The following is a 72,089-nucleotide window of genomic DNA, read 5'->3' on the forward strand; positions in this document are numbered from 1 at the left end:
TCACCCTGCTTATTTAACTTATATGCAGAGTACATCATGAGAAACGCTGGGCTGGATGAAGCACAAGCTGGAATCAGGATTGCCAGGAGAAATATCAATAACCTCAGATATGCGGATGACACCACCCTTATGGCAGAAAGTGAAGAAAAACTAAAGAGCCTCTTGATGAAAGTGCAAGAGGAGAGTGAAAAAGTTGGCTTAAAGCTCAACATTCAGAAAACTAAGATCATGGCATCCGGTCCCAACACTTCATGGCAGATAGATGGGGAAACAGTGGCTGACTTTATTTTTGGGGGCTCTAAAATCACTGCAGATGGTGATTGCAGCCATGAAATTAAAAGACGCTTACTCCTTGGAAGGAAAGTTATGACCAACCTAGATAGCATATTAAAAAGCAGAGACGTTACTTTGCCAACAAAGGTCCATCTAGTCAAGGCTATGGTTTTTCCAGTGGTCATGTATGGATGTGAAAGTTGGACTATAAAGAAAGCTGAGCGCTGAAGAATTGATGCTTTTGAACTGAGGTGTTGGAGAAGACTCTTGAGAGTCCCTTGGACTGCAAGGAGATCCAACCAGTCCATCCTAAAGGAGATCAGTCCTGGGTGTTCATTGGAAGGACTGATGGTGAAGCTGAAACTCCAATACTTTGGCCACCTGATGCAAAGAGCTGACTCTTTGGAAAAGACCCTGATGCTGGGAAAGATTGGGGGCAGGAGGAGAAGGGGACGACAGAGGATGAGATGGCTGGATGGCATCATTGACTCAATGGACATGGGTTTGGGTGGACTCAGGGAGTTGGTGTTGGATAGGGAGGCCTGGCGTGCTGCGGTTCATGGGGTTGCAAAGAGTCGGACACAACTGAGCGACTGAGCAGAAAAAGAAACTTGTGCACACTCTCGCTAAAAAAAATAAAATTGTGCATTCCTTTTAAAAAAAAGACTTAAAATAAAATATAGGAGATTGGTGAGATGCTAACATTTCAGCTGATGTCCAGTTGATGAGGAAAGAGCCCTGGGAAGAGCATAACTGGCAAAAGGTCTGGCCAGTGCATGGTCCTGAGGCAGAAGTGAGTCTGAGGAGCTACACCAGAGGTCTTCAAACTTCAGCATGCAACAGAATCCCTAGACTGGCTGGTTCAAACACAGATCACTGGGGCCCACCCCCGAACTTATGATTCAATAAAGTTTGGGTGTGGCCCAAGAATTTGCATTTCTAGCCACGACACAGAAGATGCTGATGCTGCTGGTTTAGGAACCACACTTTGAGATGCTGCTGGTTTAGGAACCACACTTTGAGTTAGAGCATCAGCAGAAAGACTACTGTTTCTGGAGTATGCTGATTGCAAGGAAGAGGACAGGAGGGAGAGAGAGAAGTTGCAGGCACTTTTACATGTCCTGGTGTTGCAGGTCGGGCAAAGTCCTGGGATTTTCTTTTTGGTGGGATGGATAAGTCCTGGACGATTTTAAGCAGGGGGCTGATATGATCGGATTTCCATTTTTAACAGCTCCCTCTCACGATAGTAGAGCAAAAATGGAAGCAGGAAGTCAAGTTTATATTGTTGTTCTTCAGTCGCTAAGTTGTGTCCCACTCTTTGCAACCCCATGAACCGCAGCATGCCAGACTTCCCTGGCCTTCACCATCTCCTGGAGTTTGCTCAGATTCATGTCCATTTTCCTCAAGTCTTTATTTCTTACAGTAACAACTGGAAGCCAGGACGGCAAGCCAGGAGAGAAGGGAAACTTAAGTCCTGTCTTCATGGTACAGAAACAAAGACAAGAGTCAAGCCAATAAGCTGAGTCGCTGGATACTTAGACTGCGATTGCTTATTAGGCAAGATAGTCTGTCTTAGTGTTTATCAAAACTGCACATTTAAATTTATAGTTTCCTCTACGATCTTAACTCTAGTGCTTGACATGGTCCAAGTCATATAAATCCATATTTAGCTGTGTTGTCCATGTGTATTTCACAACTTGAAACTGGCAGCTGTTTTCCGTGACAGGACATCCTCTCGTTGGTGAGTGTTTTGTGAGGAACAAATGGTGACAAAGAAGTTACCCTTACCTCAGTCTGGATGCCATTCTAGGGGCCTTGTGAAAGTTTTACTGACCCCTGGTGGAAGGCATGGAGAAGGCAATGGCACCTCACTCCAGTACTCTTGGCTGGAAAATCCCATGGATGGAGGAGCCTGGTGGGCTGCAGTCCATGGGGTTGCTAACAGTCGGACACGACTGAGCGCCTTCACTTTCACTTTTCACTTTCATGCATTGGAGAAGGAAATGGCAACCCACCCCAGTATTCTTGCCTGGAGAATCCCAGGGACTGGGGAGCCTGGTGGGCTGCCATCTATGGGGTCGCACAGAGTCGGACACGACTGAAGCGACTTAGCAGCAGCAGCAGCAGGTGGAGGGCATAAGCTCCACCCTGCTGGCTTGTCTTGGTCGCTTCTGTTTACTTCCCAAAGAACTGTTTCATTTCTTTAACAATTCATGCACCACACAGTCCAAATTCCAGGAGGAGAAACAGACATGGAAAGAAAGAATCACAATAGAACTGGCTCCATGGTATAATTTACCAGAGGAGGAAGTTGCTAAAGTTGTGTGGGTCCCTATTAACATTTGAACATCCATTTATAGATGAGTAACTGAGAGAAAATGAGAAATGGAAATGTCAACTATTGAAGGTGATAAAATCAGGAAGACACCCACAATTCAACCCAATTTTCCCCATTAGGTTGTACTATTCTTTGTTATGCAATAGTTCCCTTCACTTAAAAAGAAAATTCAACTTCTGATACCCAGTGGAGTCAAGTTTTTCTTCTATCTATCGACTGAAAAATGTGTATCCTCTGGCACTTCTATACTACCCTTGGTGCATAATTATTGATGAATACAATGATAACTGAGAGACCCCGTAGGATCTTAAAGGTACCTGCTAACTCACTCGAGGAAGGCTAGATTATGTCCAGTCCTATTTCAGTGATTCAAATGCATTTCATGACTGTCAAAATCATTTAAAGTTAGTGGTCCATGTATCGTGTATGGGTAACTAGTTATTAGCATGGTGATAATATGGACTGTAAAGCTAGTTATTTGTGTGATGCTTCAAGGTTGTTATTTGATCAAATTTGCTCTATTTCTATGAATTGTAATTCTTGAGGTCTGAGGAGGAAGCCTCCAAGCCAGTTTCAGGAAGCCTGTAGCCTTTCTAAATAGATTAAAATACACACATACATCTACCAAAGTCTGCATGGCTGGGGACTGACCTCTGGCCTGGATAAACTGTCACTCTGAAAGCTGTAATCTAAACAAACAAAATCATTCCTCAAATTGTAAACTGTCTAGTCAAAGCTATGGTTTTTCCAGCAGTCATGTATGGACGTGAGAGATGGACCATAAAGAAAGCAGACTGCCAAAGAATTGATGCTTTTGAACTAAAACTAAAGGAAATCAGTCCTGAACATTCATTGAAAGGACTGATGCCAAAGCTGAAACTCCAATATTTTGGCCACCCCATGCGAAGAACTGACTCATTGGAAAAGACCCTGATGCTGGGAAAGATTGAAGGTGGGAGGAGAAGTGAACGACAGAGGATGAGACGGTTGGATGGCATCATCGACTCAATGGACACGAATTAGAGTAAGCTCTGGGAGTTGGTGATGGACAGGGAGGCCCAGCGTGCTGCAGTCCATGGGGTCACAAAGAGTTGGACACGATGCTGGACACGACTGAGTGACTGAACTGATCTGATACATAATGTTAGGTCTACCCAAGTGCATCAACTTCCCAGCAAATCTCTACTTTTCTCTTTAGACACCTTTATTCTTCATTTCCCAGAGACTGATCTCCGTGTGGAAGTGCAGACAGCTTGGGAACGCTAAGAAAAAAGGTATGAAGAAGACTCGTATTTAAATATATTTCAATATATTTATATGTAAATTTCAGCATAGGCTTTGTCTCATTGAAAATCTGAATATTTAAATGTCACAAATGCAAAAGCAGACTAAAAATATACATTCTGGCTTTAATTAAGCCTTGAGAAGGGAATTGCCCACAGAAGCACATTCTCACTTTTCCTAACTGTGCTCTTCTACCCAGGAAAGAGCCTGCCCTCACTGAAGGCCCAATAATTCCTCATCACACAGGAAAAATGCAGACTTTAGTCTTGTTTAAGACTGGATAAGCCTGACTCCTTTCTTGTTCTTTGAGGCCTGTGGAGGCTTGTTGTTAATAGGAACCCCTGGTCAAAGATCGTTCCAGGTGCAATGCAGACAGGCTTGTAAAACTGCCCCCCATCTCAGCTATTGTCCCTTCCACCCTGACAACTTGTCCATCTAAGCTCAGATCTGACCTGTCACCTGCTCCTTGGCTTGTCTGATCTTAGAATCCCTTGCAACAGGAATTGCCAATGGCTGCAAATTACAAGCCATCCTGGGGAGGATGATGCTAATCCTTGAGGGGCTTAGGAAGAGACCACCAAACCGGTTTTGGAATGTGAGAACACTCACATCAGTTGGAGGGGGTGGGACACTCTGCGGCTGTCCTGACCACCTGACTTCTGAACAACACACCTCCAGGTGCAGGAGAAGGGCCCCCATGAATGATCTACCTCTCTCTATGACCAGCAGGGCTGTCATTTCATGGATATCAGAGATCTTTCTGATATTTCCCTTTCTGGTTATGGTATCATATAGCTGTTCAGCTGTGTACACTTCCATCTGTGCAGAATATTTACCTAATGAGCTGCATTCCACTGGGGGAGGGAGAGTTGAGTGGTTAAACCCAGGAGGTTCAGAGCCTGACCATCTGGGTTCCGTCATGATACTTCCACATCACACTGGCTGAGACTTGAGGCAAGTTAATTACGGGCTCTAAGCCTCAGTCTCCCCTTCCGCTCTCCCCAATGATAATAACTACTTCAGATGTATATGAAGTAATGCATATAAAACATTTAATAGAGCACCCAGCACCTAGGAGGAGGTGCTTAGTAAATGCTAAATAGTATAATGGCCTCCTACTCACCATCTCTTCCTGGCTCTCCAGCAACCCCTTAGAATTAAAGTGACTTGGTTTCACAATCGGTGTTTCAGCAGTTCTGTCTTCCAGAATTTGAATTAATGCCCTTTGAGATTAAGATTGGCATTGCAGCAAATCATGCTGAAGTGTTACAGTGGCTGCAAAGGGATGTGTCCATTCATTCATTTATCCATCAATAACGAATATTTATTGAAAGCCTACTATGTCCCAGGGAGGGCACTGGGCGTGGGCCATGTGAATACAACAGACCAAACGTTACCTGGGAGAGACTGTGAAGTCTACTCAGGGAGACTCACAAATAAATAAACCAATTAAGCAAGGGCCAGATTCTAGTGGTGCTCAGGGTATGAAAAGTGTATTGAAACGGAGGTGTTATTTAAATAGAGTGACCAGGCAGTGAGAGCAGAGACAGGGAGGCATGTGAGCAGAGACATGAGGGTAAGAAGGAGCCTGTGTTGCAAGGAGGTGGGGTAGGAAGCTTTCAGAGTGAAGGAAGAGCAGATGCTGACACCCGAAGGCCAGATGAACTGGGCTGCCTTATTAGGAGCAGAAAACAGGACGGAGTGGCTACAGCCTTGTGAATAAGACACCAGGCCCTGCATTCAAGCAGCTGCTATCTAAGGAGGCTGTTGGTGATGATAGGTTTGCCAGTTTTCCACATAAAAAGGAAGCTGGAGAGACTCAGAAAAACTGAGACAAGGCATCAGGGGCAATCAAGCCCATATCCCTCCAAATACCCCATTTATCAAGTTTCTCCTTAATGCCTCCATCCACTGATAGGCTCCAGAATCAAGCCAAACATTTTTAAAAATTTTTTGTTTATTTATTTTAAATTATTTTTGGCTGCACTGGGTCTTTGCTGTTGCTCACAGACTTAGTTGCTCCACGGCATGTAGGATTTTCCCAGACCAGGAATCAAACCTGTGTCCCATGCATTGCAAGGCAGATTCTTAACCTCTGGACCACGTGGGAAGCCCAAGCCCAGCATTTTAACTTTACATTGTGTTTATTTTTTTCTATGTCCATCTCCTGGGACAACAGTCCCAGGAAAAGTGAACCTATGTCTTATTCATGTTTGTAACTCCAGCATCTAGCACAATGCCTCACCCTTAGTTGGTTCCTTATAAATATTTGTTGAATGATGAGTCACCACTAAATGTATTGTACTTGATGTTGCCAGGCAATGTACTAAGTGCTCTAAATATATTAATTCAACTAATCCTCTTTATACCACCTAAAGGTATATACTATCGTTAGTAACAGTTTACAGAAGAAATGAAGACACAGAGAGGTTAAGTAAGCCACTCAAGCTCTTACAGCTAGGATGGAGTTGAGCAAGGATTTGAATCCAAGTAGTCTGGCTCCAAAGCCTCTACTCTTAGTCACATGCAGTGCTTCTCAAACTACCTTGTGTGAACATCACCTAGAAAATATGTTAAAATACTCATTCCAGGGCCCCACTTGCAGAGTTGTAAATTCAATAGTTCTATTAGTTATCTATTGCTGTGTAACAAATTACCCCAAGATTAGAGGCTTATAACAACAAACATTTATCATCTCTGTGAATCATTCTGTGAATCAGCAGTCTGGGCTCAGCTTAAGCAGGTTCTCTGGCTCAGAGACTTTCAAAGGCTCCTCTAGTCAGGGTGTCGGGGAGCTGATGCTATTTCAAGGCTTGACTAGGGCAGATCCGGTTCTCTGCTCACTCATGTGGCTGTTGGTGGACCTTCAGTCATTACTGGCTGTTAACCTGAGATATTAGTTTCTTGCCCCAGAGCCCTCCCCAAAGGGATGTTCAAAATATGATAGCTGGCTTCCCTCACAGTGAGTGAGTGAGTGACAGAGAATATCCAAGACCATCCCCATGTCTTTCTGTATCTTCATCTAGGAATTGACATCTTTCTGCCTAGTCTTAGAGACTACCTCCTATGGGAATATGGGGTGGGACCCAAGAATTTATATTTCTATCAAGTTCTCAAGTGATGATGACAATGATGCTGCCCGTAGAGGACCACACTCTGAGTAACAGCACTACACATAGTAGAAGGAAGGGAGGGATGGAAGAAGGAAAGAAGGGAAGGAGGGAGGGAAGAAAGAGAAGAGGAAGAAGGAAACCCAGGAAACAATCCTTGACTGGATCAAGTATTGTATTTACACAGGGCCTTTCCCCACCCTGGCCCATCCTAACCACCACCTGTACACCCGAGGCACCTGACAAAAACTGTCAAGAAGCTAACTATGAACCTAGAAAACCAGATGTCCACTCTGTCCCTCCTTGGAAAAGCATGACTTGACCCCAGGTTGATACATCCCGTCTTCCACGTCCCATAAGTCTACCCTCTGGGCAATACAAAAGAGTTCCCTGACGGCCCCTAACCCTGCCTAGTGACTTACAACCTCATGGAGCAAAGCGGGGGGTTAATTTCAAGGGATTCTCTTTCCTGCCCCCTGCTTTTGAGAAGGAGGATTGAACTTCAAGTGTTCTTCCTCTGCAGTGAGACAGGACTCTCTGGTTGGTCTTCGCTCTGAGCACCTTCCCCTTCCTGACCACGGTGGTGCTGGACCCCCTGCTGCCTGGTGGAGGGCAGAGGGAGGGGCGGCTCTGGAAGGCTGGCCCCAACTCTATCTCTTGCTGGCAACTCCAGAAGCTTCGTGCGGCAGGCTTCTCCTTCCCCGGCAGGAAGGAGGAGTGTTTGCTGGAGCTGAACAGCTGCTCAGGGTGCAGAGAGGCGAATGTTACTAAATATATGTTCTCGTGGTACACTGGTGTGTCAAGAAAAATTATATCTCCGTGTTCCCCACTTGGGTGTTCTTAAAAAAAACAACAACTCCTTACACGAGCAGAGTGCATCTAAACTCCTGTCCAACAACCTGACTGAAGAATTCAGTTGCTAATTTATTTTTTCCCCCACACCCTTCAAATGAAAGTCCCCTTGTCACATTCTGGGAGCTTCTGGTACATTCTACCAGTCCCACTACACACACCACTTGGCTCTTTGGATCTCTTCTCCTTCCAGGCTTGTTTCCAAGCCTTTCTCAGGGTGGAATTCAGAGTAACATGCTTGAGATTGCCAGGGAAGAAGGATCTTTAAAATGTGGGCAAGTTATCACGGTATTGGGCTTCCCTGGTGACTCAGATGGTAAAGAATCTGTTTGCAGAGTGGGAGACTGGGATTCATTCCCTCGGTGGGGAAGATGCCCTGGAGAAGGGAACGGCAACCCACTCCAGTATTCTTGCCTGGAGAACCCCATGGACAGAGGAGCCTGGTGGGCTACAGTCCTTGGGGTCACAAAGACTGCAACACAACTGAGTGACTAACACTTTCTCTTTCACACTTATCATGGTATCAGTGCTGTCTGTCCTTTTTGTCTAAATCATAAATCAATTTCTAGAAAGCTATAAATGTATCATATGTACTACATATATGTGTGTGTGTAGCATATGTGTGTGTGCAGAAGAAGGGCCTTAAGTCGTATCATTAATATTAAGCTGTGTGTGGGTGTGTTAGTCACTTAGTCATGTCCGACTCTTTGCGACTCCATGGACTATAGCCCACCAGGCTTCTCTGTCCATGGGATTCTCCAGGCAAGAATACTGGAGTGGGTTGCCATTTCCTCCTCCAGGGGATCTTCCCAACCCAGGGATCAAACCCAGGTCTCCTGCATTGCAGGCAGATTCTTAATCATCTGAACCACAAGGGAAGTAATATTATGTTGACTGAGCTGTTTTTATGAGGAAGTTCAGTTACTGATTTGAATGCAGCACTGAGAGCCTCCCTTTAATTGGAAAGAAAGTGATGTGCACCAGTTGGGAAATTGCTTTTTAAATGTATGAGGCCCAGGCTCCTAAATATTCTCTTAGTCACCAATATGGAATTGACCTAGACTCACAATTATTCCTGTTATTCCCTTTATTCCCTTCAAACCAATCTTTACCTCTTCTTTCCTTTACTCACACTGAAAGCCAGAATTCTCCAACCTACCCAGCATGTAATTGTGTGCAATAAACTTTTGCTGAATGGATGGCTAATAGATAAACCCATATTCTCAAGAAAAGCCAATTAAAATAAAATGGAGTAGATATATGGTTTAAGCCAAGTCTTGCTTTAAGACCAACTAATTTAGTGAAATCTGAAAATGGATCACTTCGGCTTGCTAAAGCTGTGGAAGAGAACTGCATGGAATGCACAGCTCCCTTTATTGAATCCCCTCTGTGTGAAGTTGATCATTTCATCTGGCGTCAAGCATTCCTGTCCATGTCTCTATAGTTATGCTGCTCTTATCTTATTTCATCTGTTGGTTGAGACACTAGAAGTCTCAGAAGGACTGTTAACTTCATAAGGACAAGGATGATCTATGTTTCACCTCTGTTACCTGCACACCTGGCACAGTACCTGCCACACTGTTAAGTGTGCATAAAATTCATGTGGAAGGAATGAGGGAAGGAGTGAATGAATCCCTAACTTAATGTAATTTTACCAGAGGGTTGGGAAGATAAAAATTTTAGGTCAAAGGTTTGGAAACAAGTACATCTTGAAAATCAATCAGCCTGGTAAATCATCTTTGAAATGATACAGGCCACTAGCAGGATGGGATTTTCTTTACGATAAGTTGATTTTCATTCACTTTTCAGTGCTGCTTATAATCAGTGAAAGGAGGCACACATCTAGAATTGCTGTCTTATTTCTCTAAGCCCATTGAGTCTTACTGTCAATAGATTTACTACTGTCTAGGTCTCGTTTTCAAGACTTCACCCAAGTATTCAATTCATTTGGCTCTAGGAAGTGGTCATTAACTGTCCCAAAACGAATGTCCCTACAGTAATGAAGTGGCCCCATGGCCAAGCAGCCAACATCAAGTTCTGCAACTCAGCCATCTTCTTGGCCCCTTCCCAAGTCTCCTGTGGGGGGAAGGGCTTGGTTGCAAGCTGCCAAGACCCAAGGCTGCAGGTACCTGTGTGCCTCTTCTGGCTTCATGGCCAGTGTCATCAATAAACTGTTTCCCACTTTAAACCTTTTAAAATAAAGGTTTTCCTTGCTGGAGACATGATGAGATGAAATTTACTATAAAACTGTGCTGCCAGAGAAAACCAGTTTTCCCCTTTACAAGCTGGAATGATTGCTTCCCCAAGGTACTCTGAAGTCTCAGAGTGGTTCAGTGGCATTGGTATCACTCGTGAAAAAAAAAAGGGAGCCTTTTCTTCACTTCCTCTTTCTCTTCCAGCTACAGATATGTGTCCGGCCCCTCACAATGTGAGCACGATGTCACTGGCAGAAGGGGTCTCGTTCTGTGTATTTGTCTTCCTGCAGGGGCTACTCCAGTGACCTACTGGCAAACAGTAAATGATTTATCTTTTAAAGTTTCTAACTTTGTGGCTGAAATGATTATAAAGAGCAAATTTTTACAAAGATTAACAAAATATGATAATAGTGGGGAAGGGGTTATACTTTTTCTTTCTTTGGCTAGTTTCTTTTTAAATTTATTTACTTTTAATTGGAGGATAATTGCTTTACAATATTGTATTGCTTTACAATACACATCAACAAGAATCAGCCATAGGTATACACGTCGCCTCCCTCTTGAACCTCCCTCCAACCTCCCACCCCGTCCCACCCCTCTAAGTGTCACAGAGCACCAGTTTGAGTTCCCTGCATTATACAACCAATTCCCATGGGCTATCTATTTTACATATGATAATGTACATGCTTCCACGCTACTCTCTCAATTTGTTGCTCTCCTTACGCCACTGTGTCCACAAGTTTGTTCCTTGGCTAGTTTCTGATATAAGAAACAGCACAGGCAAACTCAAAAGTGCTTTAAATAAAACGTCTTACCCTTTGCTTCTCACTTAACTGATGGTCTAGAAATTGTCTTTGGTTGGTGACGCAGGTTAACAGTATCGGTAAGAATCCAGGGGGCAGAAAGAGAAAAACAACCAATCACACGCAAAGGAAACCCCATAGGTGTTTCAGCTGATTTTTCAGCAGAAACTTTACAGGCCAGAGGGAGTGGAAGGATACATTTAAAGTATTAAAAGGAAAAAATTTTACAACCTAAAGTCCTCTATCAGTCAAGGTTACCATTCAGAACTGAAAGACAGATCAAGAGTTTCCCAGAAACAGAAAAACTAAAGGAGTTCATCACCACTAAACTGGCCTTACAAGAAATGCTAAAGAGTCTTCTTTTAGTAGAATAAAAAGGCCATAACTAAATAAGAGAATATATAAAAGGAAAAATATTGCTGGTAAAGGCAAATAGCAAAAGTAGTGGATCAGCTTCTTAAAAAACCTACAATGAAGGTTAAAAGACAAAAGTAGTATAGTCAACTATAACTACAGTGAGTAATTAAGGGGTACACAAAATATAAAATATGATATTAAAAATATGAAACAATGGGAGGAGTAAAAATATCGTGCTTTTAAAGTGTCTTCAAACTCAAGCAACTACTAGCTTAAAATTGAAGACTACACATACAGGTTGCCATAGAATAACCTCATGGTAACCATAAACCAAAAACTTACAATGGATACATAAAAAATAAAGGCCTTCCCCCATGGCTCAGTGGTAAAGAATCTGCCTGCCAATGCAGGAAATGCAGGTTTGATCCCTGGGTCAGGAAGATCTCCTGGAGGAGGAAATGGTGACCCAGTTTTCAATATTTTTACCTGGGAAATCCCATGGACAGAGGAGCCTGGAGGGCTACAGTCCATGGGGTCACAAAGAGTCGGACACAACTGAGCGCACACACACACACACACACACACACACAAAGAAAAAACAATCCCACCAGGCTCCTCAGTCCATAGGATTCTCTAGGCAAGAATACTAGAGTGCGTTGCCATTATCTTCTCCAGGGGATCTTGCCAACACAGGAATCGAACCCTCATCTCTTATGTCTCCTGTATTGGCAGGCAGGTTCTTTACCACTAGTGCTACCTGGGAAGCCCAGTAATACTAAAGGAATCCATCAAACCACAGGGAAAGAAACCAAGAGGAGAGAGGATGTGTGTGAGAGACTATATATACAGTCACACACACATATAGAATGGAATATTACTCAGTTCATAAAAAGAATGAAATCTTGCTGTTTGCAGCAACGTTAATGGAACTGAAGGGTATCATGCCAAGTGAAAAATGTCAGAGAAAAGTAAATACATATGATTTCACTTACATGTGGAATGTAAAAACCAAAACAAACAAAACATAACAAAAATAGACTCACAGATACAGAGAACAAACTGGTAGTTGCCACAAGGGAGGGAGGCTTGGTGGGCAGATGACAGAGGCGAAGGAGATTAAGAGGTATGGACCTACAGTTAATAAAAATAAATAAGTTGTGGGGATATAACATACACATGTGGAATACAGCCTGTATTGTGGTGATCATTTAAAATAAATGATATGAAAATCATATAAAAATATTGAATCACTATGCTGTGTACCTGAAAGTATTATAATACCGTATGTTAATTATAACTCAATTTTAAAAAAGAACTCAGGGTCCCCATTTTTCTATCTTTAATGTGTCAGTAAAGTTGGCAATAATGCTATAATATGGCTACACCTGGTGGCTCAGATGGTAAAGAATCTGCCTGCAATGCACGAGACCCAGGTTTGATCCCTGGGTCAGAAAGATCCCATGGAGAAGAGAATGACTACCCACTCCAGTATTCTTGCCTGGAGAATTCCATGGACAGAGGAGCCTGGCGGGCTACAGTCCACACGGTTGCAGAGAGTTAGACATGACTGAGTACCTAACTAACACATGGCTACACCAGCTGTAGGCATTTTGTCCTCACATAACCCAACCAAAAACAGGAAGAAAGAGGAGCCACAACAACTTTTGGCCATGCCACTCTCCTTCTAATTAAAGAGGAAAAGTACCACAGAACACCCTCTCCCCAGTATCTCTTTACATTTCATTGACCAGAAGTGAGTCAATGCGATAAATCACCAGCAAAAGAGAATGCAATGACCATGACTGACCACATTAGTCTGGGTTCTCCAGAGAAATGGAATCAACAGAGGAGAAAAAATATGTATATATGTATATGTCTGTGTGATATAATTATATGTATTCTTAAATTTTTTATATAAAGAGATTTCTTATAAGGTCTTGGCTCACGTGCTGATGGAAGCTGACAAATCCCAAGCTCCACAGTCGCAAGCTGGAGGCTCAGGTTCAGGAAAACTGATGGTATAAGGTCCAGTCTCAGTACAAGTGTGAGTTAGAAACAGAAGAATACCGATGTCCCAGCTCTAAAATAGTCAGGAAAGAGAGAAGATTTTCTTGATCTAGGCAGGCTACTGGTTTGGATGAAGCCCATCCACACTGAGGGGGGAAACCTGCTTCACTAAATCAACTGACTCAAGTGTTACATCTCATTCAGAAACACCCTCATAGACACATTCAGTTTAATCAAATATCTAGGCACCCCATGGCCGAGTAGACACAAAATTAACCATCACTGTGACTAATCTATCAGAGCTGAGCTTACTTTTCCTAGCAAGTCACTGCTCAATAGACAGATAATATTTGGAGTGTGTTAGCAAGACAAAAAGATGGGATACTGGCTAGGCCATAAGTTGTGTCTTTGCAGTTGTTTATGTGTTTATGAAAATTATGCTTTTAAAAGTAGTTAACAACAAACTCCAAAAAAAATGTGGACAATAGTCATATGACTGTCTCACTGGGGCATTACAAAACTATATATATATGTATATATATATATATGTATATATATTATTCTACACACATATTATTGTAGAAAATCCTGAAAGTGTAGATAAGTGAAGAGGTGATAAAAATGACCTGAAATCCCATTATCAAGTGACAACCAGTGTTAAAATTTCCATATACATATACTTCTAACATTTTCCTATTCATATTAACACATTTTTAGGGAAAAGTGAGATCATACTGAACAACACTATTTTGCAATTGAAATTCTCTCCTGCAATATACTTCACACATATTGACTTATTCCATATTGACTCACACAGTTCTACTGCATGATTTTTTTGGTTATACAGTTGTTCCACATTTTGCTTAAGCAATCCCCTATTGGACATTTAACTTATAAAGATATTTATACATAAAAAGGGATCCTGTGGTTCAGAATGTTGCAATACTCAGAGTTTTTCATCCTTCAGTGACGGCTTCCCATATATAGCAGCGCCCCTGGTGCCAGCAACCGGGGAATGCACAATCCTAAAGTGTACTTTTCATTTCTTTGAATCCCTTCTTCTTTAGTGTGATATTATTAGTTGTGTGTGAATTGCTCCTGCCGTCAGCTAGCATTTCCAGAGTATTAAGAGGATTGAAGACCCATTCCCCACACTGCTCCATACTAAATCTGGAAGCAATGGCAGGGGAACCAGGAAAATGTGACAGGGTTAGCAGGGTTCACAGAGAGTTTCCAGAACATGTACTTCCAGAAATCTGGATGGCACCCTCTAAGACCTGAAATACAAATGTCTATTCCAAAGCCAGAACACTACTTGCTACATTCAACAGCTCTTTGGACTTCTTTCTGGAACCACCCTAAATTCACCACTTCCTCTTCCGTCACAACCCCTGGAGCCAAATGTTATTAATCCTAGGAGCTTTTGGTGGGTAGCTTTACTTACATGTGTTTTCATTACCAAAACTATAGTTAATGTGTGGGTGATTTCATGTGACCACGTAGCAGTGAGTATGTGGCTTCTCTGATGGCTCAGTGGTAAAGAATCCAGCTGCCAACGCAGGAAACTTGGGTTTGATCCCTAGGTAGGGAAGATCCCCTGGAGGAGGAAATGGCAACTCAATCCAGTATGCTTGTCTGGACAATTCCATGGACAGAGGAGCCTGGCACCTTACAGTCTATGGGGTCACAAAGAGTCAGATGCAACTGAGCACGCCTGCGCAGTGGTCAGTATGCATTTATTATGTGTTTTAGGGTGAGATGGATTACATAATCATGAATAGTATTGTATATATCACATTAATTAATCAGAACTGTATAATTTTATCTGAATAATTTCCACATTGACAAAATTGGCATTTTCATCACCTATTTGTTACATTCTCTCATTTTTTAATGTTATTTTTCTTCCTAAGATTTCTTATGAATATTAAAATAGGGTCATAGAAGTCAAGACCTAGCTCAGCGCCCCATGTAGAAAGCACTTGATAAAGGATTTTTCCCTTTTCATTTTTGTACGATGTTCTAGTTTACAAAGCATTTTGATGTACATCATTCATTTGGTCTTCTTGACCCTGAGAGGGAGGTGACACACTCTAAATCCATTCTGCATATGAGAAAGCATTTAAATCTAGCTGTGTCAGTCCTACTTCCTTTTATAGATCACAAATTATTTCAAGACAAATACCTTCTCTGTGCTTCTTTCTGTCAAATAGCTCAACAAGTCAGGGTTCAATGAATGACACAAGGAAACAGTGAGAATGTTTTTTTCCCATCGAAATCCATCTTAAAATGGGATGGTCATTTTTTGCTTCCAGAAATTTTGCTGCTGATAGAGAAAGACAAAATACCTTTTCTAATGTGAATTTATGGAATAATTGTCTGCCCATAAAAAATTATTCTCCAGCTTGGAGCAATTAAAGTGGTCTCTCTCCTCTCCAAATTAATGTAATTAATACTACAGTCTTTGTTGTTTATCATGTCTTGATAATATCACAAGGGAATGAAAATATTGGCTCTTTTATCCCTTTAAATAGCTGAGATGAAACTGTTGGAGCTCTAATGTTACAACAGCTGTTTCTCATGTCCGGGAGTATAATTGGTTGGTACTGAGGCTATTTAAATTGTAAGAAATTGACTTTGGTTTTATGCTTGCCTACTTCTGGTGAAGGGAGAGATGGGAAATGTCAGCTTTCTCCTGTTAAGAAAAGACAAAACCTTCCCCCCAATGAAATGGCAGTTTCCAGGTCTCATCTCTGTAATTTTCTTTACCAGCGCACTGTCTCCGGGTTTGCTGGATAACACGGCTGGGAAGCAGGACCATTCTAGCTTTCCTCCTAATTAGCTCCCAAACCAACACAGCTGGTCAAAATGCATCAGGGCTTTCCCCACGAGGACCTCTTTCTGGAAGTAATTGTAAAGTGGTCTGGTCTCCCGTGGCAAATTCAGTGTGGGATTGGAGGCCATGATGATTCCAAACGATCTGTAGAAGGGAGATTCTTTTGATCTGAATACCTTTATTGCTTGGGGACGTGGGTCTCAAAGTGTTGTCCCGGATCAGCACCTTCAGCATCACCTAGGAACTGGATGTCCACGCAGATTCCCAGGCCCACCCTAGACCTACTGAACCAGAAACCTGGGAGAGAGTGGACACAGCAATCTGTGGCTTAAGAAGTCTTCCAGGTGATTTTGATATACACTAAAGTGAGACCCACTGGCTTAGAGGACAGCCAAGTTTCCCTGGTGTGCGTCAGTCTACTACTAGCTTATTTATTGGTTAACCTCCATCAATATGTTAAAGAATAGAGCCTCTGGCAAGTACACACTCCTAAACACTAGCCTCCGGAGAGTAAGCTCACCCCCTCACTGTCGCTCTTTCCCTCATTTGTTTCTGGAGTTGTAGGGCCCTGTCTCTCAATCTTTGCTGGACACACGAATCATACAGAGATCTTGTTAAAATGCAGATTCCGATTCAGCATGTTTATAGAGTGGGGCCCGAGAGTCTGCATTTCTAACAAGCTCCCTAGTGATGGTGCTGCTGGTCCAGAGACCACACAGGTATGACTGGAGAAGTGACTAGAGGAGCTGGCGGTCTAATCGTGAAATCAAGTACGCACTGGCACAAATGATAAACGATTCCACAGGACCTGCCAGTTGGTCTGTACAAAGTGAGAGATGCAAACAGTATTAAAAGAGTTTATCAGGTTGGATCTTTTTGAAAATAATTTTTCAATTAAAAAAAATTTTTTTTGGCTGCACTGGGTCTTCGTTGCTGCACGCAGTCTTTCTCTAATTGCAGTGAGCAGGGCTTCTCATTGTGGTGGCTTCTCTTGTTGCGGAGCACAGGCTCTAGGGCTTGCAGGCTTAGTAGCTGCACGTGCTCAGTTGCTTCGTGCCATGTGGGATCTTCCTGCACCAGCTGACCCCTGCACTACAAGGAGGATTCCTAATCATTGGACCACCAAGGAAGCCCCAGGTTCGGTCTTGAAAGGGCTTAAACAAAGACCTTTCTTTCCATTGGAGAAAAGTTGTTTATATCTACTTTCTTCCTCTTTGTGTTCTCAGAACCCTCACACCTTCTTCCCCCTCTCCTCCCACACAATACCTCCCTCATTCCTTTCCCTCCGACTCCCCACGACCTTTGTTCATCTGCCCAATCTTGTCACTCTGAAGCTGGTTTCATTGTTGATGCTCACATCAATTCTCATGAACCAAAAGGCTAAAACCAGTACCAAAACTAAGGAATGAGATCTAGTGGGAAAGTCCCAAGGGGACTCTTGGGAAGATGGAACTTCACCACCGAGAGAACTTTTCCAGTTGCAAAAGACAGATATTCGCCACTGAGTTCTGATTTCCCTGGTGTTCTCCAGCCAATGAGCTATAGCTTCTCCATCCTTTAGGCTTTCTCCTTAGACTGAAAAGAAATCAAGTACGTGTTGGATATTTCCAGCAGCTTCCAGACTGGTTAAAGTTTCCTTTAACCTTTGAAAATGACTTCGAAGTTTCCCCTTGAGGAAACCTGGTAGGATGCGCAGCTGGTATCTTCTTCGCTCCTGGAGTTGGGTCCCTAGCCCAGCTGCAGCTATGTAAATTGGGGGAGGGGGAGTCACTTTTGATGCCTGCTGTGAAATCATGGCAGGAGACCTGAGGAGATGTGAAATTTAGAATAGAACTGTGATCAAGTCAGCAAAGAAGAAAACCCAGGGCTTTCTGTTTGGACAAATTCCAAGGCAGTTTCTGCCTCCTCTTCCCCCTCCATTTCTTTGGTAATAGGGGTTCTTCCTCCACTAGAATGTGCACCCCATTTCCCAATAGTGCTTGTCACTGCCCTACAGACACTGGGTTATACATACAGTAGGAGCAGTATCAGCTTAAGTGAAGAAGAGTGCTGTGTTCTTACGCTCTACAAGTTAGCACAGGGCCATCCAACAAATACAAAGAATACACCTGAGGGAAGTAAAACTACACCAAGATTTACACTGATCAGAATGGCCATCATTAAAGAGTCTACAAATAACAAATGCTGGAGAGGGTGTGGTGAAAAGGGAACCCATCTACACTGTTGGTGGGAATGTAAATTGGTGTAGCCACTATGGAGAACAGTATGGAAATTCCTCAAAAAATTAAAAATAGAGATTCATGTGATCCAACAATCCCACTCCTGGGTGTATATCCAGACAAAATTATAATTCAAAAAGATACACGCACCCCAATGTTCATTGCAGCACTATTCACAATAGCCAGGACATGGAAACAACCCAAATGTCCATCAACAGAGGAATGAATGAAGAAGATGTGGTATATATACTCAATGGAATATCACTCAGCCATAAAAAAGAATGAAATAATGCCACTTGCAATAACATAGATGGACCTAGAGATTATCACACTGAATGAAGTAGTCAGAAAGACAAATACCATATAATATCATGTGTGGAATCTTATATGTAGAATCTAAATATGACACAAACTTACTCATGAAGCAGGGAGAGACACAGGACATAGAAAACAGACTTGTTTAAGGGGTGATGGGGAAGGGATGGACTGGGAGTTTGGGATTAGTGGATACAAACTATTACATATAGAATGAATAAACAACAAGATCCTGCTGTAGAGCACAAGGAACTATATCCAGTATCCTGTGATAAATCATAATGGAAAATAGTAAGAATGTGTATATGTATATTTTTTATATATGTACAATTTATGTATATGTGGAGCTTTTTTTCATTTTGTGGAGCGAAGATTAGAGAGGAAAATTAAGTATCAATATTAGGCAGAATGAATCAACATGAAGAGGTATGGGACAGACATCTGCTTGGAATGGAGGAATCGGGAATAGAGTGAGAATGGAGGTCAAACTTGATTTGAGCCTTAAATGATAAGGAAGGAGGCAGCCTGGAGTAGGGGTAAGAACATGGATCTGAGCATGTGTTTCCTGAATACCCAATGGCAGGTGTGTGACTTGGGCCGGGTGTAGTCAGTGAACATTCAAGTGAAAGAGTGTATAGCAGCACCATGTGGGTCAGGAAATAAGCACAAGGAATAGTAACCACTCTAGATATTTCAAGCAGAATAGGACTTAAAGCAGTGAAGTAAGTGGTTACAAAATTGCAGGAAGACAGGCAGGAACTCGAAACAGGGGCCACCTCTAGGCATCAAAGCTTCTCTTGCAGCTGCCACCTCCAATTCAGAAGCTGCAGAAGAGCAGGCTCACAGCCCAGCTGCTCCATGGCCTCAAATCTCATTCCCAGACCAGCTTCCCTGGTCACTGCACAAGCTCCCATGTGATGATTGTGTGCATCAACCAATGCCAGCTCTGGAGAGGATGGTACTTCTCCCTTCCACTTTCTAATCTCATGGGAGGACATCTCATGGAAGAATTCTCCGTTGCACCTAGACTTAGCAGCAAGGGGAGTCTGGGGGATGTAGCTTTTAGCTTTCTGCCCATGTGACAGAAGGTGAACTGGAGACCGAGGTGGTACACATGGATGCTAACAATATCTAGTGCAAGTATCAAGTGCAGTGCAGAGAATCAAGAAATGCCAGTCTGCATTAGAGGAACAAGTCAGGTTGGGTGAAGTCGACCTAGAGACTGGTGTCAGGGCTTTGGTAGACAAGGAAAAAAATTATTTCCTTTAAGCTGAAGGGAACTCCAGTGATCGAAGGTGAGGACTGTCACAAGGAACTAGCTGAGAAAGGAAACATAATTGTGTATTTCTCCCATTCAGCCAATGAAAACTAACAGTAGTTTTCCTTTCTCTCTGGCTACGATTGTGAAAATAATATCACAGCTTGCTCACTCCCCTAGGCTGGGCCCCACATCTTCCTCCTGCTTATCCACCAAAAGGCTGAAGCCAGTTTTCCATTAGCTCTCTTTCAAGTTCTATCAGCTGGGACCGTCCCCTTCCTGCTCAGCCCCCTAGGGTGATAAGCACATTTTCCAGCAGCTCTGGAGTCATGGTTGCTTACAGAGACGGTGCCAATCTAAACAAGGCCAGCTGGAAGGCGCTGCCTCCAAGCTTTCCTTCCCTCCTTCCAGCTGAAACCACAGGGGCTTCTGACCCTCATGACCAGCAGACATGAGCTGAAGCAAGACAAGCAAGTGTCATTTCTCCAGGGAGGAGCACAGAGTAATCAGAATGGACCTGGTTCTATTCTTCCAAGAACTTGGACACCCTCGAAAAAGGCACAAGTGAAGTGCAGGGATAAACAATAACTGAAGTGGAAGCACAGACAGAACAATGTACTGTAACATCAGAGTGCAGCCAGAATGTTTTCAACCTTTCACCTCAACATATCCTCCCCCAAATCAGGGAATCTGTCTGCCTTACATATTTCTCTGTTTCCTTGTGCTAGGACAGTACTTGGAATATAATAGGCAAGCCCCTTGCTGAGATGGAGGGCCATGTTGTGTTGCAGAGTTGTTGTTTAGTCACTAAGTCATATCTGACTCTTTGTGATCCCATGGACTACAGCATTCCAGGTTTCCCTGTCCACCATCAACTCCCAGAGTGTGCTCAAATTCATGTCCACTGTGTCAGTGATGCCATCCAATCATCTCTTCCTCTGTCACCCCCTTCTCCTCTTGCTCTCAGTCTTTCCCAGATCAGGATCTTTTCCAATGAGCCAGCTCTTCACAGGCAGAGAAGTTAGCACTCAGCAAATAGTCTGGCACTCAGCATTTGCTCCCCTGCATTCTGTAGCCTCTTTTGCAGTCTGGTTGGTCTCTACGATTAGTTCTGGCCAATAGGCTGTGGCCACCTGATGTAAAGAGCTGACTCATTTGAAAAGACTCTAATGCTGTGAAAGATTGAAGGCAGGAGGAGAAGGGGATGACAGAGGATGAGATGGTTGGATGGCATCACCAATTCAATGGACATGAGTTTGAGCAAACTCTGGGAGATGGTGAAGGACAGGGAAGCCTAGCATGCTGCAGTCCATGGGGTTGCAAAGAGTTGGACATGACTTGCCCACTCAACAACAACAACAACAAAATAGGTTGTGAGTGGAAAAGACACCTGTCACGTCCAAGTCAGGGCAATTAAAAGTTCTGACCTTTCTCCATTTTTCATTTCCTTCCCTGTGGCAATCTTGGAAACCAAGTCTTGATTCCAGAGCAGAAAAAACTCTGACCCTCTGAATCTCTGGAGACCTCCCCCAGCCTCACTGGTCTGCACCAGATTTGACATGAGTGAGAAATAAAGTTTTATGAGATTAACTTACTGAGGTTTCACACCTTTTCTGTTATTGAAGCATAGCCTAGACTATCCTGGCTAATAGACACTGAGTCACTCATATATTAATTCAGTGGATATAACTGAGCACGCCACAGGGGCAAGAATAAATTTAGATATTGGCATAAAAGATAAGAAGCTATAGAATCAAATTCTAAGAGATTGTGAAATTCAACAGACATTGTCAACACTCACCTGAGTCAGGTTTTACGAAAGTCTTGGGATTTCAATAGCTATTTGTATAATGGAACAGAAATAGTAATTTGAGACTGCCACATGCTTAGAGAAGACTCAAAAAGAAAAACAACTTAACATATATATGTGCCTTACATTCTACAAAGACTGTCATGTGCACTATCCCACTAGATTCTTCTCCATAATCCTGTAAGGATAACACGTTAAGTACTCTTGTTCCTTTTCTGCTATGGTTTTGGAAAATGAAGTTTAGGCAGGGGGAGGGCCAGAGAGCTCATCTGTGACAGAATCTAGTCTCAAGCCAAGGTTCTCAGTTTTGAAGTCAATATTCTATATACCAAACTGCCTCCCAACAGTCTGATGTTTAACTTTCCATGATGCAAAAATAGAAGTGCAGAAACTGAGATGCAGGTGAAAGGGACAGGAATAAGGTCCAAAGAACCCTGGTGAATGCTTTTTTACATACAAAGTCAGAATGTTCTGATTCACTGAGCAATAGAAACCATATGGATCCTAAATGGAGCATCATCACAGTTAATTTATCTCTGCTAAGCCACCTGACTCCATGACAACTATTAAGGATGTGAGCAAGACAGACAGACCAGAAACACATTCAGATGTAGAGAACCAAGACCACAGAGAAGAATAAAGGAGGTCTAGGAAGAGTCATGGTCCTGGTCATCCTTTGTCACTGATTTCTGGAAATTTGGGGGAAATATCCTGTCCCTGGGACAATTCTCAATGGCACATGTCCTAGGACGACACCACAGCTTGTCTTACCATGAAGCAATACCTCTTTAGGCTCAGTTGCTGAAAGCTACACAAATCTTGTGGTGGTGGTTGGTGGTGGTTTAGTTGCTAAATCATGACTGACTCTTGTGACCCCATGGACTGTAGCCCACCAGGCACCTCTGACCATGGGATTTCCCAGGCAAGAATACTGAAGTGGGTTGCCATTTCTTTCTCCAGGGGATCTTCCTAACCCAAGGACTGAACCCAGGTCTCCTGCACTGCAGGCAGATTTTTTACCAACTGAGCCAGTAGGGAAGTCCACACAAATCTTGTACCCCTAACTGCATATATGATTCTCACTATACACTTGGAAGTTTTAGAAACACATGAAAACCTTGGCACCTACTTAGAAAAGTTTCTGCAGGTCAGCCTCAGAGGGAGGCCATGCCTCTCTCTCAGGTCCTTAGATTTCTCGTTTCCACTGCCAAAATCAACAAATGCTAGAAGTAGACTCTGACTATTCAACAATGTATAAGCCATGGACTGAAATGGTGTTAACCTTTAGAGAATCAACCTTAGCATTAATTCTCCATTCAAATCCTACTTTTACTTCTAGGCAGAGTCTATTTTAGCAACGCTGCTTATATTCCTCTAGAAGTTTCCTTTTGCCTAATGTCATCTAATGTCTCTCAATCCTTTACATCCTAACTCAAGTTTCTCTTCTGGAAACCTTCTCCTGACCATCCTTACTCACTTTCAACCATACATTTACCATCAATTAACATCTACTGTGCTCTTGCTTTACTGGATAAATTGTGCTAGACTCTAGGATCCCTGTGGATGACTTATATCCATGGACTAGATTTCAGACCACTGTGTCTGCTTTCTGCCCTTTGTTTCTACAACAAATTCAAATACTCCTATATAGGTCCTTACTGCTGACATGAGTGTTTGGCTGTCTTTGCACAGGTAAGTTCTTCGATGGCATGGACCATTCACGTCTTGTACGTTTCTGATTCTTTCAGTGCCAGGCAAAGAAGTGGGCCACTTGATGAAAATATCTATTGATGTATATAAGTGACCCAACCAGTCCACCCTAAAGGAAATCAGTCCCAAATATTCATTGGAAGGACATATGCTGAAGCTGAAACTCCAACACTTTGGCCACCTGATGCAAAGAACTGACCCATTTGAAGAGCCCCTGATGCTGGGAAAGATTGAAGGCAGGAGGAGAAAGGGACAAGAGAGGATGAGATGGCTGGATAGCATCACCGACTCAATGGACATGAGTTTGAGTAAACTCTGGGAGTTGCCGATGGACAGGGAGGCCTGGTGTGCTGCAGTCCATAGGGTCACAAAGAGTTGGACATGACTGAGTGACTGAATTGAACTGAAGTAATTAATATTATCCAGTGTCATGTAGTTTGTAGGGGAGAGACAAGAGAGAGGAGAGTGAGGGAAGAGCAGGCATGTTTCAACCCAGTCTGCCTAGAGCACAGATCCAGAGATTTGTTAGAATGATGAATAATCCAACACAGGCATGGCCCAGCACCTGTTAATTATCAATTTATTAAGGAAGTATGACAGAGAACCTCTTTCAGTTGAATAATTTACCTTATACTACTTAAGTTTACCCATGGACATGACACTGTGAAACACATGACACTTTTAAAAAATTAATTCTCAAAGGTTGAGTTGTGTGTTTTGAGAGCACAGTCAAGATCAGCGATTACCTGTGTATCTGATATGGGGAATTACCTGGGCTGGGAAAAACCAGCGGACACATAGTACCTAAGTGTTCAGATCTCCTTCCTTCCAGATAATGTGTGTTGCAGAATTTATCTACAAAATTATATAGGATCCCAAGTCAATTTGCATAAAATATTTTTCCACAAAAGTGAAACATGTTTGACTATGAAATGAGGATTCTTTTTAAAGCCAGAAGAGAACTTCTCAGTGGGTAAAGAATCTGCCCGCAATGCAGGAGACTCGGGTTTGATCTCTGGGTCAAGAAGATCCCCTGGAGGGGGAAATGGCAACCCATTCCAGTATTCTTGCTTGGGAAATCCCATGGACAGAGGAGCCTGGCGGGCTATAGCACAAGGGGTCACAAAGAGAAGGACGTGACTGAGCACGGGCACAAAACAAGAGAACTATAGGGTTAAACCCATCCCAAATGCTCACTTCACACATAAGGAAACTTAAGCATAAATAACTTAACTGACTTGCCAAAGATCATACAATCAATGGGGTATCAGAAGTTCAATTAAAGTGTAGTGCTTTTGATGCCCTGGTGGACTTCCCTGGTGGCTCACATGGTCAAGTGTCTGCCTACAATGCGGGAGACCCAGGTTCAATCCCTGGGTTGGGAAGATCTCCTGGAGAAGGAAATGGCTACCCAGTCCAGTACTCTTGCCTGGAAAATCCCATGGATGGAGAAGCCTGGTAGGTTACAGCACATGGGGTCACAAAGAGTCAGACACAACTGAGCGACTTCACTTTCACTTTCACTTTGTGATGCCCAGGGCTTCCCTGATAGCTCAGTCGGTAAAGAATCCGCCTGCAATGTAGGAGACCCTGGTTTGATTCCTGGGTTGGGAAGATCCACTGGAGAAGGGATAGGCCACCCACTCCAGCATTCTTGGGCTTCCCTGGTGGCTCAGCTGGCAAAGAATCCACCTGCAATACAGGAGACCTAGGTTTGATACCTGAGTTGGGAAGATCCCCTGGAGAAGGGAAAGGCTACCCACTCTAGTATTCTGGCCTGGAGAATTCCATGGACTGTATAGTTCATGGGGTTGCAAACAATCGGACATGACTGAGCGACTTTCACTTTCATGATGCTCACCTGGGTCCTTTATGCCAGTGATTCACAGAGTCCTATGTTAGGAAGTAGCACCTGCTGGCAAAGTGGGCCCTGGCTGCCTCCTCCTCTCTGTCATTATCACTACTCAGTCTGAGGGAGGTCAGTGGTGCTCTTCTAGAAATGTGGAGTGTAGACCCAAGAATCTTTAGCAAGAAGGGTCTAAAGCAAACCTATAAGAATTCATCTCCAACTTTCCAAACAAGGGAAAGGCAAGACTGGATCAAACAGAGAGGAAAGGATGTAGAGTCCAGAAATGGAGACAATACCCTCAAGCGCTAGGGAGGCAGAAGGCAGGAAAACGTGGGAGGACCAAGGTCTACGCAGTCATTTCTCGGATCTCCTGATCTAGATTAGAGCCCCTAGTTTTATGTCCCCTTATGTTTGTTTCCCGTGGCTGATAAAAAAAAAAAAAAAAAAAATGATCACAAACTTGCTGGGTGAAAATAACAGCAATGAGTTCTCACAGTTCTAGAGGCCAGAATAATCTCCCGACTGTTGGCAGGGTCCATTCAGGGCCCAATCAGATAAACCAGAGCTGTCTCTTCATTTCAAGATCTTGGGCCTAATCACATCAGCAAAGACCCCCTTCTTTTGTCCCCCTCAAGTCAAGTCACATTCACAGACACCAGGGATTTGACACGGTCTCTGGGGAGGGGGGCAGCTTCTGGCCCACCACAGTCCTTCACTCAGTTCCTTATTTTTTATAATCTCCACCTCCACTGTGAAGGTCCAGAAGGACATAAGCCTTGTCTGCTTTATTCACCACTGCTGCCAAAGCACCTGCCATAGTAGATACTTAATAAATGTTTGGAAAATAAAAGGAAGAAAAGAAAGAAGGGAGAGGGGAAGAAAAGGAGAGAGGGAGGAAAAATCAGAAGAGGAAAGGGTGAGGAAAGAAGGGAAGGAGAGAGTCAGAGAGCAGAGAGAAAGCAGAAGAGAGCAAACAGGATCTCCAAATCTCACTACTAATTCTTATAAGATGGAAAATAAGGAAGAGTTTTAGACGATGAAGGTCAATATTAGTAAGTGATGAAGCTTGCATTTCATTTGAAATGCACTGCTTTCCAATACAAAGCAGCTCCTACAGATGCTGGGGGTTAAGTTAGGGTCAATTCAGTTCAGTTGCTCAGTCATGTCCGACTCCTTGCAACCCTATGGACTGCAGCATTCCAAGTTTCCCTGTCCATCACCAACTCCCAGAGCTTGCTCAAACTCATGTCCATTGAGTCAGTGATGCCATACAACCATCTCATCCTCTGTCGTCCCCTTCTCCTCCTGCCATCAATCTCTCCCAGCATCAGGGTCTTTTCCAGTGAGTCAGTTCTTCGCATCAGGAGGCCACAGTACCAGAGCTTCAGCTGCAGTTTAAGTTAGGGTGGGGGAGATTAGACACAGAGAAGTGCTCGGTGCACTCTTGGCATGCTGGCCTCAAGCAGTTCACAGTCTACAAGGGGCGCTGCTGCCTTGATACAGATGGCAGTGTGTCAGGCGCCAAGTAAAGAGGGTCCAGGTTTTGAAAAATGCGTAATGCTTTTGGATTTTATTTTATAGAGTAACATTAAGACAGGGTTTCCAGGCATAAGCCATACTAGTTAAAATTTGCTATTTTGATAGTAAATAATAATTTTATAGCTATTTTGTAATTTCAAATACAGACATCTATTATGACTCATACTCCACTACCGCAGACCATGAGATTCTCTTAAGGGGTAATTTATATTTAGCATTAATCCAACCATTGGAAAATATCCACTTTAATAGGCACAATTATGTCATTCCTACAATGCATTTCATGAATGAATTGGGGTCTTCAAATCAGAATGTTCTTGACTGTTGACTGGCATTTGTGAATTACATAAAGTCAAGATATCATTTAAAGTTAACCATTATCTTGAGCATTCATTCATTCATTCATTCAATTCTTCCCAAATTATTTACTGAGATCCTATTGTGAGTTGTTATGGGAGCTGGAGATACAACTTGAATAAGAATATGGCCCTTCCCTTTAAAAAGTTTATCATCTGTCTTAGGTTCTCCAGAAAACAGATACAGTGATAAATTTAGGAGTGCAAGAGGTTTATTGGAGAGCAATACCATGAAAGTGAGGGTGAGGAGGTGAGATTGCGAAGGGAACATTTTCAGCCCCCAAAGCAGACATGACATGTGTGAGAGGAAAGATGGAAGAAATATGATGAGGCAGCAAGCACCTCAGACCACCATGCAGATCTGACAAAGTTGGCCAACTCAGAGCTTTCCCACTGAAGGAGCTGAGTTGGCCCCAGTGCTGCTATTATGCTCAGTCATTGGCTGGGGCTGCCGGAAAAGATCACGGTCTCAGCTTGAAAGCTGGGGCAGATCCTGAAGGCATTAACAGCTGGAGGCTGTCAGCTAACTGCACTCCTTGCAGTTAAATAGCAAGCTCTTTCTTGAAGGGAGATCAAAGTGATGCACCCCATGGCTGCCACATAATGTGATCAGGGAGAAGGCAAATAAACAGGCAATTTAAATCCAGTAAGGGTAATGACAGGGTGCCATGGAAGCTTAAAGAGGGAGCATCAAACTTGGGCTTGGGAACAGAACCACTTCCAAGAAGATGTAGTTTATAAGACGATGCCAGCATTGTAAGTAGGAGTAGCCAAATAAAGAGAGTAGGGATAGGCACAGAGTGTTCAAGGCAGGGAATCATGGTGTACAGAGCTTTGTGGGGGAGAAAGCCTGACATATTTGGGGGAATGGCAAGACCTTCTACTGTATGATTTTAGTATCACATTGGAGGGACAGTAAAGCAAGAGATAAAGCTGAAGAAGTAAACAGGGGGTAAATAATTAAGGCCCCTTCATACCACACTAAGGAATTTGGGCAGGACAACAACATGCAAAGTGGTCTGTGATTTGAATACTCAGTGACCAACAATTTTCCCCATTAACCTTCCAAGAGAATCTTGAAGACTCCATGCTCCAATACTCTAGATTTAGGCTCTAGTGGGCCTTATGAAAAGGCAACTATGTTACCAGTGAGGAAGCATATAATTCATTGTCACTCACGATCATTTTTGTTCAATGTTTTTATCCAAGGCCACCTAGTCCATACTCCAGGAGGAGAGAAAGCACAGGCTGATGGGATGTGATTGAAGAAATAAAAAGTTTATAGCCATGGAACTCTTCATGGCATCAGAGCAAGAATGCAAAGAATTATTTTGGGTTCCCAGATTCAGAAAGGGGGACAGAGAAGAGCCAAGAATGTGTTTTGGCTACTTCTAGTTTAGAAACGCCAGGCTGGAAGAAGCACAAGCTGGAATCAAGATTGCCAGGAGAAATATCAATAACCTCAGATATGCAGATGACACCATCCTTATGGCAGAAAGTGAAGAGGAACTAAAAAGCCTCTTGATGAAAGTGAAAGAGGAGAGTGAAAAAGTTGGCTTAAAGCTCAACATTCAGAAAACTAAGATCATGGCATCTGGTCCCATCACCTCATGGCAAATAGATGGGGAAACAGTGCAAATAGTGTCAGACTTTATTTTTTTGGGCTCCAAAATCACTGTTGATGGTGATTGCAGCCACGAAATTAAAAGACGCTTCTCCTTGGAAGGAAGGTTATGGCCAACCTAGATAGCATATTAAAAAGCAGAGACATTACTTTGCCAACAAAGGTCCATCTAGTCAAGGCTATGGTTTTTCCAGTAGTCATGTATGGATGTGAAAGTTGGACTATAAAGAAAGCTGAGCGCCGAAGAATTGATGCTTTTGAACTGTGGTGTTGGAGAAGACTCTTGAGAGTCCCTTGGACTGCAAGGAGATCCAACCAGTCCATCCTAAAGGAGATCAGTCCTGGGTGTTCATTGGAAGGACTGATGTTGGAGCTGGAACTCCAATACTTTGGCCACCTCATGCGAAGAGTTGACTCACTGGAAAAGACCCTGATGCTGGGGAGGATTTGGGTCAGGAGGAGAAGGGGACGACAGAGGATGAGATGGCTGGATGGCATCACCAACTTGATGGACATGAGTTTCAGTGAACTCCGGTAGTTGGTGATGGCCAGGGAGGCCTGGCGTGCTGCGATTCATGGGGTTGCAAAGAGTCAGACACAACTGAGTGACTGAACTGAACTGAATTTAGAGAACAGTGTTGTTGTTGTTTTGTTTTGTTTTCAAATAAGCCCTGAGATTTCACTGCTGTGATTCTATTCTGAGGAATAATCATAAATTTAAAGTTTTATAAAGTTTGCTAATGATAATAATGATGGTTAACATCTAGATGGTTTTTGTCATTACCATGCTGTTTCACACTTGATTTTATTTTTTTTTATATAATTTTATATAATATTCAGAATAGCCATTTTGTCCTTAAGAAGTCAGAACTCTTAATTACATGCGTTTCCTATCAGATAATTAAAGTTCTGAGAGGTGAACATGTCTGTGGTTACACAGTTATTGTATACAAACAAGTTAAACAAAATATTTTTAAAAATCATAAGCAGTTTATAGGAAACTATTAAATAAATCTTGGCTATAAAGAAATAGTAAGTAGTTATTAAAAAGATATTTTCAAATTGTCTTTAATGACATTAACAAATACTTATGGTATAGTTTTTAGTGAAAAAAGTGGAATGCAAAATTGTACATACAATATGATTTTCCTAGGAAACCACAAACAAAATGAAAAGACAACCCACAGAATGGAATAAAACATTTGCAAGCAATGTTACCAATAAGGGTTTAATTTCCAAAATACAAAAATAACTCATAAAACTCAATGACAAAAAAAATCAGAACAGTAACAACAGAAAAACAATTAAAAAAAAATGGGCAGAAGACCTAAATAGACATCTCTCCAAAGAAGAAATACAGATGGTCAATAGGTACATGAAAAGATGCTCAACACTGCTAAATATTAGAGAAATGCAAATCAAAACTACAAAGAACCACCATATACCAGTCAGAATGGCCATCATTAAAAGGTTTACAAATAACAAATGCTGGAGAGAGTGTGGAGAGAAGCGAATCTTCCCACACTGTTGGTGGGGTAAGTTGGTGCAGCCATTAGGGAAAATAGTATGGACGTGGCTCAGAAAACTAAAAATAGAATTACCATATGATCCAGCAATCCCACTCCTGAACATATACCTGGACAATACTATAATTCCAAAAGATATATGCACCACTATATTCATAGCAACACTGTGAATACAACCCTGTAAATCAATTATACTTCAATTAAAATATTAAAACAATATGATCTTTTTAAAAAACAGCTTTGCTGAGGTATAATTTACACACCATAAAATTAACCAATTTAAGTGTGCAATTTAATGATTTTTAGAAAATCTTCAGAGTTATGCAACCATTACCACAATCCACTTTTAGAATATGTCCATCATTCTCTGCAAACCTCTACAAAAAAAAAAAAAAAATCCCTATGCTTGCTGGCAGTTAATCCCTATTCCTACTCCGAGTCATAGTCAACTTTAATATATTTTCTTCCCTACAGATCTGTTGTTTTTGGGCATTTCATATAGAAATTAAATCATATAATATGTGACCATTGCACCAAGCTTTTACTTAGCATAATGTTTTTGAGATTTAGCCATGTTGTAACATGAATTATAATTTCTTATTTTTATGTTCCAAATAGCATCCCATTGTATGGTTATAACACATTTTATTTATCCACTCACCAGTTGGTGGACGTTTCTTTATTTAAATTTTTAGTGGCATATAGCTGCTTTACACTGTTGTGTTAGTTTCTGCTGTGCAGCAAAGTGAATCAGCTACACATAAACACATATCCCCTCTTTTTTGGATTTCCTTCCCATTTAAGTTACCACAGAGCACTGAATAGAGTCCTCTGTGCTATACAGCAGGGGCTTCCCAGGCGGCTCAGTGGTAAAGAATCTGTCTGCCAAGCAAGAGTCACATGTTCGACCCCTGGGTCAAGAAGATGCCCTGAAGAAGGGAATGGCAACCCACTCCAGTCTTCTTGCCTGGGAAATCCCATGGACAGTGGAGCCTGGCAGGCTACAGTCCATGCGGTCGCAGAGAGTCTGATGTGACTTAGCCACTAAACAGCAGCATCAGTGCTATAGAGTATATTCTCAGTTAGTTATTTATTAGATACATAGTATCAATAGTGTACATATGTCAACCCCAATTTCTACTCTTTGGCAATTATGAAAAATGTTACTATGAACATTTGTGTGCAAGTCTTTGTGGGGACATGTGCTTTCTTTTTCTTGTTTTGGCTTTGGAGTAGATACTTCAGTGTGGAATTGCTGGGTAATATGGGAAATATGTGTTTAACTTTTCATGAAAGCACAAACTAGTTTTCAATGTGGGTGTTACATTTTACATACCCACCATCAACTGAAGAGCATTCTAGTTTCTCCACATTCTCACCAACCCTTGTAACTGTCTGTATTTTTATTTCAGCCATTCTAGTAGATTTGAAGTGACAGCTCCTTGTTGTTTCAATCTGTATTACCCTAAAGACTAATGATGCTGAATTTTAACATAAGTATATGCCATGCTCAGTTCAGTCACTCAGTCGTGTCCAACTCTTTGCGACACCATGGACTGCAGCACGCCAGGCCTCCCTGTCCATCCCCAACTCCTGGAACTTACTCAAACTCATGTCCATCAAGTAGATGATGCCATCCAACCATCTCATCCTCTGTCGTCCCCTTCTCTTCCCACCTTCAATCTTTCCCAGCCTCAGGGTCTTTTCAAATGAGTTGGCTCTTTGCATCACGTGGCCAAAGTACTGGAGTTTCAGCTTCAGCATCAGTCCTTCCAATGAACACCCAGGACTGATCTCCTTTAGGATGGACTGGTTGGAGCTCCTTGCAGTCCAAGGGACTCTCAAGAGTCTTCTCCAACGCCACAGTCCAAAAGTATCAATTCTTTGGTGCTCAACTTTCTTTATAATCCAACTCTCACATCCATACATGACTACTGGAAAAACCATAGCTTTGACAAGACGGACCTTTGTTGGCAAAGTAATGTCTCTGCTTTCTAATATGCTGTCTAGGTTGGTCATACTTTTCTTCTAAGGAGCAAGCGTCTTTTAATTTCATGGCTGCAGTCACCATCTGCAGTGATTTTGGAGCCCAAGAAAATAAATTCTTTCACTGTTTCCATTGTTTCCCCAACTACTTGCCATGAAGTGATGGAACCAGATGCCATGATCTTACATGATTTGCCATGTACATATCTTCAAAACGTTCCCCCATTTTTACTGGGTTGTTTGTTTTCTTATAATTGAATTTTGACTGTTCTGTATATCTTGTAGGTACAAGTCCTTTATTAGATAGGGATTTGCAAATATTTTCTTTTAGTTTATGGCTTGATATTATCCTTCTTCAGCAGAGTCTGCTAAGGGGTAGGCATTCTTAATTTTGATTAAGTACAATATAACAATTTTTTCTTCTATGGATTATACTTTTTGTGACATCTAAGAAATCTCTGCTTAATCCATGGTTCCAAAGATTTTCTGTTTTATTTCAGAAGTCTCAAAGTTTAAGTTTTGCCTTAAACCCATTATCTATTTTTAGTTAAGATATTTTTGTATATAATGTGAGGTATGAACTGAAGTTCATTTTTTAATTTTTTGCCTATTGACAGCCAATTGTTCCAGGGTCATTTATTAAAAGGACTATGGGAAAGACCAGAGATCTCTTCAAGAAAATTAGAGACACCAAGGGAATATTTCAAGCAAAGATGGACACAATAAAGGACAGAAATGGTATGGACCTAAGAGAAGCAGAAGATATTAAGAAGTGGCAAGAATACACAGAAGAACTATACAAAAAAGATCTTCATGACCCAGATAATCAAGATGGTGTGATCACTCACCTAGAGCCAGACATCCTGGAATGTGAAGTCAAGTGGGCCTTAGGATGCATCACTATGAACAAAGTTAGTGGAGGTGATGGAATTCCAATTGAGCTATTTCAAATCCTAAAAGATGATGCTATGAAAGTGCTGCACTCAATATGCCAGCAAATTTGGAAATCTCAGCAGTGGCCACAGAACTGGAAAAGGTCAGTTTTCATTCCAATCCCAAAGAAAGGCAATGCCAAAGAAAGTTCAAACTACCACACAATAGCACTCATCTCACATGCTAGCAAAGTAATGCTCAAAATTCTCCAAGTGAGGCTTCAACAGTACATGAATAGAGAACTTTCACATGTTTAACCTGGTTTTAGAAAAGGCAGAGGAACCAGAGATCAAATTGCCAACATCCGCTGGATCATTGAAAAAGCAAGAGAGTTCCAAAAAACATCCACTTCTGCTTTATTGACTACGCCAAAGCCTTTGACTCTGTGGATAACAACAAACTGTGGAAAATTCTTCAAGAGATGGGAATACCAGACCACCTTACTTGCCTCCTGAGTAACTTGTATGCAGGTTAGGAAGCAACAGTTAGAACTGGACATGGAACAACAGACTGGTTCCAAATCAGGAAAGGAGTACGTCAAGCCTATATATTGTCATTCTGCTTATTTAACTTATATGCAGAGTACGTCATGAGAAACACTGGGCTGGATGAAGCACAAGCTGAAATCAAGATTGCTGGGAGAAATATCAATAGCCTCAGATATGCAGATGACACCACCCTTATGGCAGAAAGTGAAGAAGAACTAAACAGCCTCTTGATGAAATTAAAAGAGGAGAGTGAAAAAATCTGGCTTAAAACTCAACATTCAAAAAACTAAGATCATGGCATCTGGTCCCATCACTTCATGGCAAAAGATGGGGAAACAATGGAAACAGTAAGAGACTTTATTTTTGGGGGGACTCCAAAATCACTGCAGATGGTGACTGCAGCCATGAAATTAAAAGACGCTTCTCCTTGGAAGAAAAGCTATGACCAACCTAGACAGCATATTAAAAAGCAGAGACATTACTTTGCCAACAAAGGCCTGTCTAGTCAAAGCTATGGTTTTTCCAGTAGTCACGTATGGATGTGAGAGTTGGACGATGAAGAAAGCTGAGCGCTGAAGAATTGATGCTTTTGAACTGTGGTGTTGGAGAAGACTCTTAAGAGTCCCTTGGACTGCAAGGAGATCCAACCAGTTCATCCTAAAGGAAATCCGTCCTGAATATTCATTGGAAGGACTGATGCTGAAGCTCCCATACTTTGGCCACCTGATGGGAAGAACTGACTCATTGGAAAAGACCCTGATGCTGGGAAAGATTGAAGGCAGGAGGAGAAGGAGACGACAGAGGATGAAATGATTGGATGGCATCACCAACTCGATGGACACAAGTTTGAGGGAGCCCAGGGAATTGGTGATGGACAGGGATGCCTGGCATGCTGCAATGGGGTCACAAAGAGTTGGACACAACTGAGTAACTGAACTGATAGCTCCCAGTGGAATCACCTTTCCCTCTTCTTTGCAAATTGATTAACCACGTGTGTATAGGTCTATTTCTGGACTCTATTCTGTACCACTGATCTATGAGTTCATTTTATCTCTAATACCACACTGTCTTGATGACTTTTCCCAGGAATTTTCAACTGGAATGGATTTCACTCCTCCAGGAGCAAATTGCATACCTGAAATTGCACACTTGCTTGAATTCTTCCCTTTCCTGTCCTACTTTCTCCAGGCCCTTCCTGGTTTCTGCTGGGTCCACAGTTTAGTGAGCTCACATTCACACAAACTCACTTGGAGAATTTTGAGCATTACTTTTTAATCTATGTCTTTTTGGGAAAGCCTAATCTACAAAAATGTACAAATGTACAAAAAGAGTACAGCCCCTAGAGCATTGTTTTTACTCAATAAATGTTAGCTATTATGACTATTGTTAATTTTCCTCACCTTGTATTTTGGGGGGAATCCTCTCACGGAAATGAGAAATTACACCATTTTGCATTTTTTCTTTGGGCAGACTATAACCTTATATGGTATTATTTAACTATCATAGTATAATATTTATACTTAGTAACTAAGCATAATACTGTCTTTGATTAGTATCACAAAAGTGGTGTGTGTTCATTCTTTTTTTTTCATTTATTTACCTTTTTTTTTGACAGATAATTGCTTTACATTGTTGTGTTAGTTTTTGAACAACAGTGTGAATCAGCTATAAGTACACATATAGCCCCTTTCTCTGTAGTCTCCCTCCCACCATTCTAATTAACTAATGTGGCTGTTTTTTCTTTAACTTTTGAAATCTCAAATCTAAATTACAAAGATTAGAGTCTCAGCAGAAGGATGTATTGTTCTATGAAAATCAAGAACAACCATCAACAACTTTGAGTGGTCATGGCAAATACAAAACACAGATTAAGATTTTGAAGTATCAAAAGTCAATGTCAGGCTTGCCTGGTGGCTCAGTGGTTAAGAATCCACCTGCCAATGCAAAAGACATGGGTTCAGTCCCTGATCCAGGAAGGTCAAACATGCTGCACAGCAACTAAACCTATGCTCCACAGCTCCTGAGCTCTTGCTCTGGAGCCCAAGAGACACAACTACTGAAGCCTGTGTGCTGTTGAGCCTACGCTCTGCAACAAGAGAAGCCACCACAATGAGAACCCCACGTGCTACAACTAGAGAGTAGTCCTCACTGGCCACAACTAGAGAAAAGCCTGCAGAGAAACGAAGACCCAGCACAGCTAAAAATAAAATAAAATAATATATAAAAAAGTCAATGCCAAAGTTACAAGATGGGGAGTCCCAGAGGTGGCTGGGAAATCCAAGGAGAGCACAGACCCTCTGTAACTGTGCCATGGAAACTAATCGAACCTTGTGGTATCTGACCTGGCACCTTCTCAAAGACCCAAGAGGTCACTTAGCACCAGCTCTGACCATTCCAATTTTGGTCTTTACAACCTAGAAGAGATGTAACAAAGTAGAAAAGGGTTCAGAAAAGAGCAAAGAACAGTCACATAATTGGCAAATTGAACCTCTGAGGAAAGGTTAAATGAATTTGGATTGTTTACCCAGAGAAAGCAATGCCAAAGGTCTACTTAATACTTGTCTTCAAGGATTTAAAGTTGGCATCTGACCAGATAGTCTACTTCTGCAGAAAAGGAAACAAGTTGCCCCCACAGCCTGCCCCATAAGTAAGTGAAGAGTTAGGATGGAATAAGAAACTGAGATTCCAAATAGCATGAATTTTTTGATTTGAGAGTAATTAAAGTTTGCAAAAAGTCCATCTCTAAGAGTGGAATTTCTGTTTCTAGTGATCGAAGAAACACAAGCACAATGCCATCCATGAGCAGAAATGGATGGTTTTCAAGTGGAGGCGGAAAATCCATGAAGGGGTCCCATCACTAATGTGACTAGATCTGTTTAACCTCAGCGGTAGCTGTGCAAACTGCTGTTCTGACCAGTGTGTACTGATCAAATGTGTACAAGCTAGGGGCTCGGCCAGCCTCTTTCAACCTCAGGCTGGCTGAAGAGAAGCTGACAGGATCACTGCCAACAGCCATGTTTTCCACTCGTTAGCTCTATCAGTATTCACTGCATAACCTCCCTAAACTGTTACTCAGTCGTGTCTGACTCTTTGCGACCCCATGGACTGTAGCCCGCCAGGAGCCTCTCTGTCCATGGGATTCTACAGGCTAGAATACTGGAGCGGGTAGCCATTCCCTTCTCCAGGGGATCTTCCCAATCCAAGGATTGAACCCAGGACTCCTGCCTTGCAGGCAGATTCTTCACTGTCTGAGCCACCAGGGAAGCCTCTCACCACATAACAGAACACACCAAAATTCAGTGGCATAGAGACTTCCTTGGTGGTCCAGGAAGTCCAATGCAGGGGGCATGGGTTCAATCCCTGGTAGGGGAGCTAAGATCTTGCATGCTTCACAGCAAAAACAAAAACAAAACAAAACCCCACAAAACAGAAGCAATGCTATAACAAATCCAATAAAGACTTTAAATATGGACTGCATCAAAAAAAAAAAAAATCCTAAAAACATCCTAGTGACATGAAACTATTTCCTCATGTGGGTCTGGATGGCTAAACTCCAAGCTGTGGACTGGCTCTGCTTCATAAACAGATGAATGGGAAAAAGTGACTCAGGGGAAAGGACCCCTGATGGTGATGGGCAAAGTACAAAAGAGCAAGCAAGTTCCACTGCCCAAGCATGTTTTAAACCCTTGCTTGCATCTCATCTACTAACATGTCATTGGGCAAACTCAGAGCCGAGAGGAAGGGAAGTATACCATGTCTTCTGTGGGAGGCACTGCAAAGATACGTGATCAAGGGTGTGGATACCAAAAGGAGTAAAAGATTGGAGTCAATAATGCTATCTACCTCCTGCGGAGAGGCGAAAGGTCAATTTACACAGGGAGCTTCTGGAAGCCTAGGTATTAAGGTGCTGGTCGTAACCAGAGTGGCTTGTGCTCAGGTGTATTCTCGCTTGCTTTGGCTGAACTAAGCTTCATTCTTCACACTGGTCACAGAAACGAGCTTCTCTCTTGTTATTGCTTTAGAAGAGGGATGACTAAGGCAAGACCATGAACCAGGGATTATAGGCTAGAGTGGCATCTCTGTTTCCCATGCTCCAAATCTCTCTAACGCAGAAATTCATCCACCACCTCCTGTACTTTTAATTTGAATCAATGATATCAAAGTCTACCCACTCGTTCGATTCAGAAACCCCAACTTCACTGTTGGTTCTCCTTCTCCTTCAACCCTTCACATAGTTTGCTGTTGCTGCTGCTAAGTCGCTTCAGTCGTGTCCGACTCTGTGCAGTTTAACTCCCTTTAATCTACATCTGAAATGATACAGACCCCCACTCTCCCTGCTATTGTCCTCACTGAGAAGTTCGTTGTCTCTCACTTGGATAACTGCAGTCACCCTACTTGTTCCACCTGCCACTGTCCTTCACCTCTTGGTCCATCTACTATGTCGCAGTCCATTTCCTTTGAAAAAAACAAAAACAGATGTCAAAACCTGCTTAAACAAAAAGCCAAAGGATAGATTTGTTTTTTTTAAGGACAAATTCCAACACCTTTATAATGGCATTACAGGACCTCCAAAACCTTGCTCCCTCTCCTGCTTCACCTCAAGTCACCTGTATTTCAGTCACACCTTGGTGCCGCAAGTCTTTAAACATGCCATTCACAACAAAGAATTACTGTATGTTTCTGTCAGTCCCTATGTTTGGAATGCCCTTCCTCTGCCAGACCAAAATTTCTAGCCATCATCATCAAATATCACTGTCCTTTCAGAATTCAACAGTCTCTTTTCTGTGTTCCCATGGTGCTTTGTTCATCATGTTACTCCAGTACAGACCTCATACAAATGTGCACGTATCGATTACTTACAGAAACCCCAGGAAGAAAAAAGTGCATCAATAACGCCCACACAATGCAAAAACTTTTTCAGAAAGCACTTAGCCTCGAAGTTGTTCTTTCCCTACCTGAGACCTGGGGTGTTCTACAGAAGCCCTCACATCAGTAAATTTCCGGACTGACAAGGAATCTATGTGGCTGGAACAGACAGTAGTGCAAAGCGGACACTGGAGAATAGTGAGCATCCTACAGTCCAGCACTGCACATTTGTGCAACAGCAAATTGGGAACAACAAAAGTTTGGCTGGTAGTGAAACATAATGACATATAGTGAAGTCTTAAGTGAAGACTGAATGCTTGAACCTTGAGAGCCGTGACAGAAGGAGGTAATAATTGTTTATAACAGTATGTCAGCCTTGGAATAAAAAACTAAGCAGATGGTCTCACATGAGACCAGTTTTGGACCCACCAAAGGAACTGGGCAGACAGATATAGAACTGGAGAGAAGCTGAGAAGAACTAGACCCCACCATGATGGTGACATCCCTTTGGGCAACACTGTTAGCAAGACTGCTCATACGCTAATTAAATTTTAGTTGGCTCTGCATATTACTTATGGCTTAGTTATTAAACTTTATACTGCATATGCATGTATAATCAACATGCATATATTTATTAGTATCTATTTAGTAAATTACATCAAATCTGCTTTAGCTTGTAGGTCCAAACTGATTAATCTTTTTCACTATTTTTATTAAGTCCTGGGTAGAAAGCTGTTGCATTTTACCGAAGTTAGAATGGACTCAACTCTAAATTAGAATAAGAATCTAACGGCCAGGACTTCTCTGGTGGCCCAGTGGTAAAGAATCTGCCTGCCAATGCATTAGTCTCAGGCTCAATCCCTGAACGGGGAAGATCCCACATGCCAGGGAGCAAGTAAGCCCACGTGCCAGAAGTAGCGAGCCTGTGCTCTAGAGCCCAGGAGCTGCAACTACTTAGCTGACATGTTGCAGCTACTGAAGCCTGCATGCCCTAGGGCCTGTGCTTCCCAGCAAGAGAAGCCACAGCAACGAGAAGCCCGCGCACCACAACTAGAGAGTAGCCCCTGCTCGCTGTAACTAGAGAAAAGCCCCATGCGGCAAGGAAGACCCAGGACACCCATAAATAAATAAACTTAAAAAAGAATCTCATGGTCAGAACACATAGGCCAGATACCTCATTACAGAATGGGGTGGCTGAACAACCTGTTTCCTTGTTGGGTGGGTCACAAGTAATGATCGTTCCCCTAATACAGTATCTTAAAGTTCTTTCTAGATATATTTTGTTATGAGAGCTGCAAAACCAGGCATCACATTGTATCTACTGTAGTGCTCAGTCTGGTATGCCACAGGTACTCAGCCAGTGCTAACTGATCTAAATTACACTGGTACCAGAAAGATGCCCACCGATGCACCCTGTCAGAGCTGAAAATGGATTTGCTTCAAGGAGGGTGATGCTAGGCTCCTCCTTGGACCAAAGCCTCAGGGAGTTGCTGTGTTGCTATGGCTAGTGAATGGAGTGTGGGCTGGGGAGGGTGCTTGTGGCCAAGAATTCATTACTTTTTCACAACACACCTTAGCACGTTTCTAGTCTGTCTGGCTTCTGGGAGGGTGAATAATGAAAACGAAACGGTACGTGTCCAAATCAGCAATGTCCATGCACAAACAGTTGAATAGGGTGAAGCAGCCTGGAATATTTATTCTGGTTTTAGATATTTCTTCTCCCTTCTCATTCTTTATAGTTAATCCACCTAGCTGAGCAAAATTGTGTGTCACAAGCATAGAAACAAATCCATGCATTTCTATTCAGCACCAAATACTTTCTGTGTCTTAAAGCATACTTCCCCCCATAATATATAGTGCTAATACATGGTTTATTTTCTGCCTTATATAATGAATAATCTCAAAGTCACGATCCTGTTTTAGTAGAGGACAAGGGGAGCTATAAAATGGGGCTAAATTCGCATGGAATTAGCTGAGGAATTCACTGTATCTGTCATTCCAGCTCAAGCAGGGTCGTTCTGCAGCTCAGTGACCATAAAAAGACTCACTGATAGCAACTCTGTTCATGGCAGTAGCATTTAATGTGGAATAATAATAATACACCATCACTTACACCAAAACTCAAAACTAAACATTTGCGGTATGAGAGAACGTCAGATTGTATCAGTGAGAACATTTGGCCTAATATCACTTGCTTGGACCCAAAAGTCTTTCAGCCAACTTGTTTTAAGATGTGAATGCCGTTTTCTATTGGTAGAAGGACAGAGTTGAGATTTCCTTTTGTGTTTCAGGGGTTTGCTGGAGCAACACTGGCTAGCAAGGCTCCTCGTGGGCCAGAGCACTGGATGCTTTGAAAGGGCTCTAGGGATGTACAAGGAAAGGAAATGCTTGTATTCAGTAATTTTTAAGTAGCTTAAAGTAAATTAAAAACAAATACTACTATATCTATCAATTCCTACATTTCCCAGAATATCCAGATTTGGAGTGTATAATTCAATTTAAGAAACATTTATCGGCACCCATCATGTCCAAAGGCACTGTGTTAGACATTCATGGCAATACAGAGATAAAATTACCATACAGAAGAGGGAGAGTATGTATGCAAATTACTATAAAATCTGGCAAAATGCTGGGGGAAGAGATGAAAAATACTTTGCTAATGGGTTCTGAGTAGAGCGGCAGAATACCAAGTGGAGGGAAGGAGCAAGGATTCAAATAACCATTGGTCATCTGCTTTTTACAGACATCAATATTTGACATGAATAAATGAATGAATCAGTGATGTGTTTTGTCATATAAGCTGTGAGAGATCACTATGGGTTTTAATCTACAGGTATGGGGAGACAACAACATTCAAGACGGAGGAACAAATATAGGCGAGACACAGCAGCAAGAAAATTCACTGTGATACTCGGGAAAATGTGGTTTGGTATGATTGGAAGAGGTTTCACAGGGCAGGCGTGGCTAGGTACACTGAAGTCATGCTTTGTCAGGACTACAAAGTCGAGATTAAAATATTTTATTTAATTCGGGGATAGCAATTAAAATTGGCAAATGGTGTGATTTGAACAGGACTGTGGAAAGATGAATGTATTCTTGGAGTGCGGTACTGATACGTAGGTTTTGACCAGAGAGATTTGGCCTCAAAAATTAGTTCCACTAGTAATAAACTGAACGATTTTGTGCATGTTACTTAACCTATGTCCCAGATTCCTCATTAGTAAAATGGGGATAAGTCCACCTTGAATGTCCAAATTCATGGACCTGAAGAATGCCAACTCCAGAATAAAGCTATCTTAAGGAAGGGAAGGTTGGAAATTGATCTGGGGAAGAAGAAACAAAGAGTGGCTAAAATTTAGCACTGTCCAATCTAGGTGTTGAGAATATTTACATTACTTTGAACTGTTCTAAATGTTTTAAATACTTCATAGGTAAATAAGCCCAACTCACAGCCATGGTTGTTGGATATAACACTCATCAAGTGTGTAACACAGGCCCTGGCATACAGCAAGGGTTCATAAATGCAAATTATTTCATTGTTGTTTTTACAATGTTACAATGAGGTCAGTGGAATAGAAAATATGAATGAAAGAGAACAGAATAGAATCTGTAGAATAAAGTCATGGGACATGGAGGACATCTCTGTATAGCTAAGATGGAAGAAGTGGGACTAGATCTGTCTTCCTACTTACAACAACTGAGAAAATGGACAAATACATGAAATAAACTTTTTCAAGGCAGTGGGTATCAGACAACGAAGGGCCAGTGTTCTCAGAAAGATGGCAAACAAATGAGGCGAACCCTATGACGGCCCCAGTTTATTGCTTGGAGAGAGGTCCCAGGCCTTGCAGCAGGAAAGGAAAAAGAACTCAGGTGGATCCCAATGGTCTTCTTGAGTTGAGGAGACAAAGAGGTGGGTACAGGGAGGTCAAACTCCCAGGGCCTTAGAGTTTTCATGGAAGGAAATACAAGACAAGAGAGGACTCTGGGGTTCTGTAGAGGACATCTCTTGCATATTCAGCTGAGTAATGATGGGCACCTATTCGTAAGGAAACTATCCAAGGCCGGCAAAAGAACCATCCAAGAGGATCAGAGGGTACAGTCCATAAGATCTCAGACAGGGCCAGGAAGATTTCGTGCTCACACCAGCCAAAGTAGAAAATATTGTAATTCACAAAGCATAAAGCACGACACTCAGAAGGGTTTTACTTCACTAGTGGAGAAAAATTAATCCTGCACTAAGCGCTGCTCTGCTGCGGCTGCTGCTGCTAAGTCGCTTCAGTCGTGTCCGGCTCTGTGTGACCCCATAAACGGCAGCCCACCAGGCTCCCCCGTCCCTGGGATTCTCCAGGCAAGAACACTGGGGTGGGTTGCCATTTCCTTCTCCAATGCATGAAAGCGAAAAGTGAAAGCGAAGTTGCTCAGTTGTGTCTGACTCTTTGCGACCCCATGGACTGCAGCCTACCAGGCTCCTCCGTCCATGGGATTCTCCAGGCAAGAGTACTGGAGTGGGGTGCCATTGCCTTCTCCAGTGCTGCTCTGGTTCTGCCTAACAAAGCTTTACAGCAAGACTCAAAAGGATCAAACTGTTTCCAATTTCCAAGTAACTTAACCATATTCCAGAATAAGCGCACAAATATTTATGGGAATATAAAAATACACAGAACCCAACAAGATAAAACTCACAATAGTTAGAGATTAATCTAACAAAAGATGAATAATACCTGTATACTGAAAACTACAAAACGCTGCTGTGGTTCATTTAAGCAGACATGATAAATGGAGAGATATACTTGTGGAGCTGAAGGTTTGGCATTACAATACATCTGTTTTCTCCAAGGTGATCTATAGATTCAATAAATCCCACTCAAAATCCATAAAATTTGTATGGAAATTAAGTGGCCCTAGAATAGCCAATTCTTTCCAAATGAAGAACAAACTTTACATTTCCTGGTCTCAAGACTTATCATGAAGTTACAATAATCAAGATATGTCATATTGACATCCTTGTAGACAAATTGATCAGTAGTAGGAAATAAAGGGTCTAGAAACTAAAATAGAGAGATCCATACATATATGATGAATCGATTTCAACAAAGCAGAGAAAGAGTTTTGTTAGAATTTCCCACAAATGGTGAACAATATGCTATCTATATGCAAAAGAAAAAAGGAATTTTGATCTACATCTCAAGCTATACATAAAAATTGACTGAATATAGATCACAGACCTAAATGTGAAGCCTGTAACCACACCACTTCAGGAAGGAAAAACAGGAGAAAATCTTTGCTACCCTGGATTAAGCAACGATTTCTCAGATACAATACCAAAAGCATGATCTATAAAAGAAAAAATTGGACTTCATCAAAACTATGAACTTCTCTTCAAAAGACACCATGATGAGAATGAAAAGGCAAGTCACAGACTGGAAGAAAATATTTGCAGATCATAAATCTGACAAAGGGCTTGTATCCAGGATATATATAAAGAGCCCTCAAATGTAATAATATTAATAACAGTATATTTCTTTAACAAGTAAATTAACATTTTAGCAAAAGATTAAACAGATGCTTCACAAAAGAATACAATGGCAAACAATCACAAGGAAAGATCAATATCATCCTAAAATGTGCCAAGTAACCTTTAGTAACAGAAAGCAGATAGCTGCCCGGGCTGGGGAGCGGACAGTGGGGAAGGGGAGCCTGAGGCACTGTTTGTTATAGTTCTGTTCACTATCTTGTGTGTTTCATGGATATATACATATGTCCAAATTTATCACATTAGACACTTTAGGTACAGCTTATTGTATGTATGTCAATTGTAGCTCCATGAAGGTATTAGCATAATTAAGGAGAATGTGCTCTAATTAGCAGGAAATGAAGAAAACAAAGGTAACTCCAAGATAATGTCAGCGATTCAACTCTGGGTGACTCCATAAGAGATAAGAGAGTGGGGAAGAAACAGGCGGCTAGAGGATAACGATGGATTCATTTGGGACATGTCGACTCGGAGAGCCTGATGGGGATGTACAGGTGGAATGCATAGGTGGAATCTTGGTTTAGACTTTTGGAGAGTCTTGGGCAACAGGTAAAGAAGGCAGAGACGGTTTAAAAAAGTGATTGTTGAATTCCTGCAAATGGGTGAGATTGCTAAGGGAAAGTGCATGGAACTTTGAGGAATTTCTACAGCTACATGGCAGAGGATGAGAAAAGAGTAACAGTGACATGGAAGCCATGGTTGGTAAAGGAGGAAATGCAGTGTTAACTGAGATCACAAGTTCAAGGCCTGAGAGGGATTCAAAGATTAAATAGTCTCCATATCAACCGCATCATTAAAGTTGAGGAGGTGGTGGTTTAGCCACTCTGTGACTTAATGGTCACTCTGTGACTCTGTGGTTTAATCCGACTCTTGTGACCCCATGGACTATATATAGCCCACCAGGCTCCTCTGTCCATGAGATTTTCCAGGCAAGAATACTGGAGTAGGTTGCCATTTCCTTCTTCAGGGGATCTTCCCAACCCAGGGATCGAACCCAGGTCTCCAGCACTGCAGGCAGATTCTTTACTGACTGAGCCACTAAGTTACTGGCATCTGAGTTCGAGAAACAGAAAAACCCAAAAACCCTGCTTTGACGGGTGAGAGAGACCAGTGTCTGCTTTTGAGGGGTTAAATACTAAATGGGTTTAAATAAACAGGCAGGCATAACCTTCATTATTTTTTAAGAATACAGGTGACAAGGAGTTTGTGGAGATGCTGGATTGAAGAAAGTATTTTTTCCTCAGAGTTTGGACAGAGTATGTTTTTAGAGGGGGAAAAGCAGCAGCAGGAGAGACTGCAGATCTAAACCAAAATAAGAGCGATACCGCAGAGCTGTTTCTCATATTCGGCTACAATCAGAAGCATCTGGGAGAGTTTTGCAGCCACAGGATGCCGTGGTGAGTCAAATCAGAGTATCTAGGTGGAAAAGGAGGTGTTCCTTTTCCTAACCTCTATCTACCGGACAGGTCTCACCTTAGTCCCTCACTGTTGTTTAGTCGCTCAGTCCTGTCCTACTCGTTCACGACCTCATGGACTGTACCCTGCCAGGCTCCTCTGTTCATGGGGATTTCCCAGGCAAGAATATCGGAGTGGGTGGCCATTTTAGTTCCCTATATTTTACTATGGATACATTTGGGTCAGGCAACATTTGTTCTTTGTCTTATAAGTCAGTCTTATATGGAAGTATGGAAGTGAAAGGTCTTATTTGCTGTTAAAATAATAGCAGGCGTCAGCAGATAGGTGTGGGGGAGGGGGAGGAGGCGAGGGGTACATTCAACTGCCCTTGAATCTCACCCCTTCTGCAAGGGAAGCCAGTCCCGAAGGAACTAAACTCATTTGGGGTCACTGAGTCTTGGGGCACAAGGGGAGAGAGGAGGGGCCTTCTTCTTCCCTCCAAGGCTGCTGTCTTACCTGCTCTGCGTCCAGGAGCTGCCGTGGCCTCGCCCGGGTCCGCTAGTGACCACACCGCCCGCTCACCCCTTTCCCGCTTCTCCAGGCTCCTCCCCTCGCCTCCTGGCTCTCCTGGCTCCCTCCACGCCGCCCCAGGTCCGGGAGCGCATGCTCACTTCTCCGCCCTCTTCAGGTCCACCTGGGCTCATGTCAGTTTCTCGCTCCACTCGCGTTTCCCCAGCCCCACCCCTGAGGTCCCAGGTGGTTCCCATCAGCGATGTTACCTGCAGGTGTCTGGGTTGCAGGGAAGAGGACCTGGCAGGGCCTCAGAGGGAAGTGGGCAAAACGAAATGGGGCCTGGCTGGGGGATAACTGGGAGCCCAGGTCATCAACTGGCATCAAGTTCGGGTGTGCTCACATATGGGGAGGGGAAAGGTAAGCCCCAAGTGTAGAAAACTGTTGGTATTAATGGTTGTTTAGTTGCTAGGTCTGTCTAACTCTTCCGCAACCCTATGGACTGTAGCCGGCCAGGCTCCTTTGTCCATGGGATTTCCCAGGCAAGAATACTGGAGTAGGTTGCCATTTCCCTTCTCCAGGGGATCTTCCCAACCCAGAGATCTAACCTGCATCTCCTGCATTAAGGGAGGATTCTTTACCACTGAGCCACCAGGGAAACCCCTGCCATTAATTTACAGGTCCTGGAATACCTAACAAAGAGCGAAGGAAAACCTGAAAGCTTGGTTTTTGCTGGAAATGCACTCCTAATTGTATTGTTTATAATCTTCCCCCAATCACCACTTATCTATTAAGTACAAAATATAATAAAGGTAATTTATCAGAAAAAGGAAAAGAATATCTGGGTGATACAAAACCTGAGGGGCTTATATTATCTCAAGGCAGGAAGCAAGAGCATGGGTAGCAGATGTGACGAGGGGAATGGGTGTCTGCTTCCAAATGTTACGTGGCCACTCTCGGCCAGGAACCAAAGGCTCTTCTTTGTGTAAGGAGCAGAAGGAGGAGCAGGAGGGAGAGGAGACACATTTTAGAGCTCTAACCCTGTTGGCTTCCACATATAATTATTATTTGGGGTCAAAGTCAATGTCAGTGTGGAGAAATATGAGCCCTTCCAAGAGAGTGTGTAATTTTAAAGCATCTCCTTTTGTCCATTCTCTGGATTCTAAAGGTCATGCCAGCCAGTTTCTGTTTCAACCATAACAAGGTTAGAGCCATCAGGGAGGCCCAGCCACCCACCCCACTCTCAAGGGTCACCCCAAGCAATAAAACTGTGCAGTTCAACACTGGTCCCTTCTCTCCAGTCTGCAGAGGGGCAGACTGTTGTGTCATAAAGACCCCAGCTACTGTGATTTTTGTATTTTCTTCAGTCAGATCAGTTCAGTCACTCAGTTGTGTCCAACTCTTTGTGACCCCATGGACTACAGCACACCAGGCCTCCTTGTCCATCACCAACACCCGGAATTTACTCAAACTCATGTCTGTTGAGTCGATGATGCCATCCAACCATCTCATCCTCTGTCCTCCCCTTCTCCTCCTGCCTTCAATCTTTCCCAGCATCAGGGTCTTTTCAAATGAGTCAGTTCTTCACATCAGGTGGCCAAATTATTGGAGTTTCAGCTTCAGCATCAGTTCTTCCAATGAATATTCAGGACGGATTTCCTTTAGGATGGACTGGTTGGATCTCCTTGCAGTCCAAGGGGCTCTCAAGAGTCTTCTCCAACACCACAGCTCAAAAGCATCAATTCTTTGGCACTCAGCTTTCTTTATAGTCCAACTCACACCCATACATGACTACTGGAAAAACCATAGCCTTGACTAGACGGACCTTTATTGACAAAGTAATGTCACTACTTTTTAATATGCTGTTTATTCTACTTTCTGGTTTTGGTTGGTGTTTAAGCTCTTCTAACACTGTAAGCTGGTGTTTTTTGTTGCCAACAGGTGACTGCTGCCTTGCTGAGATGCAGAATGGTATGGAGAAGGGACGGTAGACTTTAACTGAGACAGGCTAGGGTTCAAAACTGTGTTCTAACTCTTACAAGCTGTGGGAAAGTGTTTTCATTTCTCCTAGTTCCAGGTTTTTATCTAGAAAATTAGAAATACGTAATGTCTATTTTTGTGTTTGTGCATATATGAAAACTAGAGACTTTCTCTCTATCATCTATCTATCATCTCTTTATCTATCAGCAATCATTCTGTCTATCCCCTAATGGAGGATTTGAAGCATAGTGACATCGTGGGTACCCAGTAAGTACTAGCTGTTATTATTTTCTCCTTTCTTGCTTTTAAATTTACTTAAAATCTTTGACATCAGTAGTTCTCAAAATATGCTCCCCAAATCAGAAGTATCACTATCATCTGGGAACACATTAGAAAGGCAAATGATCTTAGACCTACTGGATCTGAAACTCTGGGGGGTGGGGCCCAGTGATCTGTGACTAACCAAGTTCTCCAGGTGATTCTGATGCACCCCAAAGTAGAGAACCACTGTTCTAGATGACCGGGCTTGCAAAAGTAAATGGGTAATGAGCGAAGGCTTTTTCCTGTGCTTTGGAATTCTCAGCTGTGTTTTAGACAGCTGAAGTTTCTGCCTTATAGACCCAGCAATAGTATACACTATGCTACACAATTCTTTATTGTTAAACCTGACATTGATGAAGCACTTGCTTTAAGCCAGGTATAGGTTTTAACCAATGAATTTTGATGCCTTTTGTGATTCTCTGTTTCACTTCCATTACCTGTATTTCCAAACTGATTTCCATGCTCTCCGAGAGCAGGGTCTTCCATGACATTCACATCTGCCTTTGTGCCAAATACATTATTGCCACCTGCTCGCTAATTGATAGGATCTGATGGACTTTTCATCTTTTTTAGAAATGGCACAGTTCTAAATAATGAAACAATAGTTACTTCTTTTGCCTTTCATGGTTTGAAGCATAAACACTAGGTCCATGGTGTTCTGTTTTGTTTTTAACATGTATCCTCTCCATCCTTCTCCTAAATCCTTGTTCTCTCTTTACCTTTTGTTTTGTCCTTGAAAGATGTCCGCTGGCATAGCATCTTGGCTTCTGGGTTGGTATGCTGGGTTTCTCAACTTCATCCGATTTCAGTTCCGTGCAATAAATAATAGCCATTTAAGCTAGAGTTTTAGCTATGAATAGCTTCTCTCCTCATAACTTCATCTTATATTTATTGCTTAAAATGATAGATTGAAAGTCATCACCTAGCAACTGGCACATTTTTCTCTTGTGGTCTAGTTACTTGTAATGATTGACTATTGCGATCGCTCCACTGGCTCCTCCTGGTCAAAAATGGATGTAACGGGTCTATAAATAGAGGTCCATTTACATACTCCTAGGCTTATCAGTGCAACTTACTGAAATGAGTTCATTTGTACAGAATACTCTGACTATCAATTTACTTCTCCCATCTTCAAAAGGAGTAGCCGATTTGAGCCTATCTAGGATTTTATACTTCCAGGACTTTATTAGTTTTGTTATCTCAAACCCCAGATCTCCTGTTGGAGGCTGGCTTTTGTGTCTCGTTGAAGAAAGCAACTAAAAACCAAAAGCCAGAAAGAACACAAACTTTTTTCTATTGCTTCATGTTCATTTCTCGTGCAGCACTCTGTCACAAAAAATTAATGCTTTGTACTTTTTTTTTTTTTTTTTTTTTTTTATAAATTTATTTATTTTACTTGGGGGCTAATTACTTTACAATATTGTAATAGTTTTTGCCATACATTGACAAGAATCAGCCATGGGTTTACATGTGTTCCCCTTCCCGAACCCCCCACCCACCTCCCTCCCCCTCCCATCCCTCTGGATCATCCCACTGCCCCGGCCCCGAGCCCTTGTCACATGCATCGAACATGGAATGGTGCTCTGTTTCACATATGACAATACACATGTCTCAATGCCATTCTCCCAGAACGTCCCACCCTCACCTTCTCCCTCAGAGTCCATAAAATTGTTCCATGCATCTGTGTCTCTCATTCTGTCCCGCATATAGGGTTATCGTTACCATCTTTCAGATTCCATATATATGCATTAGTATACTGTATTGTTGTTTTTCTTTCTGGCTTACTTCACTCTGTATAATGGGCTCCAGTTTCATCCATCTCAGTAGAACCGGTTCAAATGTATTTTTTTTAATGGCTGAGTAATATTCCATTGTGTATATGTACCACAGCTTCCTTATCCATTCATCTGCTGATGGACATCTAGGTTGCTTCCATGTCCTGGCTATTGTAAACAGTGCTGCGATGAACATTGGGGTACACGCGTCTCTTTCAATTCTGGTTTCCTCGGTGTATATGCCCAGCAGTGGGATTGCTGGGTCATATGGCAGTTCTATTCCCAGTTTTTTAAGGAATCTCCACACTGTTCTCCATAGTGGCTGTACTAGTTTGCATTCCCACCAACAGTGTAAGAGGGTTCCCTTTTCTCCACACCCTCTCCAGCATTTATTGCTTGTAGACTTTTGGATAGCAGCCATTCTGACTGGTGTGAAATGATACCTCATTGTGGTTTTGATTTGCATTTCTCTAATAATGAGTGATGTTGAGCATCTTTTCATGTGTTTGTTAGCCATCTGTATGTCTTCTTTGGAGAAATGTCTGTTTAGTTCTTTGGCCCATTTTTTGATTGGGTCATTTATTTTTCGGGAATTCAGCTGCAGAAGTTGCTTGTATATTTTTGAGATTAATTGTTTGTCTGTTGCTTCATTTGCTATTATTTTCTCCCATTCTGAAGGCTGTCTTTTCACCTTGTTTATAGTTTCCTTTGTTGTGCAAAAGCTTTTAATTTTAATTAGGTCCCATTTGTTTATTTTTGCTTTTATTTCCAATATTCTGGGAGGTGGGTCATGGAGGATCCTGCTGTGATTTATGTCGGAGAGTGTTTTGCCTATGTTTTCCTCTAGGAGTTTTATTGTTTCTGGTCTTACGTTTAGATCTTTAATCCATTTTGAGTTTATTTTTGTGTACGGTGTTAGGAAGTGTTCTAGTTTCATTCTTTTACAAGTGGTTGACCAGTTTTCCCAGCACCACTTGTTAAAGAGGTTGTCTTTTCTCCATTGTATATTCTTGCCTCCTTTGTCGAAGATAAGGTGTCCATATGTGCGTGGGTTTATCTCTGGGCTTTCTATTTTGTTCCATTGATCTATATTTCTATCTTTGTGCCAATACCATACTGTCTTGATGACTGTGGCTTTGTAGTAGAGTCTGAAGTCAGGCAGGTTGATTCCTCCAGTTCCATTCTTCTTCCTCAAGATTGCTTTGGCTATTCGAGGTTTCTTATATTTCCATACAAATTGTGAGATGATTTGTTCTAGTTCTGTGAAAAATACCATTGGTAGCTTGATAGGGATTGCATTGAATCTGTAGATTGCTTTGGGTAGAATACTCATTTTCACTATATTAATTCTTCCAATCCATGAACACGGTATATTTCTCCATCTGTTTGTGTCCTCTTTGATTTCTTTCATCAGTGTTTTATAGTTTTCTATATATAAGTCTTTTGTTTCTTTAGGTAGATATATTCCTAAGTATTTTATTCTTTTTGATGCAATGGTGAATGGTATTGTTTCCTTAATTTCTCTTTCTGTTTTCTCATGATTGGAGTATAGGAATGCAAGGGATTTCTGTGTGTTAATTTTATATCCTGCAACTTTACTATATTCATTGATCAACTCTAGTAATTTTCTAGTAGAGTCTTTAGGGTTTTCTATGTAGAGGATCATGTCATCTGCAAACAGTGAGAGTTTTACTTCTTCTTTTCCTATCTGTATTCCTTTTATTTCTTTTTCAGCTCTGATTGCTGTGGCCAAAACTTCCAAAACTATGTTGAATAGTAGTGGTGAAAGTGGGCATCCTTGCCTTGTTCCTGACTTTAGGGGAAATGCTTTCAATTTTTCACCATTGAGGATAATGTTTGCTGTGGGTTTGTCATATATAGCTTTTATTATGTTGAGATATGTTCCTTCTATTCCTGCTTTCTGGAGGGTTTTAATCATAAATGGATGCTGAATTTTGTCAAAGGCTTTTTCTGCATCTATTGAGATAACCATATGGTTTTTTTCTTTCAATTTGTTAATGTGGTGTATTACATTGATTGATTTGCGGATGTTAAAAAAACCTTGCATTCCTGGGATAAAGCCCACTTGGTCATGATGTATGATCTTTTTAATATGATGTTGGATTCTGTTTGCTAGAATTTTATTAAGGATTTTTGCATCTATGTTCATCAGTGATATTGGCCTGTAGTTTTCCTTTTTTGTGACATCTTTGTCTAGTTTTGGAATTAGGGTGATGGTGGCCTCATAGAATGAGTTTGGAAGTTTACCATCTTCTGCAATTTTCTGGAAGAGTTTGAGCAGGATAGGTGTTAGCTCTTCTCTAAATTTTTGGTAGAATTCCGCTGTGAAGCCGTCTGGTCCTGGGCTTTTGTTTGCTGGAAGATTTCTGATTACACTTTCGATTTCCGTGCTTGTGATGGGTCTGTTAAGATCTTCTATTTCTTCCTGGTTCAGTTTTGGAAAGTTATACTTTTCTAAGAATGTGTCCATTTCTTCCAAGTTGTCCATTTTATTGGCATATAGCTGTTGGTAGTAGTCTCTTATGATCCTTTGTATTTCTGTGGAATCTGTTGTGATCTCTCCATTTTCATTTCTAATTTTGTTGATCTGATTCTTCTCCCTTTGTTTCTTGATGAGTCTGGCTAATGGCTTATCAATTTTGTTTATCTTCTCGAAAAACCAGCTTTTAGTTTTGTTGATTTTTGCTATGGTCTCTTTTGTTTCTTTTGCATTTATTTCTGCCCTAATTTTTAAGATTTCTTTCCTTCTACTGACCCTGGGGTTTTTCATTTCTTCCTTCTCTAGTTGCTTTAGGTGTAGAGTTAGTTGATTTATTTGATTTTTTTCTTGTTTCTTGAGGTACGCCTGTATTGCTATGAACCTTCCCCTTAGTATTGCTTTTACAGTGTCCCATAGGTTTTGGGTTGTTGTGTTTTCATTTTCATTCGTTTCTATGCATAATTTTATTTCTTTTTTGATTTCTTCTGTGATTTGTTGGTTATTCAGAAGCGTGTTGTTTAGCCTCCATATGTTGGAACTTTTAATAGTTTTTTTCCTGTAATTGAGGTCTAATCTTACTGCATTGTGGTCAGAGAAGATGGCTGGGATGATTTCAATTTTTTTGAATTTACCAAGGCTAGATTTATGGCCCAGGATGTGATCTATCCTGGAGAAAGTTCCATGTGCACTTGAGAAAAAGGTAAAATTGATTGTTTTGGGGTGGAAACTCCTGTAAATATCAATTAAATCTAATTTGTCTATTGTATCATTTAAAGTTTGTGTTTCCTTGTTAATTTTCTGTTTAGTTGATCTATCCATATGCGTGAGTGGAGTATTAAAGTCTCCCACTATTATTGTGTTATTGTTAATTTCCCCTTTCATACTTGTTAGTATTTGCCTTATATATTGTGGTGCTCCTATGTTGGGTGCATATATATTTATAATTGTTACGTCTTCTTCTTGAATTGATCCTTTGATCTTTATGTAGTGTCCTTCTTTGTCCCTTTTCACATCCTTTATTTTAAAGTCTATTTTATCTGAAATGAGTATTGCGACTCCTGCTTTCTTTTGGTCTCCGTTTGCATGGAATATGTTTTTCCATCCTTTCACTTTCAGCCTGTGTGTGTCCCTAGTTTTGAGGTGGGTCTCTTGTAGACAGCATATATAGGGGTCTTGTTTTTGTATCCATTCAGCAACCCTTTGCCTTTTGGTTGGGGCATTCAACCCATTTACATTTAAGGTAATTATTGATAAGTATGATCCCGTTGCCATTTACTTTGTTGTTTTGAGTTCGTGTTGAAACATCCTTTCTGTGTTTCCTGTTTAGAGAAGATCCTTTAGCATTTGCTGGAGAGCTGGTTTGGTGGTGCTGAATTCCCTCAGCTCTTGCTTGTCTGTAAAGCTTTTGAATTCTCCTTCATATCTGAATGAGATCCTTGCTGGGTACAGTAATCTGGGTTGTAGATTATTCTCTTTCATTACTTTAAGTATGTCCTGCCATTCCCTTCTAGCCTGAAGGGTTTCTATTGAAAGATCAGCTGTTATCCTTATGGGGATCCCCTTGTGTGTTATTTGTTGTTTTTCCCTTGCTGCTTTTAATATTTGTTCTTTGTGTTTGATCTTTGTTAATTTGATTAATATGTGTCTTGGGGTGTTTCGCCTTGGGTTTATCCTGTTTGGAACTCTCTGGGTTTCTTGGACTTCTGTGACTATTTCTTTCCTCAATTTAGGGAAATTCTCAATTATTATCTCCTCGAGTATTTTTTCATGGCCTTTCCTTTTATCTTCTTCTTCTGGGACTCCTATGATTCGAATGTTGGGGCGTTTCATATTGTCCCAGAGGTCCCGGAGGTTTTCCTCATTTCTTTTGATTCTTTTTTCTTTTTTCCTCTCTGCTTCGTTTATTTCCATCATTCTATCTTCTACCTCACTTATCCTATCTTCTGCCTCCGTTATTCTACTGTTGGTTCCCTCCAGAGTGTCTTTTATCTCCTTTATTTCATTATTCATTCTATATTGATTCCTTTTTATTTCTTCTAAGTCCTTGATAAACATTTCTTGCATCTTCTCAATCTTTGTCTCCAGGCTATTTATCTGTAACTCCATTTTGCTTTCAAGATTTTGGATCATTTTTATTATCCTTATTCTAAATTCTTTTTCGGATAGATTCCCTATCTCCTCCTCTTTTGTTTGGCTTTGTGGGCATTTCTCATTTTCCTTTGCTTGCTGAGTATTTCTCTGCCTTTTCATCTTGTTTAGATTGCTGTGTTAGGCGTGGCCCTTCTGTATTCTGGTAGTATGAAGTTCCTCTTTGTTGTGGAGGTTCCTCACTGCGGTTGGGGTTGGACAGGTGGCTTGTCAAGGTTTCCTGGTTGGGGGAGCTTGTGTCGGTGTTCTGGTGGGTGGAGCTGGATTTCTGCTCTCTTGAGTGTAATGGAGTGACCAGTATTAATTTTTGAGATGTCTATGGATTTGGTGTGCCTCTGGGCAGCCTGTATATTGATGCTCAGGTCTATGTTCCTGCGTTGCTGGAGAATTTGCGTGGTATGTCTTGCTCTGGAACTTATTATCTCTTGGGTGGAGCTTGGTTTCAGTGAATTTATGGAGGCTATTGGATGGTCTCTTATTAATTAATGTTTCCCCTGGCTTTCAGTCTTATTCTTGCAGTAGCCTCAAGACTTCTCCTTCCATACAGCCTCAATAATAAAACTTTTAGGTTAATGGTGAAAAGATTCTCCACAGTGAGGGATACCCAGAAAGGTTCACTGAGTTACATGGAGAGATGAGGTGGGGGGGTGGGTTGAAGTGACCAGGAGGGGAAGAGGGGAATTCAAATGTGGAGAGAGCAATCTAGCCAGTAAGCACTTCCCTCTGTGCTTTCCACAGTTTGGAACCCTCAGAGTGATTCACAGAGATACATAGAGAGGGGGGAGGAAGGTAACAGAGGTGAGCATGAGTAGAAAGGGAGGAATTAAGAGGGGAGAGAGAGATCTGGGCAGTATCCTGTTCCTGAAGTGTTCTCCGGTACCCAGAACACCCTCAGAGATTCACAGAATTGGGTTGAGAAGAGAAGGAGGAGGGTGGGAGATAGAGGTTCCCTGGGGGAGAAGAAAGAGCATCAATAGGGGGAGAGAGTGATCAGGCCAGTGATCACACTCCTGAGTAAAAATGGGTCCTAAAGATTGGGTTCTTAAATGTACAAAGTTGATATCAAATATGTAAAACACAGATTAAAAATCTAGAGTAGAGGTTAGACTCTTATAAAACTTACAATCTAAAAAAAAAAAAAAAAAAAAAAAGAAAAAAGGGAACAGTGTAACAAGAAAAAAAAACAGTAAAACAGTAAAAAAAGAAACAGTAAAAAAATGTAGAACAGGAAAAAAACATTAAAAAAAAAAAACACAAAAGGTATAAGATATATGTATGTAGTTTGCTTCAAAAATAGGGGTTTTTTTTTTTTTTTTGCAAGTTAATAGTGGGTTATGAAAATGAAAGTTAAAGGTGTAATAGAGGACTTGAAGAAAAAGGAAAGAAGAGAAAAAAAATTTTTTTAATTAAAAAAAAAAATTAAAAAAAGAATTAAAAAAAATAATAATAGTAAAAAATATATATATCCCGGACTTTCTCTGGAGCTGTTGTGAGCAGTGTGGGATCTGCTCAGTTTTAGATAGATCCTTATTCCTGCTTATACTTTTCAAGATCTGTAGGTCCTTTTTAATGCAGTCGGTATTAGCTACAGGGATCTTAATCTGTTGGCCTGTCCCTTCCAAAGCACTTCCCTCTGTTTATTTGGCTTCTGTTTGGAGATCTCTTCAGTATCTAATTTCCACCCTGCAACAAAGCGGTGGAGGTGATCTCTTTAGGTTCGCTTGTTCAATCGTGCTGTGGGGAGGAAGGAACACTGCAATTCTGGCGTGTGTGTGGTAAGCTCGCAGTGTCTCGGCCGCACTGGGTTCGCCCCCGCTCACGGCGTGTGTGCTTTCCCCGTCTACCCTGCTCAGGCTTCAGGTTACTCGGCCGGGGAGCGGGCCCTGAGCTGCGTGCACTTCCCAGGTCTAAGCCGCTCAGGTTCAGGCTCCCGGTTACTCCACAAAGGCGCAGACTCGATTTTGCCCGCGGCTTGTGCCGTTCCCGGTCGGAGCTGCCCAGGCGGCCAGGAGTTTGGCGAGGGCGCTGTCCCCTGTTGGGGCGGTGCGGCTTATCACCTCCCTGGTCCCCGCCTCGGTTTACGGGCGCGCCCGGCTCCGGTGTGCTTTGTGTCGGTTCTGGGGAGCTGGTCTCTGGCTGCGACCCTCCCGGCTGCTGTCGACCCTCCGGGATCTCAGGCAGTCTTTGCTTAAAAACTGGGAGCCTGTTTGCAGTTTGGTAGGGGGTGCCCTCTCTGGAGCCGAGTTTGCCCCTTTCCGGCTCTGGCGGGCCCCGCCTGCCCGCTGTGGCCGGCGGGGGATGGCGCGGTCCGCAGCCGGCTAGCTCTCCTCTGGTATCGCTCAGTCCTTTGTTCTGTGAGCGGGCCGGCAGTGCCTTAGAGTTGGGCTTTTCGCGGGATAGTTCTCTCTCTCTCTCGCTGTCCCACAGTTTAGGTTACTATCTCACGTTAGCTCCCTCAGATTGCCCTCGGGGCACTCGGGCCCGGTCCTTACCCTAGGCAATGCCGCCCGCTCCTCTCCGTTCAGCCCCCACTTGCTGGTGGCGGATGATGCGAGCGTCTGGGGTTCTTTGCTGGGAGTTGCTTTAGGCACGTAATCTGTGGATTTTATTTATTTTTTCCTCCCAGTTACGTTGCCCTCCGAGATAAAAATCCTCCCCCACACCCGCCGGTGAGAGGGTTTCCTGGTGCTTGGAAATTCCTCCTCTTTTACGACTCCCTCCCCGGGACGGGTCTCCGTCCCTAACTCTTTTGTCTCTCTTTTTATCTTTTATAATTTCTCCTACCTCTTTTGAAGATAATGCGCAGTTTTTGTGAAAGCCTGACGTCCTCAGCCAGCCTTCAGAAGTAGTTTTGTGAAGTTTGGTCAGCGTTCAGATGTTCTTTCGATAAATTTGTGGAGGAGAGAGTGGTCTCCCCGTCCTATTCCTCCGCCATCTTCTGCTCTCCCTCTGCTTTGTACTTTAAAAGAGCCTTTCATCCCCAAACCTCAAAGAACCTTATAAATAAGTAAGCCTGATTATCTGCATTTACAGGTTGGGAATGATGCACAAAGCTGTTAAAAGTGCATTGTGCATCGTTGCCAAACTGAGGAAGAGGCTCATTTTAATTAAATGCATGTGAAATTGGTTGATTTGGTGTTTTAAAATATTTATGCTAGGTTCCACTATGCCTCAACAGACCATGGATAGTAACAAAGTGACAATAAGGGTAAGCCCAAATTTCTCTGGTCCTTCCTTCCTTCCTTCTATATAATTCAAGGTCTCAGCTTCCTGTAAAGCCCCTTGTGTGTATCTGGGGATCCCTAGAGGACATCTCTTCTGTGCTCACAGACCAACGGCCTCCTCTGCTTCTCTGAGCATCACTTTCCAATCAAGTGCCAGAATGCAGTTCTCCTCCGTGGCCTGCCAGACACCTTCACAAAGTTAACCATCCCTCCTAGGTGCCCAAGTTGCACAGGGTCCAATAACCTCCAATGATGTGGGAAAGAAGGACCTCTTCCCTTTGTATCATGTTCTGTTAGGAGGCAGCCCAAGGTGGGGCATCAGGAGCACCAGTGTTTTATAAGTGGTTTCTCTTTTCAAGGGAAACAAAATCACTTCTTACTTTTCCTCATGGAGAATCGGGCTCAGAGATGTGGCCTGATGACAAACATCACACTGGACTCAGAAACTTTCCATCTTCCATGCTCTTGTCTGATGTTGAGGTTCTATAAAAATTTTATACTCAACACTAGAGCCCTGAGGCCTGATTATATCAGGCCAGGTCCCAGAGAATAGGAACTGCTTTTCTCTTGCCCGGGGATCAACCTTGCTGACTGCCCAACAGGGTGGATGTACAAAAACAGAGCTTGGAATCTAATGTAGAACTTCAGCATCAGACAGGCCATGACCCACATGGATCAAGACAGCAGGAGCACTCTACACTCATGTGGGAACACAGACAAAAACGTGAACACTGTACGAGCTACAAACATAACCAACCATCTTAATTAGAGGAGGGGGATGCTATGAGAAAGTGGGGCAGGTCTATGATTGAATATCTAAATAAATCTTACTTACAATGACGGAGCCATGGGGTGAGACCTAGCTGTAACTGGTAAGAAGTTTTGTCTCACTTCCCAACAGGATTGACCCACAGCCAAGCCTCTCACTTCTTCAATGCTTTCCCAGATTACCCACTGCCAGCCCAAATCCTAGAAATAAATCCTCTCTTGCATCCCCTTTCTAAGACTCCCAATGTTCTCCAGGGTGTGTGTGCATTCTCATCCATTACAAACAGCAATAAACACAATTGATCAATCACAGCCATGTTCCTGGAAGTCTATGATGGAGGGCATTGACACCTAAGTGGACGCAAGGACTCCCTTCTGCTTTGGTGTCTGCTTGGCTTTAACCAATGGGAGGAACCAGTAGAAGATGGAGGTTAAGAGGAGAGTGAGGTAAAGGTAGTTATTCCCCCAAGACCACCCCCCCACCCTGCCCCAGGTGTCCTCTCTTTCCGTATTCCAGTGACCACATGGTCTTGTCCTGAGACACCGTACTAGGTCTTATTGGTTTCCCTAACGCCACACCTTTGTACACAGCATCTTTATTAAAAGCTCTTCAACTATTCGGTTTGAGAGTGCTGTCAATTTTTTGCTGGGACCAAAGCTTCTTACTGGATTCTCCTCTTTACGCTCTGACCCTTTTTTCTTACAATGCATTCTTCCTGAGATACTCCTTGGTTCTGCTGCAAACAGACCTCTGGTTCATCTGCTTCACCAGTTTTCCTGGTACATCCCCAGGATCATGCTCTGACAAGTTATCCTTTTTGCTGCTCCACCTTGCTTAATGAAAAGGTTTAGGAAAGACCTTCTGAAATTACTAAATTTCAAGATTAGCTGACTGGTAGGTCATTCCTTTCCTTTTCTGAATGCTAAGTCAGAAAACTGCACACCAGTTGTGAAAATCAAGACCCAGAGAAAGGATTATAAAGACAGCCATATGTAGAATAAACCCATTTTCCTTATTGAAAAGGATATTAAGCAAACCCATCCATGGCTCTAACCATGAATTATCTAAGAGAATGATCAACCTTAATTAACACATTCAAAAATGTTAAGCATCTTAACACTTTTTTGTTTTCCTCTTAAAACCAGGAACAGGTTGACTATAAAGCCCAGAGTACACAGTAGACAAATTTTCTTTTGAGGAAGCCACTCCATGAGGAAATGTAGATCCTAACACAGTATTGTAAGTTTCAGCACACTATTCATTCTCCTTGTGACTTACTTTGGCTTTATTATTGTTTTATCAAAAATGATACATTCTTTTTAAATAGGTAGTTTTGAAAAGCTTTCCTGCAGATGCAATTGTTTCCAAATTACATGTTGGGGCTACATTTCTTTGTTCCTGTAGGAATACATCTTCGCTCCCATCATGTAAGTTAGTATGAAAATCAGATTTGCTTAAAGGAAATTGTTTTATAGCCATGCTTCAGGAACATGTGGAGTCCTTCAGTCAGACACAGCGCTGTTATCAGCAGAATCCTGTGACCCCCAAGGGCTCTTTCAGGGAGACCTAGGGATAGTTCTAGATGGCTTTTGAAGAGGCAGTATGTTCAGTTCTTGAAACATTTTAATTGCGATTTTAAAAGGACTTCGTTAGTGGTCTGGTGGCTAAGACTCGTGCTCCCAGTGCAGGGGGCCTGGGTTCAATGCCTGTCAGGGAACTAGATCCCACATGCTGCAACTAAGAGTTTGCATGCCACAACTAAAGATCATTTAGTTGTGATCACAACATTCCATAACTAAGGCCGTGTGCAGCCAAACAAATAAATAATTATTAAAAACAAAAAAGGATGAAGAAGAAATAAAGGAATTCCCTCCTCCTATGTGTTACCTCCAGGAACAAGCTTCATTTAAATAAATATATTATCTAGTTGAAGTAAATGTAGATATTATGGAGATTAAAGTTTGGCATGAATTGGAAAAGACCCTGATGCTGAGAAAGATTGAGGACAGGAGGAGAAAGGGGTGACAGAAGATGAGATGGTTGGATGGCATCATCGACTCAATGGACATGAGTTTGAGCAAACTTCAGGAGATAGTGAAGATAGTGAAGACTCCTGGCACGTTGCAGTCCCTGGGGTCACAGAGAGTCGAACATGACCGAGTAACTGAACAGCAACAACAAAAGGTCAAATTTAAACTCATGCAATTTTTAATTATATTTAAATTTAAATCCATGTAGTTTTTAATGTAATTTTCTGTTTTATTAAAGTAAATGGGGCCTTCAAGGAAATTTCGGGTTTTTAGTGGGTTGTTTTGACCACACTCTCATACCCCAAGGGAACATTTAGACTTTTGTATCTGCTAGTAGACAGTATCTACAAGTTTTACAGAGGGTGATCAGTTCATCTGAGATTTGGAAATGTACAAGTGACTTAATGTGTGAGGCAAGTTACTTAATCCCTTTAAGCCTAGTTTTCTCATCTGGGGAAACAAGTATACACTGAGCTTAAATTCTTCTTGTGAAGATTAAATGTTCCACATATTGAAAGAAATGTGGAACTGAGCACAGTTCCAGGCCCATTATATCCTACTATTACTATTATTATACTTATTGATGATATATTAATTTAAAAACTAATATTCCTTATGAAACATGGAGGGGGGCTCAAAGTCATCTTTAAGATGTCATATTCTATGGATAAATGTATACTTTGCAAATTCTCTTTCCTAGGAATACATCAGATATTTCCCAAACAATAAGACAGATCAATTTAATTAATGGTAATTTTTGGAGGAGTATGGAAGGCATGCTAGTATAAAAATCAACACAACCCTCACATTTCTGGTTAATTGATTCAATAGGGGAAGTAATCTCTTTAACAATCAGTTCTGAGACAATGAAACAGCCACACACAAGACAATGATGTTGGGCTCTGACCTTCACACCATACACACAAATGACTCAAAATGGATCACAGACCTAAATGTAGGTGGTAAAAAAGTCTTTGAAGATATCATGGGAGTAAATCTCCATGACCTTAGGTTAGGCAACAGTATTTAGCATAGGGAAGCTATGTTGTTGTTTAGTCATCAAGTTGTAGCCTGCAAGGCCCCTCTGTCCATGGGATTTCCCAGGCAAGAATACTGGAGTGGGTTGCTATTTCCCTCCCCAGGAGATCTTCCCAACCCAGGGATCAACCCCACATCTCCTGCATTACAGGTAGATTCCTTACCTCTGAGCCACTGTGGAAGGACCTTAGGTTAAGTAACAGTATCTAGGATGAGACAGTTATGAAATTATACATATATATACTACATATATATATATATATATGTATGTTGGTCTCTGCCTCCTGTTCCTGGCCCAGAGCTTCTAAAACTCTTGAAATTTCCTAAGTGATAAGAGCACTAGAAGCATCTTTTGTTCTAATGTCTGGTCTTTGACCCTCATTCCTGACCCAGAGCTCCTAAGTATCTTGGAATTTCCTGGGTAGTAGAAGCGTCTTTTGTTCTCATGAGACAACGCTTGGTGAATTTCTGGGTGGGAGTTGGTCACCAAAAGACCAAGCCATGATTACAAGCTTGGAGATTTCAGTCCCCACTCCTATCCTCTAGGAAGGGGAGAAGGGGCTGGAAACTGACTTAATGATCAATCATGCCTATGTGATGAAACCATCACCAGAATCCCCAAAGTACGGCATTTGGAGAGCTTCCAGGTGTGTGCACACATTTGTGTGCAGTGAGGGTGACATACCTCAGGTCAAAGAGGACAGAAGCTCCTGTGCTAAGGACTCTCCCAGACCTCGCCCTACACACATCTTCATCTGTATCTTTTTATATGTCCTTTAATAATAAACCAGCAAATGTAAGTTTATTTTTTTTTTCTGAGTTTTATGAGCTTCTGTAGCAAATTAATCAAACCCAAGGAAGGGGTTGGGGGAACCTTCAGTTTCTAGCCAGTCGGACAGAAGCACAGGAAACCAGCTGGGTTTGAGACAGTCACCTGAAGTGGGGGCAGTCTTGTGGGACTGAGACCTTAGCTTGCGGGATCTGACCCCATCTCCAGGTAGGTCATGTCAGAATTGAGATGAATTGTAGGATACCCAGCTAGTGTTAGAGACAGTTTGGTGTGGGGAAAACCCCACACACATCTGGTGTTAGAAGTGTTGTGAGTGTGGTGGTGGTACGAAAAAAACACAGTGGGAAGAGTGAAGTGAGTTTTTCCAAGTCAACAATGAAAGTACAAATGACTATACCAAAATTTAAAACTTCTTGCTACAAATGATACTATCAAGAAAGTAAAAAAGCAACAGACAGAAGGAGAGAAAATATTTGCAAATCATATCTCTGATAAGGCACTTGTATCCAAGATATATAAACAACACTTACAGCTCATTGAGAAGACAAATAACCAAATTAAAAAATGATCTAAAGACTACTATATAGTACAGGGAAGCAGCCTGGATGGGAGGGGAATTTGGGGGAGAATGGATACATGTATATCCATTCACTGAGTCCCTTCACTGTTCACCTGAAACTATTGGCTATACCCTAATACAAAATAAAAAGTTGTTTAAAAATTAGTCTAAGGATACAAAGAGACATTTCTCCAAATAAGATATACATATGACAAACAAGCAGGTGAGAAGATGCTCACTAACATTGTTAGTCATTATGAAAATGCAGTTCAAAACCACAATGAGATACCACTCTGTACCTACTAGGATGACTGTAATGAAAAATTCACACAATAACAAGGGTGGTGAAAGCCTGGAGAGACTGCAACTCTCACACATTGCTAATGGGAATGTAAAACCGTTCAGTCACTTTGGAAAACAGTCTGTCAGTGCCTCAAAAAGTTAAAGATATAGTTACTATATGACCCAGAAATTTCAGCCCTCGGTATAAACCCAAGAGAAATAGAAATGTATATCCACTCAAAAGCTTGTAGATGAATGTAGATGAATAATGCTGTTGTAGAACAGCATTATTTATAACCGTCAAAAGCGGAAAACAATGAAAATATCCATCAGCTGATGGGTGGATAAACAAAATGTTGTATATTCATTCAGTGAAACATTTGGCAATAAAAATGGAGTGCTGATACATGCTGTGACATGAATGAACTTTGAAAACATTATGCTATGTGAACTAAATCAGTTACAAAAGATTACATATTGCATTATTTCATTCATACAAAATGTCCAGGATAGGCAGATTTATACAAACAGAAAGTAGATTCATGGTTAAAAGGGGCTGGGGGAAGAGGAGGTTTGGAGTGAGAGGAGTGACTACTAAGGGGTGCAGAGTTCTTTTTTGGGGTGATGAAAACGTTTTAAAATTAGGTTGTGGTAAATGGTTGCATAGCCCTGTGAATATATTTTAAAACACTGGAACTGTGTGCTTAAAATAGGTGTTATGGTATATCAATTGTATCTTAATAAGGCTTTTTAAAAAGAAAGGGAAAAATTCCCAAACAGATCTTGAGTGCAGATTTTCTAGTCAGTTTCTTCAGCATAGATTTCTAAAATATAAAATGTGTATGTGATCATTGCATTGGTTTAGCTTAACACTATATTGTACAGCCAAATCCACAGGCATGTTTGAACAAATTGGAGACCAAATTGAAAATTTGGATGGGTGTGTAATTATGAGTTGAACCTTGATCAAAAGACATTCTAGTCTAACTAGAGGTACCATTGATTTTTTTTTTTTTTTAATTGGAGGATAGATGCTTGACGACCTTGTGTTGGTTTCTGCTGTAGAACAACTCAAATCAGTCATAACTGTTTATATATATATCCTTCCCTCTAGAGCCTCCCTCCCAACACCCCCATCCCACTCCTCTAGGTCATCACAGAGCACCAGGCTGGACTCCCTGTGTTATACAGCAGCTTCCCACTAGCTCTCTATTTTACACATGGTTATGTCAATGTTATTTTCTCCATTTGTCCCACCCTCTTATTCCACTGCTGTGTCCAAAGTCCATTCTCTATGTCTGTGTCTCCATTCCTTCCCTGCAGACAGGTTTATTAGCACCATTTTTCTAGATTCCATATATATGCATTAATATATGATATTTGCTTTTCTCTTTCTGACTGACTTCACCATTGGATTTTTAAGTACCAGCTTCTAGGATTAAGCTTCCTGTTCCTTACATGAGATAGGAATGATGCATTTCAACCAGCCCCTCTTTTTACTGGACAAGTGATATAGTGTTGACTCATGGTTAAAAGTACAAACTCCTAAGTGAACAACACTATTCCTTGCAATGCTCAAAAAAATTTTTTCCCAGGTTTTCTTTCTGTTCAAGTATTGATTGAGGCAGGCCTCTGTGCAGCTCACAAGGTGTTGGGCATTGTCAGGGTGCGATGTTAGAGCTCTGGGGCCACCCACTGTAATGGGCTGACTGTCTTCATAGAGGTGAAGGTGCAGAAGGTCAAGCTGGTGGATTAAAGAACAGAGGTACTTGCTTTAAAGGACCCAGAGGCTTAGCTCAAATCAGTGCCCCTACAACCTACATCTCAAAGACAAAATAAGTTGTCATTGTGCATTACCAGCCTCTATCTTTTAGAGAAATAATCTGTTTTCTGTGATAGACTATTTTGGGATGTGATTTTTATGTATATATGTATCTGTATGTATATAAATATGTACATGTAACTCATTTGGCAATCAAAAATGTTGTAATTCTTGGTTAGTAATGGTAATCTTTTTAGATGGTAGATGTATAGCAAAAAGGGCAAATTGTTTCGAGTCAGGAAAACAGGGTTCAAATCTTAGTTCTACGTGACCTTGGGCAAGTCTTGTGATCCTTTCTGTGTTTTGGCCCCGTTGTCTGTTGACAGGCTAATCATTTTGCCTGTTTGTAGGATTTACCTGAGGGTTTCAATGGGGCAATGTTTGCTAAAGTGACTTGAAATGGAAAGAGCCCTCAGTCATCTTGGTTGTATGTGGCCTGTCTAATGTTCCCACTGAGACTGAAACCTCCTTGTTTTTGTGGCTTCCAAGGGATGATGGAATTCTCCAGGCAAGAATGCTGGAGCAGGTTGCCATTTCCTTCTCCAGGGGATCTTCCTGACCCAAGGATAGAACCTGAGTCTCCTGCATTGGCAGGCGGATTCTATACTACTAAGCGACCTGGTAAGCCCGTTTTACAGATAGAAATGTGTATATGCCAGTCCCAGTGTCCCAATTTATCCCTCCTCCTCACTTTCCTTCCTGGTAACTATATGTTTATTTTCTACATCTCATTTAACAGCTTTTAATTGAGTGTTACTTTGGTCTAGGAGCTTGGCATAAAGTGGTTTACCAGACTGACAAAACTGCTCTCAGGAACTTCCATTCTAATGGAAAAAGAAGATCCAATAATCAATTAAATAGATAAATCCATAATTGTAATAATTTTAGATGGTATCATGTATAGCAAAAAGGGCAAATTGTTCTGAGTCAGGAAAACAGGGTTCAAATCTTAGTTCTGCGTGACCTTGGGCCAGTCTTGTGATCCTTCCTGTATTTTGGCCCCCTGGTCTATTGACAGGCTAATCATTTTACCTGTTTGTAGGATTTACCTGAGGGTTTCAATGGGGCAATGTTTGCCAAAGTGACTTGATGAAATGGAAAGATCCCAAGTATAGGATGCATGCATGCTAAGTTTCTTCAGTCGTGTCTGACTCTTTGCAACCCTATGGGCTGTAGCCCACCATGCTCCTCTGTCCATGGGATTCTCCTGGCAAGAATATTGGAGTGGGTTGCCATGCCCTCCTCCAGAGGATCTTCCCAACCCAGGGATCAAACTCATGCTTCCTATGGCTCCTGCACTGCAGGCAGATTCTTTACCATGAAGCCACCAGGAAGTCCAAGAATAGGATATTCACCTGTATAACACAAAGACATTAGGACTCTCAGAAAATTTAATAGTTACAATAATATTATTTAATATGTAGTGAAATTCAAATTTTCCTCATCTGTCCACCCACTGCCCTCAATTTGCTCTTTTTGTTGTTGTTTGTGTAGGGGGGCGGTGGGGAGAGTGGTTACCTGGGTGATTAAAAAAAGACTTTCCTACTTAGGTGGCATTTGAGGGAAAAACAGAATGTTGAGAAAGAAATAGCTACATGATGATCTGGTAAGAGAGGATTCTAGGTATGGAAAAATAGCAAGGCAGGAGGCCCTTTCAGAAGCCCAGGTGGTAGATATTCATGCCAGTTTATACACTCCCATCTGGTGCAAACACACTGCCATACACTTTCCCCCAAACCTCTCTTACCCCTGTTGGTTTGCTGAATTCAAACTTTCATAAACCTGAAAATTTGAAACCATCACCTGGAAGCACTTCCTACAATCCTGCAATCTAGTTTTGACCATCCAGTTGTGTTCAGGCAATTCTATGAATCTTTTCTTATTTTTTTTATCTTATTTTACAGCTATCAGTGGAAGATGAAACAGTCCATGTTCTGAGACTAGAGTTAAGATGTGTAAGTACCATCATTGTAATGTAGCTAAGACTTGAATTGATATTAATAATGTCAAAAGCGATCAACCTTATTTCAAGTGAAACAACTCCACGTTCCATTGAGAAAGAAAAGAAGAAAATTAAAGGTCATATACACAATTCTAGAACTATTTCCTGAAAAAGTGAAGGGCGGTTAAGAATGATATACGACATTTTCTTTCTTTTGGATGGGCTTTCCAGGTGGCGCTAACAATAAAGATTCCGCCTGCCAAAGCAGGAGACTTAAGAGACGTGGGTTCAGTCCTTGGGTTGAGAAGATCCCCTGGAGAAGGGCATGATAGCCCACTCCAGTATTCTTGCCTGGAGATTCCCATGGACAGAGAAGCCTGGCGAGCTACAGTCCATATGGTTGCAAAGAGTTGGACACGACTGAAGCGACTTAGCATGCACAGACCATCTCCTAGGGCCTACTGTATGATTTTCCAAACAGTTGAGTTTTTTTTTTACACATTTCTCATATTGAATTAGCCAGAATAACTACTAAGTGCCAGAGCAGACAACTCCTGAAATCTTGGCCTGTGCAGTACAGTTCTATTTCTTGCACATATAAAGTCTGATGCAGGTGGAGCATCTCTTTGTAGCCTCACCATCTGGCATGTGTGGCCTCCAAAGTGGCCTTGGATGCTCAGCAGAGAAGGACAGAAGGAGGCAGTCTGGTTGTTCATTGCTACTGCCAGGAGCTCGGGGGAACATCATCACTTCTGTTGGCAGTTCGCAAGTGCCAGCCCGTCCTGTGACAGGCAATAGAGGGGAGTCCTTGGAATAACTGGTCAGAATCAGTGGTGTCTCCACAGATATTCTGTGTGAAAGCAGGGAATCTCAAGATTGAAGTCTTCAAGGACACCTGATATGATTGGCCACTCAGGTTGGGGTGATGTTTAGAGTAACAGAAGCAAAAGACATCAAAAGCCCTGTCTTTTCTTAGCACTCTCTTCTGGAAAGCTGCCTTTTCTCCTGTCCTTCAGCCTCAGGTTTTCTCCTCTAATTTTGAAGACATTGGGACTTCCTGGGTGGTGCTAGTGGTAAAGAACCCGCCTGCCAATGCAGGAGATGTAAGAGACATGGGTTTGAGCCCCGTGTCAGGAAGATGCCCTGGAGGAGGGCATGGCAACCCACTCCAGTATTCTTGCCAGGAGAATCCCATGGACAGAGGAGCATGGTGGGCTACAGTCCCTAGGGTTGTAAAGAGTCGGACATGACTGGAGACAATTTTGCACACACGCAGTATATCTACACAACTGATTTTGTGCCCTCCATGGTAACTCAGCAGGTAAAGAATCTGCCTGCAGTGCAGGAGACACGGGTTTGATCCCTGGATCAGGAAGATCCTGTGGAGAAGGAAATGGCACCCCACTCCAGTATTCTTGCCTGGGAAATCCCAGGGACAGAGGAACCTGGAGGGCTACAGTCCATGGGGTCAGAAAGAGTCGGACACGACTGAGCAACTGACACTTTCACTTCACTTTCGGCCTCATGTTTCTGCCTCTGCATTTTGAAGACCAGCTCCTTACTAGTGTAGGGTCCAGGTGAAAGAGGCCTTCCACCCACAGCTTGAGTCAAGTTCTGGTTTAATCCAGAAGAGGCAAGAGTGGGAGGATATGGTTTATAGTCTAGCTCAAGCAGTTAGGGGTCAGGTAGGAGTTTGGTGTCAAAACTGTGGGTACAGGTAAGGTAAGGATGGACCTGGATGATGCCTAATGATCTCAGATTCCTGCTATCACACAAGACCATGTGGCAGCATCTGGACAGCCCAGACCAGCATCTCCCATCACCACCTGCTTGTCCTTAAAGAGAAAATCACGTGACAAATCATGTTAACAGCTAAATTCAGAAACACAATTTGTGGCTGCAAAGCACTGTTGCATTGGAGGTTCAGCCCAGTGCCTGGCAGCCTGAAGGTGTTGCTCTCAGCTGGGCTCAGCTCTGGACAGTTTACAAACTAGACGGTAGCCACTGGCCTCCAAGTCAGCCCCCTTCTCCGTGGCTCTTGAGGGGAAGTTGGGTGCTGAAATGGCCCTTTGGACAGGGTGCCAGCCAGCTTCGTTAGCATTCTGTGTTCTGAATCTATTGCTCTTTCTCTTGGGATCAGCTGAGGAATGGGAATATATGTCTCCTTGTCACTCATGGCTGCTGGTGGGGTAGAAGCTGGCCAGAAATGTTTACTATCTACATCTGCTTCTTTGCGGCACTTGAGGAACACGTGACTGAGCTACAGAAGGTGAGAGACAAAGGTCTGGAGTCATACAGGCCTAAAAGGTAAACCTCAAAAGTATCTACATGCATGGTCCATTCCCCCAGTGTGAGTCACTCAGCATGTCCGACTCTGTGAGACCCCATGGACTGTAGCCCGCCAGGCTCCTCTGTCCGTGGGATTCTCCAGGCAAGAATACTGGAGTGGGTTGCCGTTCCCTTCTCCAGGAGATCTTCCTGACCCCGGGGATTGAACCCGGGTTTCCCACATTGCAGGCAATTTTTTTTTACTGTCTGAGCCACTGGGGAGGTCCCCTGTCCCCCCAGAGCAGTCCCTAACCATGGACGGAGCCGTGGGACTCATCCTGGCTAGTGAGCAATGACTCATCATATTCCTTTGTGCTATGGGCCTACTATTTGAAGGTTTCTAGTATCTGAAAGACTTGGAGAGTTATTGCAAGAATTAAATATACAGTGCATTCAAGGGCCTGCCGTATTACAAGCACTCCAAACATGACTGTTGTCATAACTGAGGTTGGTTGCTAGGAGGCTCTAGTCATGAGCAGATGATCTTGCTTAGTCCTTATTCTCAATCCTCTAGGCAGCCTGCAGATTTGATGAGCTCATAAACAGAGATCACGTGACTTTTGGCCACACAGAATTTTTTTCCATCTGGTTGCACATAGTTGCTGTGCCCTTTGCTGCCTTTGATGGACGTGATGAGAAGCTGCTATGTGAAAACCTTTATTGCATGTGCTACAGTGTTAGCTGCTCAGTTGTGTCTGACTCTGTGCAACCCCATGGACTGTAGCCCGCCAGGCTCCTCTGTCCATGGAATTCTCCAGACAAGAACACTGGAGTGGGTTGCCATGCCCTCCTCCAGGGGATCTTCCTGACCCAGAGATCCAACCCAGGTCTCCTGCACTGCAGGCAGATTCTTTACCATCTGAGCCACCGGGATGTGCTATAGGGACATTGTCTATAGCTTCACTCAGAGCCCTATCTAGAAATATGCATTAAGAGATTTTTCTCAGACTCAAGTGGGAAGGAAAACTTGACTTCCCCCAAGGTGTTCCTTCACCAGTTTGTTCAGTCTTATCGTCAGAGAAGACTGAACTCATACTCCCAGGGGTTGGAGGCATAACCCTAAGCAGGGTGAGCACAATTTCTGTTTTATGTTAAAAATTCATGTGACTTTTGTATTCTTCTCCACTAGACATCCATGTTTAGTTTTAGAGATGTTGTAAATCTTACTTTGCTTGCCTCTGATGTTGAAGTGAAATTTATGGCCCCCTTTAATAATGATGGCCAACGTAGATGGGCTGCAGCCTACATCCTTGTCCTGATCTTCTAGTTGCTGTGCAATTTCTCTGGTTCTGATTTTAGTTTATTTATAACTTTCTATTTTATGGTATATTTTCTTGTGATTTGGCTCAACTACTTTGTGGATATAAAGGGGTTATGAATAAATAAAAGCATTCATATAAACCTTAAAAAAAAAAAAGACTTGACAAACTTGAAATGATTCCATCTGAGGACACAGGATATGTTCTTGGTTTCCTACAAACAAGACATCTCACCCCCAACCTCAGTTGAATTGAACAATACACTTAACAAAAAGAAGATATATTAAAATTTTAACAGAAACAACACAAAAAAGCATACCTAATATTCTTGTTATCTACAGAAAATCAAAAGTCTTAATTTGAAGAGAATACATTAATAGTGATTTCAGAGGACAGATGTTGGAATCAGCATTTGATAGAGTGGGTCCACTTCCTTCCTCAGTTTACCAAAGGCAATAAAGAAAAATATTTTTAACCGAAGTGTTCATTATATTTTCAGTTTCACACACTGGGACAGAAACCATGCGATAGTCATATATATCTCTACGACAGAGATCCAAAACTAACTTATCTGGTCTTTTGGGCACCCTTAGAAACAGTGAGAGGCTCAAAAATGCAGAATGAGGACTGCAAATCTAATGCCTGTTTATGTCCTTGTCTCCCCTCTCCAACAACAGTCTCCATGAGGACTGGACCTTGTCTGCACAATTTCCTGGTGTATTCCCAGGGTCTACCATGGCGTTTCCCATGGGAGGCGCTCAGTAACTACTCATGGAATGAATCATGACTGTCTCCCTCCTTCCTGTAAGAGGAAGTTTGCTGTCTATTCAAGGACAAAACATTGCTGGCTCCATTTCTTCTGCTATCATCTCACCTTCTCCAAGTCAATTCTGTTTTGTTACTTAAGGGAAGCATTCTTAAAATGGGATGAGGTTCAGAAGGCCCTTGAACCTCTTGAAAATGCATGTAAAGATTTGTATGTTGGGTACACTTTTGGACAAGAGCATCCATGGCTTTCAGAAGAGTTTCAAAAGAACTTGTGACTTTGAAGATGTCAAGGGCAATTGATGTGAGGGATTAGTCATTTAGTACTCAATTAGTGCTCAATTAATGTGTATAGTACATGCTCGATTAATGTGTGTATATTCTAATGGTTGAGATTTTGTGTTTCCCAGTCAGAAAGAGCTGAGTCAGTTATGCAGTCTGACCTAAGAATTTAATCCCTTTAAATTCTCTTAATTTCTTCACTTGTGAAATGGGAATAATAATACCTAACAGAATATTGTGAGGATTCAATGATATAACATATAGAAAGCTCCACTCATGGCAAGCACTCAGTTAATGAAG

The sequence above is a fragment of the Giraffa tippelskirchi genome, chromosome 6, assembly GCF_054371585.1.
Source record: "Giraffa tippelskirchi isolate mGirTip1 chromosome 6, T2T-mGirTip1v1.2.pri, whole genome shotgun sequence".
Taxonomy (NCBI): Eukaryota; Metazoa; Chordata; class Mammalia; order Artiodactyla; family Giraffidae; genus Giraffa; species Giraffa tippelskirchi.